This window comes from Cheilinus undulatus, linkage group 7 (assembly GCF_018320785.1).
Source record: "Cheilinus undulatus linkage group 7, ASM1832078v1, whole genome shotgun sequence".
Classification (NCBI taxonomy): Eukaryota; Metazoa; Chordata; class Actinopteri; order Labriformes; family Labridae; genus Cheilinus; species Cheilinus undulatus.
Genome location: NC_054871.1, coordinates 33,914,511 through 33,986,599, shown reverse-complemented (window position 1 = coordinate 33,986,599; position 72,089 = coordinate 33,914,511). Strand labels below are relative to the sequence as shown.

At 39.7% G+C, this 72,089-nt stretch overlaps 2 protein-coding genes across 7 annotated transcripts; one reads left to right on the top strand and one right to left on the bottom strand.

The window, feature by feature from the left end:
* Positions 1–22,695: 22,695 nt before the first annotated feature.
* On the bottom strand, positions 22,696–32,401 carry atp5f1d (ATP synthase F1 subunit delta). The gene is made up of 5 exons (XM_041791765.1): positions 32,175–32,401; positions 31,210–31,363; positions 28,441–28,529; positions 22,984–23,113; positions 22,696–22,829 (listed from the first exon to the last, which is right to left on the bottom strand). Exons 1-4 carry the CDS (start codon positions 32,289–32,291, stop codon positions 22,991–22,993), a joined length of 483 nt encoding a protein of 160 aa, XP_041647699.1. The 5' UTR covers positions 32,292–32,401; the 3' UTR covers positions 22,696–22,829; positions 22,984–22,990.
* Positions 32,402–33,703: 1,302 nt separating this feature from the next.
* cbarpb (CACN subunit beta associated regulatory protein b) lies at positions 33,704–59,954 on the top strand. Of its 6 annotated transcripts, XM_041792021.1 has the most exons (12): positions 33,704–33,832; positions 34,821–35,023; positions 35,132–35,254; positions 35,862–35,933; positions 40,041–40,189; positions 43,290–43,351; positions 45,292–45,454; positions 45,906–46,080; positions 46,441–46,587; positions 50,108–50,345; positions 50,905–51,094; positions 54,015–59,954. In XM_041792021.1, exons 4-12 carry the CDS (start codon positions 35,886–35,888, stop codon positions 55,504–55,506), a joined length of 2,664 nt encoding a protein of 887 aa, XP_041647955.1. In that variant the 5' UTR covers positions 33,704–33,832; positions 34,821–35,023; positions 35,132–35,254; positions 35,862–35,885; the 3' UTR covers positions 55,507–59,954. The 6 variants fall into 6 exon arrangements, with proteins under 6 accessions (XP_041647955.1, XP_041647952.1, XP_041647956.1 ...); XM_041792018.1 differs by lacking the exon at positions 35,132–35,254; XM_041792022.1 differs by lacking the exon at positions 35,132–35,254 and having other exon boundaries at positions 34,821–35,077.
* Positions 59,955–72,089: the final 12,135 nt, after the last annotated feature.

Below are 72,089 nucleotides of genomic sequence, written 5' to 3'. Positions count from 1 at the left end.
GCACCAGTGCAAAAAGCAAGGTCCATAAAGACATGGATGAGAGATGGGATGAATTAGAGTGGAGACTGAGAGTCAGGCCTTCTCGTCCAACATCAGTGTGTGAATTCACAAATGCGCTTCTGGAAGAATGGTCAAATATTCCCATAAATACTACATAATACTTTTGGCAATATAGTGTATGTCGATATTTTGAAAACCATTAGTCACAGATTGTTTATTTTTTCACCATTGTCTCCCCAAGAGATTGCAGAAAAAGTCTATGCAAAAAAACAGCTTAGTCACTAATGTTTTCTGTGTTATAAATAAAAAGCTCTAAGTTTCAATTCCCATTTGTTTTTTTCTTTTGTCTTTAGAGTCCTATAACTGTCTAAAAATGGCAATACTGTAGGAGATATTTTCTTAAAGCCCAGGTTGTCCTGAAAAGAGGATGTATAGAGCTTGACTGTGCACCAGAGGGTTGATGTTGTACAAGCTTTTTAAGACAAAAAGTCCAGACAGGACATGAAGGTGAAAAAATAGCTGTGAGCTCTAATATCTCACTGGCATCACCTTTTGGTGTTTCAAGAGACATTTTAGATCCCAACAAGCTGCAGTTTTTAAAATTCTGTCTCTACCTTACAAACAATCGGTCCAGTAACAGACAAAGAGGTTGAGAAGGAAGGGGCCTTCAGCCTCTGCAAATATATGCATAACTTTTAGCCTGAATATGATCCAACTAAGGGGCAAGTAAAAAATATATATATCCCCATACAGTGTGCACCAGTAGAGAAGTAAGCTTCTCTGACAGTAAATGTTGTTGATGTTCTTTGTTTGTTTTTTGTACCAGGCTGTAAAATGTTTAATTCTGCCCTAAAATTGACATTTTCATGTTGTGTATTATGTCCTCTTGCTTGGTTTGTTTAATGGGACATTCTGGGTGCTGAGACATGCTAAGTGGACACTCTCAAGGCTGCAGTTTTTTGCACGTCTCTGCTCATGTCACCTTTCAACACCAGGTTGCCTCTTCATTACATCATATTTTTTATTAATATAAAAATCCACTTGTCAAAACAATGCACCAGGGCCAGATATATGCCCGCTGCTAGCGACAGGTAAGCATCGTGGCCGCCATACGTCTCCTGCCTCCTTTTGACACATTGGCTGTGCACATCCTCAACAATTAAGGCAACACGGGCACAAAGTGCATTACATTACATTACACATTATATGTGTGGTTGAGGCAGTTTGGAGGCAGCAGTATGACAGTCAACAGAGACAACAATGGCTGACAGATTTAAGGACTAACTGATAAAACAAGTTTACAAATCCCCTTCTAAACAATGAATCATTGTAATTGCACAGGGACAAACAATCAATAAACTATCTAATTAATTCTGCCGGGGGCTGATATTTAGAACTGTCATGAAAGAACACCAGTGTTGAAGCTCAACTTTCGCCAATGTAAACTGGTGACTTTCAGCCACGAGCGTCCATGGTTGTTTGCATCAGTTTAGTTTTTAATCAAATACATATCTGGTTGAGAATATTTGACATTATAATGAAAACAAAAAGACTTTCACAGGGACTTTTTCTGTTCTCATCAGGTGTTTTAACAACGACATCTACATGGCTGAAACACTTAAACACTTAACATGGTCTCTCATTAAACCAAAACACCAGGACTCCATTACATCCATGTTTGGACAAAAATGTTGTAGAAATGGATTGTAGACGGTGTGTTCTGAACTCCAGTCATTAGTCTAAACTGACCTCATGTTACTATTTATTACCAATGTTACTATAAAGAGCTCAGATCTCAGAGTTAACAATATAATAACTGAGTGTTGCCATGTTTGTAGTTTACATCCCACACAATCAGGTAGTTCCTCTCTTGTGTGCCCTCTAGTGGTATCCCCCAGTAACGTGTTGCATACATGCAAGTATGATTACATTTACGCTCATGAGGCAGCCAGAGGCCTATGGATTTAAGGGGTTTTAGCTAAGGTAATACTTGGGACAAACTCCCTGTAAAACTTTTATATGTTATATTACACTTCTGTGACCATTCTGACTGAACAATAGACATAACTGTATTTAGACTTAAGCATTTGTCCCATAATTTAAAATAATTCCTGTCACTTATTTGCAGATTTATTAGCCACACATATCTACATTTCAAATAAAACATTTTTGGGCCTTATAAAAATGTTGATTATTAGCTGAATACTTTAAGGCCACATGAACTACCTACTCTGACCATAAATAGGTACTATATGTAGAGTTGCTTCTGTATTCTATCTGACCTTTTCAGAGCTGTTCATACAGTACTTCAGCTTTCTATTTGGAGTCATGGAACAACCCCACCTCCCGTGTCTCCACGTGTGGAGGCAGCCAGTCGCTGCATTCAGAGGATGTCTGGCCCAGACTGAACCTGCAAGAAACACAAGCTCATGCAGCAAGAGCAATTTAGTACTTTGACTGCATGTTGCAACACAGCCATCACAAGCAGTGTTACACAGGTTATTGGTGAAACGGGGGAAAGCTGAGTTTTATATTTATGTGAAAGACACTGTGTGTAATGCTGTTCTGTGGAAATTTGATTCGTGGTCAATGACATGGCTGTGTAATCTCAGATGTTGTGAGACTGGAAAATCCAAAGTGAAAGAGGGATCATGTGGGAGTCAGTGGAGAAAGAGGAAGTAGAGGGAACAATTCTGGAGGGGTTCCAGGGAGAATGACTGAAATTTCATGAACTGATAGAGAACATAGCAAAAATATGCAGCATTTCATCATACAGTAAACTTTCTATCCAAAATGTCATGTTTATTCTGGATTTCAGATTTTTTATGAGGTACACATGACCTCAGTCAACAGATTAGGTCAAACACTGCTATTGATTTTTTTTTCCTGTCAGAGTAAGGCAGGCTAAGAAACAAGCTGTTAAATATTTTAAGCTCTTTTATAGACTTAACCCCACCTATGGGTGAAGCTAAGATCCACCAGAATGAGGCCACCACCCTGGAATCCAGGCCCTGTCTGTCAAAGCTGCTCTGTGCGTGGTAAGGGAGTTATTTCTGCCTGCTTTGGGTGTCCTAGGTGGAAACTAGCTTGTTGGCATATTTTCCTATGGTGCCTCAGTGGAGAGGCTTGTGACTATGAAGCCACAATGAGTTGTCAGTCACCCTGGGCACTGTGTCACCATGCACAGAGGGATTAGCTGGAGCACAGTCATTGTGCAAAGTGTACAACTTGTAATTAGGTTTGTTCTTATTGCTCTCTGTAACAAAGCACGCGTTTTCACCCTCAACCTGAACTTTTTATACCATTAATAAAAGCACTACATAAAACATGGTTGCAAAAGCATCATAATTTTGATACAAATTTAATCTATTTTGATTGTAAATATGCCACACTGACAAGAACACACATTAGTCGGTCACACAACATTTTGAAAGGAGGAAGTGACTCCATGTTTATTCTGGCAGGTTACCTTTAATAGACCTTTTCTAAGGAAGTTCTTTACTGAAAATGTCTGGTAATAAATTCTGTTGTTGCAAAAGCTTTATCTCTTTTATATGCCATCAGAAAATAAAAGCACAGAGTTAAAACATACAAAAAGGGGGAATATAATAGCCGCATGGTACTAAAGCCAAAAGATTAAGAGCTCCTCCTTCTGACTGGCTGCATTTTAGGTCATTAACCCAACCTTCTACATGTTAACTGATAAGACATATTGGTCAAATTCTTGACATTTCAGCAGCAAATTATTAAATTCTACTTTTTTGTGTTCAAAATGTGCAAAGCAACTGCCATCTACAGGTTAAAACCATCTGCTGCAATAGAATATTTTTGGAAAAAAATATTGCTCATCTGGTGCCAAATGATGTTGATAGACAAGGCACACAAACACACAGGAGCAAAGATTGACTGCACCTCTGAACAGAAAAGTTTTTCTATCCCTTGAGTTATAAGTGGACTTTCAGTGGCTCTAGTTTGATCTACGCTGACATTCAGATTTTTAAAAATGAAGTGAATTAATGTGCTTGCACACAACACCAGCTCCCATTGGTCGTGGATGACGGTTCTGTCACTGAGGAACACAATTTGCATACAACCAGACTTAAGACTTAAGATAATATAAAACACATTTGATATCGTAACACCAAGACTGAAGAAAGACTGCCTCAAAACTGTTAAAGTTAAGTCTTATGTTCACCTTACACCTGACGACTGAGACAGTGGGATCGAGCTGTGATTTTAGCAAGACTCCCATGATTTTACTCCGACTTTAGAATTCTGTCTGCAACTTTGAAATCGGAGAAGTCGTTAGGTATAAGGCTGCCTTAAGCAGAATGCTCACACAGCTTTATTTAACGTTTTGTCATCAGGTTTTGCAGGTCAGCACTTTAACTTTTAGTATCCTAACCCCTACCCTCACCCTAACCTAACCGAAAGTTTAATCAGAATTTATTTTTAAAGTTTTTACGTGTATATCAGTTCTGACAGATGTGGTGTCTCAAATTAACGGTCTGTGAGAGCGGCCACCTAAAATCGGTCTGCAGCCAGAACCCTCTCAAAATTACAATGAGAGAACTTGCTGTGGCTCTATGATTGTGGGTAATGTAGTGCTGTTGCAACAGATCACTTAAAATGCTCTTCTAACAATGCAGCTGGCAGGATCAGCCAATCAGAGACATTGCGGTGACACTCTAGAACTGTAATGTTGTGCTGTTACCCCAAATTAGAAATAAACCATGTTTTTGTAAAAAAATGGTTGATAAAATGCAAACTTGTGTCTTTTACATGGTCATACATCATTGTTTTTTCACTCAGGTATTTCATGGTAAACCTCTCTTGAGTGATTATAACATGATGGCCAATAATCAAATCAGAAAAGACAATTGGACTGAATAATGTGGTGGCTGATAAGGGACACCAGGAGGATTGGAATGGGTGTATCTAATCCCTCCTACCTACTAGCCCTTTCCATGACGTTCATGACAGCATTTTTTGAACTCCAGGGGTGATGCCCCGCAGCTGACTTGTTAAACCTTGAGACTGTCATTATATTTTAGCTATTATCATACTGATCTATGTCAATGTGTTCATCTCATAGTAGCTTTGTTTAAATGATCTTTTTGATGCATTTAAGAGCAGATGTAATGTCATGACAGAAAGATCTAGTGATAAATACGGTTCCTTGCATACTTTTCATCAAACAGATAGAAAAAAACAACAAACAATTGAGTCACTGGAATGTCACAAGGTATTTCGTCTTGTCTTGTATGATCATCATAGGAACACAGTGTTGCAGCCACCATGACATAGTCTGATGGGGAACTGGAAATTACTGTGGAAGATGCCCCCGCTACTTTCAGATCATTTGAGTGGCAGCCTGTGGAGAAACAGAGCACAGCTGATCACCCCCTCACACACATGCCAGTTTGAGCTGCATGTGATCTGTGGATTGAGAGGAAATGTGTCATTATGGTGTAAAACAAATGTGCAGAGTCTTAGTAAAAAGAAAACTGCCTTCATTAGCACATGTATGTGCACAGGCTTTAACACAAAGAAAACTCGTAAAGATATTTCTCTTTTATTTTGTTTCCAAATGTTTAATCTCACTATGTCTATTTATCACACCGCATGTAACATCTGTGAGAATCTTAATGTCTGTAACTTCAGTCTGCTATACACTGCATCTGCAAATTTGTGTTTGCAGAGCTGATGCCCCTGATGGGAGGTAGCCAATACTGCTAATAAAATGATGAAGCAACATGTTAAAACAGTTTTTTTTTATAATGGGGATTTATGAATTTATAAACTCAAAAGTTCTGAGTTTGGTTTCCAATGATTTTCAAACTTAATCACCAAACTGTCTGATTTATTTTCTTGAACAGTAAAAGATGCGTTCTATTTTTCCCACTTTTGGATGACTCTAATATATCTTGGTAGTTATTAAAGCTTTTTCTTTTTAAATTCTGAAACATTGAGCTTTTTGCTATGAATTTACAACTTTATTACTCAGATTTTTTTTTTCAGTATTTTTGAAGTTGGATTCAGTTTATACATACTTGGCAATAGTCATGCCAGATTTAGCGAGTTTAACGTAAAAATGGGCTACAAAACAATGTCGGCTCAATTGTATACTATATTGAAACATTTATAAGCATTTCATTTTTCATCCCAGAAAGCCTCTGTGTGTGGCACTATTTTGCAAACAAGCTTCAGCTACCAGTGAAGTGCTCTTCTGCCTCAAAGTATTTGAACAGCTGTTTGGGCCCGCAGGCTCCATCACAGAAAACAATATGAAGCCAAGCTAAAATGAGTAATTTATGCTTGGGTGATCATGTTGTGCTATTTGCTGTGGTTACATAGAGATGCTTTTCTGAGCCAGATAGTACACTGGAACTTCTACAGATGGAAACTCAGTGTGAAGAAAGAGGGGAGAGAAACTTGACTGGAGACTGGCAGATAGGTGAGATCCTGACTTACCTGCTGGTACAGGAGTGTAAACTGTCAGCCCATGTACCTGAGAGCTACTGTTGTCATGAGTGGGACATAGGCACAACACTTCTTCAGGACATTTCTGATCGAGGATAGCAGCTCACAGATGCCTGTAGCCTGCATCAAGGTTGTTATAGTTAACTATAACTAACTAAATAACTAAAATTCAAAAATCAATTTAGTGAACTGAAACTAAATAAAAACTAAGCTTTACCAAAAAACAAAAAATAACTAAAACTGTATAGTGCGCTTAAAAAACGAACTGAAATAGAATAAAAATGGAGACAAAATAGCTTTAGTTTTAGTCTTTGACACAACCATACTGACTGGCACTGACACCCAAGTCTGGGGAGTGTAAAATTGTCTGATCTGATTGGTTAAGACTTCACATAGTGGTAGTTTTATGCCTGGAGTTGTATTCAAACATCATCATTAATTAGATAAATGATAAGTGAAGAGTAGCCTGTTTTAATATGTTTTAAAAAATGTATGACGCTCACTCAGTCCCGCCATCCATCCGTTAAAAAAAAAAATACTAAAACTAAAACTAATAAAACTAAACCAAAACAAAGCATTTCTGCAAAATAAAAACTAAACTAAACTAACAAACCAGCAGTCAAAACTAATTAAAACTAAACTGAAATCGAACACAGAAAGTGAAAAAGAAAAAAAAAATAGAAACTAATGAAAAATCCAAAACTATTGTAACCTTGGCCTGCATCACTCTCAATCCAGAGTTCCCTGCCTTACTGAATACAAGTGCTTAATGGACCTTCTCCAACTTTCTAAAGATAAATAGGAAAAACTGAACCAGAAAAGCTGAATGGAAATTTGTCATCCAAGTAAGTTTATAGTAGCTATATGGTTAAGTTTATTAAACAAACTACTGTCAGCACAATATGTTGACCCTCTGAAAACATCAGCATTGCTTTTTGGCCAATATTTACTTTAAGCTTGCTATCTGTTATGCTGTATAGCCTAGTTTCTCTAAGCATGCCATATTTAAAGGGGCAACACTCTCTGAAATCACTGGAGGCTAATGGCACTATCATTGCCAAGTACTTTACACAAATTAACTTCATAAATACCAACATATCCCTTTATAAACCTAAAAACACTGCATTTGTGTTTTTGTAAATATATGACTTTATAAGATTTTTCTCCAATTAATGAATCCTTTTCATTTTTCTTACATTTGGAGTACCCTACACTGTCATGGTTATCAAAGCTTTACTCAAAATAGTGTAAAATCTTGGGTTTGTCTCTTTTTAAACACAATATCTTGTCTCATCTCTTTTCATAACTGTAAGATTCTGCAAAACCAACTCAGTAGTCTATTCCTGTGGAGTGTACTGATGTGACTAATCATGAAACAAATCTGCAAAAATCTTCGCATCAAATTATGGTACCAGCAAGATTCATCATAGCTTCACTTTTGTACAAAGAAAGAATACTGAGGCACAGTGTCCATATTTATAGTCAATGGTGTAAAAATCATCTTGAGAAATAAAAACAATGTGAACCCATCATGTGCTTCCTTTTCTACATTGTGTTTAACTTTTTAGCTGTTTGTACCAAATAGTTATAGGTCTACTATTACTACCAGGGTACAGTGTGATTAATCGGCACTAAGTGAATGATGTCACTTATTGTAGAAGTGACATCATAATGGATGAAGTGATTTTGTCAGTATTTCCTTAGGGGAAATGTTGCAGCATCACTGAGAACTTAAGAAATTCTGTCTCTTGTAAAGTTTCAAAACAGCACGTGCAGCAAACAGATATAACGTCAAATGTGGTTACACAGTTCAGGAGGAGGAGGAAGAAGAAACCTTGAGCGCATCTAATGCTATTTACACTCCGCTTCAGTTCCTCTTTTGTGTATGCATGTACACGCAGGCATATAAAGGGGCCCTCACCTGTGCTCAGCCATACAATTAAAAGAGCAACAAATCCCTGACTGCACTTTGATGATGAGTGCTCTCATGTGTGAATGAATCCTCACGTGCCCAGGCATATCCAAAAGATGTTGTGGAAACAGGGGGCTGAGCAGCTTAACCCAGCTACAGACAGTGGAAGGGAAAATGTGTGTGAAAAGAGTCCAACCAGGCAGAAAAACACTGATGGACAGATCACATGGGACTGAGTGATCTGAACGCAGGAGGAAAGAGAGCAAGGATGACTAACCCTGCAAAAGGACAGTGGAGCAATCAGACGTCATCTGCACCAAGGGATCAGCATTCGGCCCCTTGTTTGGGAAGAGTAGTACGTCTGTGCCAGGATTAGAGGCGTTCAGCTGGTGCTGCTGTAAGCTTTGGTTTACAGCTGTCAGCTCAGGTGCTCTCCCTGCATGGACTGTGGGCTGGATCATGACTCGAACATGCACAGTAACACTAGTGGTATGTGTGCCACCTGTTGGGACATGTAAAGTTGTGTTTACAATCTGCAAGAAAGATTTTTTCCTTCAAAAGAAAAAGAATATTATTATAGATTTATTTTAAAAAGACAATCATTGTGAGGTGCCATTAGCTGGTTGTGTCCATGGGCAGAGGGTGTTATCTTCAAGGTGCCTCCTTTCCCACAAAATCATTCCCCACACACTCATCTCCATTTCCTTTCTGAATAAAGGCATAAGAAAACAAAAAAAACCTCCCCAAAACAACTTTAAATCACAGATTATCATCCTCCAAGGATTCTTGTGTGTTTGCAACCAGCACGCACTGTAAAAGAAAGACTGTGGAAAAGAAAAGACAATCGATAGCGACAGCGAAAGACTATCAAATCAGAAAATGTATGCCATCTAAAATCAACTTTAACTTTTGGCCTGAAACCCCCAGAATCTAGTGTAGACAATTACCTTGAAATGTTGAGTTTTCCACATTTTTGTAACTCTTAGAGTGTATGCAATCATAACATTTTTTCAGTTTTTATATTATTTTTTTCTCTTGCTATGTCCAAAATCACACCTATTCACAGTATAGTGAATACAACATTTTGTAGTGCTGTCCATGATCTATCTATCTATCTAGAATTGTATTTTGAAAGTTACCCATTTCCAAAATTCTATTTTACATTGCCAGTTCAGGGCAGCCCTTTTGCATCCCTGCTTTAGCTCACTATCACTATAAATGTAAATTTGAAATGAGACGAACGCCCTGTTTATATCTGTATTAAGCATCCAATTTGGGCCCTTTGAGACCCAATTGTCTGCACTCAGTATGTGCCTCCACACTATGCATTCACAACATTTCTTCATTGATGACCCACAATTACAACTCAGTTGTCCGCCTCTGATGCAAATAACTGCCCACACATCATTTCTGTTGCTCTCAGACTTACTGGGGTTTGTTTACATCTGTCCAGCCATGATGATCATTTGTCATCTTGATTTGAGTTGTCACCTTAATCCAACCAGCACCACACAATGTTTATTTTCAAAACAGTATAGCACTGATTCCTAGGGAGAAAAGAGGCACTGCTTGCCTCCTACAGTTTTTCTCAGTCGCTTTGGTACATTCCTCAAATCATCCTTGACATTTGCAAAACAGTAAGTGCATTTCTCAAAACAATTCGTACAAATAGCAAAACACCATGGATTACCTGCAAAAGCCAGTCTCTTGCTCAAAATCCTTAGTTCATCTCTCAAAAGTAAATATCTGTGTCAATGAACATGTCAGTGCCATCAGAATGACACGTCCTTGTGTCATTGTGTACGGATAAGACAGTCAAATTGCTTATTCATGTTGTCAATATAACAGTGTACTGTGTAGGGATGTTCTGATGTAAACTATGGCTAAAGTTTTGATGACAATTATTGTACATTGTATGTTACACCTTAGTTTATGTGGGAGATTGTTGTAAGAGACTGGACAAGATTCACATTTACGCTTTTACTGTTTGTACTGTAATTTGTGACAGACGATGTCATTGCAATACAGAAAGGAAAAGACAGCACTGCATAGCACAAAGAAAAAATAAAAAAACAAAAGTAAAAATGTGAACATAGGACAGTCTTTTAGGGAAAACTGTACATGCAGTGCTGTAGGAATTACAGTGCAGTCTTCCTACACCTCCTGATGTTCTTGTATGTTGGGCCACAAATTCTCATCCACATCACATGAATATCTTCTCTTGCGACGCAGCATGGAGAGAATCTTTAAGAGTGTCTTATCCAGCTTCTGCAGGTATCTGCTGTGATGTCATCACATGCTGCATCCATGGCAGCCAGAAGGGTCATCTGTGTACATGGATGCCCATCATATACTTCACATCTCCATGCTGAGAAAATTCCTCAATCATCAAATTCTGCTCAATCAGATTCCTTGATCATTGGTTGATCTAATGCTTCACACATTTCCCTTTGTTAGAGAAAGTCACGATTCACCTGAGGCAATTTACAAATTCAGGACAGATTTAGGAAAAAAAGTCTAATGGAAATGTATAGAAATATGCTTGGCATATTATGACAACATGTTCAACCATTTTGCATGTAAAGACTTATGCGATGAACTAATGCCTAAATGTTGTGAGTGGTGAGACTATTCATCAAAGACCCATTATAATACATTTTGATCAACATGACATAAGCAATTGATAATGTAGGGAACAGCAGAGAATTGTACGTAATCATTTGCATGGATGTACCAAAGCATTTGCAACTTGTTCAAAGAAATGAGAAGCTGCTTTTTTGATGTGCACAAGTGACAAAATGATGTGAAGATGGAACAAGTAGTTTTGAGAATTTCAAGTCTGATCTGAGAAATGTACCAAAGCGACTGAGAAAAACTGTAAGCATCCAATTTGGGCCCTTTGAGACCAAATTGTCTGCACTCAGTATGTGCCTCCACACTATGCATTCACAACATTTCTTCATTGATGACCCACAATTACAACTCAGTTGTCCGCCTCTGATGCAAATAACTGCCCACACATCATTCGTGGCTCTCAGACTTACTGGGGTTTGTTTACATCTGTCCAGCCATGATGATCATTTGTCATCTTGATTTGAGTTGTCACCTTAATCCAACCAGCACCACACAATGTTTATTTTCAAAACAGTATAACACTGATTCCTAGGGAGAAAGAGGCACTGCTTGCCTCTTAACTTGTGGCTTGTTAAACCTTTATGTGCAGAGGAGCTGCTTCTAATACAAATGATTGGGGGGGAATTAGCTAAGAGCTTAGAGGCTAGCAGCACCTTTATAACAGCTTTTCTCCATCATTTTGTTACAAGCATTCTTTTAAAGGAAAATAAGACCAGTTGGTATAGTTTAATGGAAATGATTTCTCAATTCAAGACAGGTGATGAGTGAGTTTGTTTCATCCACAAACAAGCTGGATCTTTTTGTAAAGATTGGAGCTGTATCCCATTTTTTGTTTGTTTTTGTTGTCATAAAATGGACATTAAAATGCCAACATGGTACCAAAAGAAGTCTGGGAGTCAAAGACTGGCTCCTATAACTGAGCTTAGCGATCCAGATCTCTAAAAAGAGCTGAAATGCCATCACTCTGAGCAAGGCTGGACAGACATTGTGGACTGGTGGACTTATGCCAGTTGATGAAGCGGTCCAGGACTTTAAGTGGCTACACCAGTGGTTCTCAACTGGTGGATCAGGACCCAAAAGTGGGTCACGAAGCTGTTCCAGTGAGTTGGGCATATGTGCCAGGAAAAAAAAATATGAGGAAAAAAAAAGCCCTGAGTGGACATGCAAATCACATTTTCTTGTGATGACAAGTGCACTTCAGATTTTTTCCTTAAAGATAATTAGGAAATTCTTTGAAAAACTGCAAAATATCCATGCTGTATCTTGAAAAAATGGAGTGAAATGAAAATGTTTGTGTAGTTTCCCTTTCGTAATGATGTGCTTTTTAAAACATGTTTCTGTTGTCCCGTCTCTTTTGTTCCATTTATAGTCCAAACTGTAATGTATTTTTTGTTTAATATATTTCAATCAGGACCACTTTGTCAATAAACACACATGAGTTGCAGCTTATAAATTGTCTTTATTAGCAGTAACTAATTTGCTGTCTTTGCTATTATCCATATTTGGCCGTGTGGCTGTTCTGAGATCCCCCTGCCCTCCACAAGCCTATGTGGAAAGTATCAAGCAGGAACAGCATATGTTCCTGCTCTTCCTGTGCCTACAAGGAAAGCCTGGGGCAGGGAGAGAGGCAACAAAAACCCAGAGTAAAGCAGGCATCATTGACAACAGAATGACAATGACTAAGTCTGATGAGGCATAGAAGAGGAGCTGGGGTGGAGGAGTTTTGTAAAAAGCAGCTTGCAGATGGAGCAGCAAAGCATAGCCAGGCAAGAGCAGTTTATTTATGGCAGCATGAGTGCAATCCGCCAATAGCATGCTTAGGAGGAATCAGCTGGCCGTCAACTGATGAGAGCTTGTGTGAGATAAGCTGATCTCAAATATATGGCTGCGCTCAACTCTGTGGCCTGAATTAATGCCATATGGTCAATTTAAGAGGTTCAACATTTTTGAAGAATTTGGATCATGATTTCTTGAAAGGGGGTTGTGTAGGGTCCTTGTGGCTGGTCAGTTGAGAACCACTGGATGTTAAATCAAGGTAGAAACAACCCCAAAGATGACATTTTCCCATAAAAACTGGGGACATTTGAGTCATCTACTATTCCACTTTGAGTCTCTAAAATCCGTATGGCAGATTCTGCAGAAACATCTCCTCATCCACCATCATTCCCAACATTGTCAGCTATTGTATGAGTCATTCTCAAAGATGATGCTTACATCTCATGGCTGTCGCCTCCTATTTGCTTCCTTTTACTGCACTAATCTCTAATGTAAAATCACACTGGGCTATCAATATTATGCCATTGCAGCTTCATAAAAGCACAAAGAAGTCATGAAGTTGAAGCTTTGCTATTGCACAGATGCACTGTAAGAAGGGCTGCAGACATTAATGTGGAGGCTTCATAGCTGACTCAGTGTATAGATCTAATTTAATCAAAATCTTGTTTTTCAAAATCAGTGCTTGGATTGTCAGTATTTCTTCCTCTGAAACGTCTCTGCAGAGGTAGCCCCGTGGTGTTCCAACACCCAAACAAGCTCCAGTGGACAATCGTTAATGTAGAGCCACAGATTCAATGTCAATGTCAGTGACTTGTGTTTATTTTCTGTCTTGTTAGTCATTTATGTGGAGATCCACGGCTGAGAAATGCATGTGAAATGTAAAGCCAGCCTCTTCATCTGCTTCCTGACTAAACATAGATCAGTACTGTCAGCAGGAGCAGGAAAGGCCAAAGTGCTATCATCACTTATTTCACCAGTGCCCTCACCCATGGCTCAGCTTTGACCTTGCCTTACCTTGTATCTGTTGACCTTTCACTTACCCTTTCCATCTGCCCAGTTTTTGGCTCTTTCTTGCACCCACATAGAGGCAAGCACGCCCCACAATGGAGTGTACACTCAGAGCGGGTCCCACCCTGCCGATGCACTCCTCTGAACCCTTCAGCATGTGACACCTCTAGTTGGAATGCGGCGATCTCCATTGTCAGTAGCTGTGGGGTAAGACGGCTATTTTACACATCTATCACAGCAAAGTCAGCCTCGAACACACTCGCAAACATGAATTCTTTATTCAATCTTTCTTCAAGGGAAGATTTAATTCAGCTTGTATTGCATTTTTGTCGACAGTATTCGCTTCCTTTGCTTTTCATTTATGCATATTGTTGTAAAATGTGCATGAAACCACTCAAATCGGCTAATTAGAGCCTTGAATTTACAATAAAAAGGAAATGTGGATGTTTTTCTTTGGTAATGTGAAATTGAGTGAAGATCATCAAAGCATGGCAAAACTGGAAACAGACCGGGGATATGGAATTATTCCAAGCATGATTTAAGCAAATCTGCTGCCTTTCCCCCGCTGCTTATGTAAATCTAGGAAGTGGAGGAGCAGCTTTGAACACAGAAAAATACCTTTTTTTTGCCTTTATTTCTTTTAGTGTTATGGCCCAGGTTCACAAGCCGATATAACACAAACAAGAACAGCTTGATAGCTGCATAAAAATATTTATTTGACTTGTTTTTATTGTGACTTTGGTGTAAAGACAGTGTAGGAGGTAGATATGCAGTAACCACACCATTTATATGTATATACATGGGTATTAAGCTCACAGGTGTGTGTAATGGTACTTTTTATACCTGCCTATCTTTAAATTGGCTGCTTTCCTGTGTGAATATGCATACAAATGCAAACACAAGGGTGGAAAAGCACTCTTCCCAGCTCTGATAAAAAAAAAAAAAAACACTCTGCAATGATTACCTGCCTTGCCACTCAGGGGCCATTTGCTGTTAGCACAAAGCTGATTATCTCACCCCTACAGCAGGCTGTGTTTGCGGCTTTGCGATTTTCTCCCAAATGCCCACACTGCTATTTGTAGAAATGTTACCTAGCTGGGCGCAGGCTGAAATATGTTTGTGTTTGTGGGGATTTTTGCGTCTGGCTGAGTGTTTGCAGCGCTGCCTGTTTTTTTTTTTTTTTTTTTTCTTCTGTGACTGCCGGCGGGTGGGTGGGTGTTTGTGTGGAATGGAAGGCTGTAAGAATGGAGGGATGGATGACACAAACAGGGCAGAGTGGTGGGAGGCTGGTGTCAAGGCCCCACTCCTACAAGCAGGCTGGATGCAGTATCTGACAGCTGACTGAGAGTCTGCAGCCCCCTCCTCTTTACACAGTAACACCAAAAAAAAAAAAAAGAAAGAAAGAAAAAAGGTCAGCACTTCAATCAGCGCCGCTCTCTGGATGCCTCTCTTTTCTCTCTTTCTGCTGCACAGCCTCAATTCGCTCCCCGCCTTGATGCACACTTAGCTGTGCTTGACCGTACCTTACAGGTGGAAATGTAGCTTTCACGCTCAAGAAAGGCAGCAGTATCTGCACCAAGCGACACCCACAGTTTATTAAAGTTCCAAGGCAGATGATTATACACGCTGGATGATATGTGTAATTTTGGAGCACTTTGGTGTGTGGAAAATTGCCATCCACAGTCATAACTGACTCATTGCTGTGAGCGTTTAAATTTTCCGGACCTTTAATTTCCTCTTCCCCAGGTCTTTAATTTGCCTCTGCACATCATGCACTCTCAATATCCTGTAGCCTACCATCTGCTGAAGGAGATATTTTCCTTTAAGATGATCAAAAATGGCAATTTAAATATTATTCAACATGATGAGACTGGCAGGTGGAAAGGAAAAACAGGACTGACGAGACAAAAACACAAATGTTTCATCCAACTGAGGGAGCTATTTGTTTTTCTGACTGGTTTATCAAATCAAAGCATGACATTAGTTCCTGCACATGACTAATCTATGTGTAATCTTTTTGTTTGAATCTTAGGTATGTGCATGTTCATGTTTGAGGAGTCACAGCACCTGTTTAAAAATCAGATTACTCTCTCATAATGTGTCATCTGTCACTCCCCCATTCTCTGAATAACTCCCTTATTATTCACCTATTACAGTGTTTTATTTTGTTCCATAATCATGCCTGATTAATTAACAGGTCTCCCAAAGCTGTCAGCTGCATGAATTATCATTAACAGGAGGAGTGAAATGTCAATGGGGGTGCAGGTGAAGAGAGTCCTGTAATTTCATGAGGCTAATAAGAGCAGTGAAATAAAAGAGATGAAGAGGGGTTTCTGGTTCGAGTGTCTACTGAGAGACTCTCATGTGTGTTTTAAGTCTTGTGGGTTAAAGCCACTCCATATTCCCATCCATACAGACGGTGACTCAGCCTGTATCAAGACGCTCTGCAGGCAGGATGTTCATACAGGAAAATATCAAGCTGTCCCACAGCCAGTGTGTGTCATGGTGGAGTCTTTGCCAAGGCAATATATAAACAAAATCAGATGCCTTGATTCTTTCCATCATCGTCATGATTCATTTATTGCCCACTGCTCGACTGTGAGCTCTCATGACTGCGACAGATGCTTGGGCACCAGCCTAACTACACCCTACCACACAAAACTTTCTCCAGAACTGAAGCAATAGGCCTTCTTTAAGTCACCTGAGTTTTCTCATTTAGTACTTTACAGGCATTCTGTTTAAATTGAATCTTCTTTGTTTGTTAGGAAATAGACAAAAAAAGTTTATCACAGTCAAAACTGGCATCATAGGAACAAGTCAGTCTAACTTAGGGTTGTCCAAACTGTGGCCTGGGGGCCAACTGGGACCTTAGCCCATTTTTAAATTTGCCCCCAGCAAATTTGCAGCAAAAATTGTTCACATTAGAACATTAACCTCATGCTTGACTGTAGTGTGCATTTGATCTGTTTTCTTATTAAATGGCGAGTATAGTTTTGTGTTACCTTGGGGGCTTGTCCAGGACAGTAACTCAAACTTTACTGTCAAAAAAACATATGTAGTCACAGAAAAAATATAGTTTGTGAAGACAGTATGAATTTACTTATATTAGTGTGTATTTTAGTTTAAGCACTAGGCAGTGCTACTGTGCTGATTCTGTAAACAAATTTTCTGACAGGACAATTTATTGATGTATTTTTAGGGACTAAAACTGAGACAACACTGTAAATTCTTTAATACATGGAGCGTCATTCTCATTCTGACCAGGGCAGATCCAGTGATAGCCAGGGCCAACCTGGGCTCAACTGAAATCTGATAGGCCATCTTAAAAGCCTTGAAATGACTAGCCAATAGCCATTAATTAGGCATTTAATCCATTTAAACATGTCTAATCACAAAGCATATCTTTACCTAAATTAGACTGGCTTTTCTGACTTTAGTATCATACTGTATGAATGTGGCCCACCATCCTTGTAATGTTTGGTATATGGCCCTCAATGGAAAAAGTTTGGACACACCTGGTCTGAGGACCACTGTTGTGAGTCCTGCCTTTGTCAGAACGGAAAAAAACATGCAAAAACTTTCTGAATAAAACTTAATTAAACTTCCAGTGAGGGTTAGGTTAAGGGTCAACATAGTTACGATTGGGGTTAGGATACCAAAAAGTTAAAAACCTGACCAGCAAAAGCAAATTATTAAACATTTAACAAAGCCAAGTAAACAGTCTGATCACAGGATACGTACTGACCTTTCTGTCCATACTCTGCATTCATTTCATCCGTTTTTCATCCAGTCCCTTGAAGCTTACATATATGGACCAAACGTAGCAGTACCACCGCCCATTGTGGAGCAGTGTTGAGGAATGCAGCCAATAGTTTAACCCAGAGTAGCAAAACTTAACAAAGAGGAAACATTTGGAAAATAAGGTGGAACTTCATCAAGTTTTCTGAGGAAATAACGAATAATAAGTGAGTTAGTAAATACAAACGTATCAATGATGTTAGCTCCCCTGGGCACAAAAACATACAACTACAAGAGCAAAACTGAGCAGTGGATGGACTATTTTTTTTTGAGTCTATGATATGGAAGAAGCAGCATCAAAGAGCCTCAGTGAGAGATGACGTACTGTAGTCGATTTGTTTTTCAGTGTTTTCAATGACGGTTATAAAGTTAAATACGCACTGATCTATTTTCATGTGCACGTACAGCATGAATGAGCCTTAAAGCAGCTAATGTAGCTAAGGCTAAAGTTAATGAAGTCACGCTAACCACATGAGCTTTAAGGACAACATAGCCGAAGCTTAAGCTAACAAAGCTACATTAACTTGTGATTTGTTTGCTTAAGTTAACATAAGTATATAGCTAACACTAGCTTTGTTAGCTACTTTTGCTGAGGCTCAAATTGTTAAAGCTAACACAGCTAGATTGCCTTAGGCTACACAGTAATATAAACTACATAGTGTAGCTTAGTTAGCTTTAGCTAAAGCTAACAAAGCTTTAGCTAATTGATTTTAGCTAAAGCTAAAGTGGCCACAGTTCATGCAAGTACTTCATAAACAGGTTTATATATAATAATCGAATTCTGGATTAGACCACTGACCTTTTTCTTTGTTTTATTCAGGAAATGCTGCTCATTCTGTATTGTTTGCAGTGTGGTTATATCATGAATGTAACTGCCAGATTTGGTCTTTGAATACATTTGGTGAGAATGATTGCATGAAAAAATGTTCTTAATAACACTGACAACAAAGTAACTAAGTTGCTAAATGCGAAGAGGAAACCAGGCACTCCAAACATGAAAAATGTAAACAAAAATTAGGGTTTTCTTTTAAAGCCTTTATTTTAATCGCAAATTATTTAAAGTTGACGTTAGTAGGTCTTCATTAGGTCAATGCAGTTTGTCGAGGTGATAATATCAGTAGTGTATTTCCTTGTCACTGTCTTGCAATGGCCTGACAAATGTGAAAAATATTACCATCCTTCAGGGTCATACAGCATTTCTTGCAGTGCCTCCTAGATTTTCTTACTTCCCATAGTTCCAGTTGATCAGCTGCTGTTACTCAGAGACTGGTTGTCACAAATACCCCCAGCAATCACAGTTGGAGTTTTTGAGGTTGCCAGTCAGATGCTATGGGACCTTGAAACAGAAGATAATGGAGTGAAGGAGCCAAAGTTGTGCTGCTTTCTGCTGTCATAATCTTTTTGTCATTATTATGGCTGTCAAGATTAACTGCATTAATTTTGATAAACTAAGATCCAAAATTAGTGCTCAAATGTTTTTAAAATTCAATTAATTGCATGCTTTATTGTCCCTTTCAGCCACGTCAGCGTCTCCTTGCAGCCACGGTGATATAAATAAGTCCACCACTGCTCCTCAATGTCCCATTTCACTTTAAAAACTCATACGTAGCTCAGTGGACAAGTCATCTGCACCTTGTGTTATCAAGCCCGTACCTTTTCACTGTTTCTTCGTTCCTTTTCAATACATAACAAGTTCCTTTTTTTCCTGTCTTTGACCTTCCCATAAAAGCAGGTCTGTATCCAAACAGGAAGTCAATTCCCCTTAATTTAGAACAGTGGAAAAATCCAAAATGGCCTTTTTAATGCAAAACCGTGGAATTTTAAAGTCCTTGGCCCTCGGGCCATGGACTGAACACCCCTGGCTTAAACCAAAAATCTAATATCATAAGTGTTGATGATTCACTGTGCTGAATCACAAATTCCCCACCTTAAATGGCTAAATCTTAGCACTAGCTTATAAGCTTAAATGGACATGGCCACTTATAAAGCCTAAATTTAACAAAAGAACACACTGTTTCACTGTCATTACGAAAGATCCTAATTATGACTGCTCACATTAGCAGCTCCTTTTTATCCTGCTGTGGACAGCTCAGTAAATATAGCTTATGAGCCCTCTCAAAAGCCTGGATCTGCTTTGTGTCAGAGATGACACCATAGATTGTCATAGCATACTTGTGTTACTCCCTCAGGGGTCCACGGTGCAATCTTTCAATTACAGCACATGAGATAAACAGAGACTTATTATCACATGGCTTATGAACCCTGAAACACCACCAAGTGGCTGCTGAGTGAGGGCTCTCTCTGGATACTCATCCATGCCCTCTATCAATGTAAAGCACTTCAGCGCTTATATATGGATGCGCAACACTTTGCCTTCTGGTCTGAGGGATCAGTTATGAAACATTTTGTGTTTGAGTGTGTGGATGGCTGAGGTATTTTAACAGATTGGACAAAGTGCAAAAATCTGACTAAAATGAATACAAAGTCCGACAAAATCTGGACATGACCTACTAAACTAGTTTCTAAATGACGGTTTCTTCTTTTCCACATAAGATTGAATGATGTAATAAGCTACATCATGTGCAAATGAAATTTTGTGCTTTGACATTTGAAAAAAGTGGCATTAAGTGCAGGTTTAGTTTCAACATCCTGAATCATAAATCTGCATTACAGAAGTGTTGGTTTTGACACGACCGTTTTCATCTCGTCTGTCTGGAGTGCTGCTCCCAGCCCCCCAGGCTGATGATCAAGTGTGTGATGTTGTTTGAGTGTGCAGCTGCACAGAAAGGTTTGATGACAGACACAGATGCTTTGGAAAAGAGAACACACAAAAGGAAGTTTCAGAGGTTTTGAGAACTTCTTTCTTTTATTCACAGAGACAGACCTGAGTCACCATCTGCAGTGTCTGCACAGCACGTGCTTAATCACTGGGGGGAAAAATATTTCAACACATTTGCACTTATATAACGTGCTGTTATTAGTTTTTCCTGATTACAGAGGAAAATTTGCCTCCTGAACTGGAAAGAACTATTCATTTTCCTGTTTGGAAGTCAGATGTCTAACCTTGCAGATCTTTCTGCTTTAAAAATACAAAAGCAGCAGTTTCAGCACCGGCAGAGGCACAGTCAGAGCATTTCTTTGTAAACACTGATACTTCCCGAGTACTTACACTCGCTGAAGGCCCTCGAGAGTTTTGACATTCAAAATAAACCGGTTGCGGTTTCTGCTCTCAAAGCCTCAGGTCACGTGAATGAGGTCAGCGCCTCCCGTAGCAAGGCTGGGCTGTGACTCTTACTTATGAAAGCAGAGAAAGGCCCAGTTTTCCACAGGATGGGCAAAGGAGGACTTTTCCTGGATTTGTCACAGGAGCCTGAGGTCATCACTCATAACAAATGCGCTCTGCCAACATATTTAAAGTCGCCGAGGGCCGTGACTGAGGGTTCCACAGTACTCCAACCCACAAGTAGGCCTGCAACAGTAAAAGTGCCTAAGCTTTAACAAGAAACAGGAGTGCAGAAATATAATTAGAGGAGGAATTAACCCTCACAGAGACTGGCAGAGGGAAAAAAAAACATCCAGGAAAGTAATGAGTTTCTTCCTCGAAACCGTGGTTTGATGAGAAGTTAAATAACAATCTGGTTCTTGAATCTGCTCCATGTAGAGTAACATTTACTTTACCTGCAGTCTGCTGCCATCAAGTGGTAGAAGCAGTCACTGCATGATAAACAAACCTTTCCTTTTGATTTTGATGGATTTTCCATACATAATGTTAAGCTTTTTCATTATTTTGAGTCAGACTCAATTATGATTTTTAACATACTATCATTGATAAGCAACAAAAACAGGCTTCCTGCACTTTTTAAAATTCATATTCAAGACTTTTCAAGACCTGAACTGAGAAAAATTAACCTTTTTTTTTTTTTTTGCATGGTAAATGGTCAAAAATGATAGGCATGTAAGATTTCTCAGTGCACTTGTCCAGGGCTGAATTTTCTCATTTGATTTCCTGTTAGATGTCAAATGGTATAAGACAAAAAGTTTTTTGGTCATAAACACCTAAATTTGATGATTTCTCACACATTTGGTGCCTATTCTATCTACATGCTGAAAGCCGATTTGTATAATATATTTTATCAGGCATGCTGAATTGATTCTAAATAGTTCAACTATTATAAAAGTTGTTTTTTGTTTTTTTTTTTTTTTTAGGGAAGACCTGTAAAATACGAATTGGCTGCAAGGAATTATAAGTGGGCAACCTGGTAGCCAAGATGTTAGAGAACTGGACTAGCATTTCTAGGGGTCCTTACACACTTTAAAAATCAAATTTGAGACTTTCAGACCTTTTTAAGACCTGAGTTGAAAAAAATATCAATTTTGGTGCAACACGCAATCAAAAATTATTCGTGAGATTTCTCAGTACACCATTCAGAGATGAATTCTCTAATTCAAAGCACTTTCAATGAAATATCATTTGATACGACACATTTTTGAGTCATAAAAACCCAAATCTGATTATTTTTGGCACATTTAATGCCTCTTTGCATCAAAATAATATACAGTGATAATCATAACATACGCAACAAGCACAAAATAATCTAACAAATGAAGCTAAAAACAAAGATTGGATACAGGCACGTCTTAGTCAAAGCTCCCTCTAAAATTTAAGGCCTCTTACAAGTAAAAATCAGACCTTTTAAAACTTTTTACGGCCTTAAATTTAAAAAGTCAATTTCAAAACCTTTTTAAGACTTTTCAAGGACCTCCAGGAAGCCTGGTCTCACAAAGGTACAGAGATAAAATCAGAGAGGGGTCCCCCCAGGAAATTCAGAGCATCCAACACTGAATTATAACTGAAGAATTTATGCAACATTTTGTGGAGGAAGATTATTAAAATTGTTTAAGGCCAGGTAGAAAACAAAGATTGGATAGAACATGCCTCAGTCAAAGCGCCATCCAAGATTCAAGCCCTCTCACTGGTTAAAACAGACTTATAAGGCCTTAAATTTCAAATAAGCAATTCAAGATTTAAGCATTTTTAAGGATCTGTCGAACCCTGAAAAAACAACACAAACTTCACCAGTAGGTAATTCCAAATAAATTTATTTTGTAATTTTATCCACTGTACAAAGCAAGCATGAGATCTTCTGCACACTGACGTGACCCAGCTGGGAAAAACAGATGGACGATTGAATCCCATCAAAGAAACAGAAAAGGTTACCTAAAAGGTGGAGACACAAAAATCAGACTCATCTGGAGCATAAGTAATATGGCTTCTATTTTTGTCACTGTCGCTATATTCCTGCATTGTTTTACATTAAGTCAAAAGCATTTTGGTAAAAATCCAACCACAGTGTAGTAGTTTTAACTCATACCACAGGTCTATTCCAGGGCCTTTACAATGGCCTCGTTGGCCTCTATGCTGATCTGGACCTCTGCCCTTGCTGCCTCGTCAGACACACCAGCCAACTCAGACTGAGCCTTCTCCAGGTTTGCCTTTGCAGCCTGAAAAGAAAAAGACAGAAAAATAGATTGGTTAAAAATGGGAAACACCGTCATCATCTAATAACTACCACAATCATTATCCTGTTATTCAGAACTATCACAGAACCAAGGCAGGACAGGAAAAAGCAGGCTAAGCTCCTCTCATCCCTGAGGCTTTCTGAGGCTAACTGTGATGTAAAGGCCAGAATAGTGAGTCTGAGCAACAAAGAGTGAAAAGTGGGGAGTAAGACGGGCAGAGAAAATCCCCTCTGCCTCTTTGCTCTGAAAGCTCTATTTGTCACAGTAGTGATTAGAAACGAGAAATGCCAAACATAGCTGGAAGTTAAAGGTCTCCCAGTGGGGATTTGACACATCTGCTATAACTCAACAGTGACTGACCTTTCCCTCCTTATTAACAGCATGGGCCCATGTGCATTTTCACTGCCAAGTAGAAGACAACGAGCAAAAAATAACTCATTTACTGCTATGAAGTCAACTAGACAGTGACACTGGCACTGCCCAAGGTCAAAGACAGACACCTCTGCGGCTAGCGCTTAATGACGCAGCCTAGCATTAACAAGACTGACATTTAAACAAGGGCTCAGCATTGAAGTCCAACTGCAACACTGATCGGATGGATAATCATCAGCTGGGAGGTGCTCATCAGCACGGAGGAGAAAATGAGAGAGGGGGACAATCACGGGCCAGGTCAAAGAAAAGCAACCCTAGTTTTCCCTGCAGAGACAATGATCAGTAATTACACGAGTCTCAACTGACACCCACCACACAATCTCATTAAACACATAAGATCCATAAAGAATCGACTTGCCTGCACTAGAATGTCATTGTGACGACACATACAGTAATTTGCCAATACTGATCAGTCCCAACAGGAAATGAGAACACAATAAATTCAAATCTTTATTTCTTTGAATGTGCTTAAACATTTTGACTCCACAAAAAAATAAAATTAACCCTGCTGGTAAAAACTTTCTATACTCATCATCCTCCTAATAACAATAATAACATCAAAAGAAGAATCATCTTTAATTACCATCTCTTTACATTCAAAACCTAGAGTAGAACTGAGCCTTTATTGACCAAAAACAGTCACAAACATCTCAAATACCAAGGGAACAGCTGTGATACAAAATAGTAATTTCAAAATCACAAAAATGAAGCATTAGCATTGCAAAAGCATTTTAATAAGCCTATAATGAAACCTTAAGTTATCCATATAAACAAAAAAATGTATGCAAGCAAGCTATGCTGTCTAACTCAGGATGTGAACCTAGGTCATTCTGCAGTCAGATAAAGCAGCTATTAGATCATTTAGTGCCAATTTAATTCCATTTTCTTTAGAGGGGGGAATGCTGAATACAAGGCTTTTCTAAATTCAGATTAAATCACAATATGTCCTGTTGCAATTTTTAAATTGCAGCAGAAAAGTAATGTTCTACACATGCATTTATATCATTTTTCCTAGGATATCTTAAATTAAAAAAAAATCCTGCTCATGTTGTTTTTGTCTTAAGATTGAGGAAGACAAAATCATCATTCTCTTAAATATAACAATTCATATCTAATTTGTATTGAGTCAAAATAATTCCAATTAGATATTTTTCAAAATGTTTAGCCGTATACCATATATTTACAGGATTAGTATTTCCTAGGGACCTTTAGTAATTTTTAATAATCACGCAGTAATATAATATATAATAATCTGTGTTTTTAAACCCATACAATTTGGCATCCCTGTAGTTTAGGGTGGTAATTATGTTTTCTTTGCAGTCCGTGCAGCTTTTCCTGATCAAAAAAAATAAAAGACGCCACGCAGGATTGTTGAAGTTTTGATGCTTATAGGTTATAAATAGTGCTTCTCTTTCAGGGAATTTCAGCTTGTGTAAAAATTATTTTATTTTACTTCACTTATTTATCTAAACTCTGCTGTCCAAATGTGTGTGTGTGCACCACTGCTCTCTTCATACGCACAGCGCTTCTGCTCTGCTTCCTACAGTTTCTCTTTGCGAATGCCCAATACTGCTTACATCAGTATTATTTAGCCGTATATTTCATGCATAACATAATACAATTGATATGGGGCACTTAACATTCAGTGGTTAGGCTGCAACGGCTGTTCTGCACAAGGAAAGTTGTTGGGTTAGGGTTCTAATGGAGCGGGTGTGGTTCAGTGGAATAGTGACATCAGTGCAAACCCACTATTGCGTAGCAGCGTGAAACAACGCTTTTGCACATTGCATAATTTTCTTTTGACGGACAAGAGAAAATTGTGCAACAAGTGTGCTGTAATGCCTGTTTCAAAAAAATTGTGGGTGAGTTTGTCATTACATAGCAAGCAACGCACTGGTCAGTTCTGCATATTATTTAGTTGAACCATTTCCTGTAAAAACAGAATGCTGCTGATAGTAATACTGGGTGAAAGTGAAAATACAGGAAGCTTTCCAGAAAACACCGTAGGTCTGAAAATTTACATTCTTTAACAGAAAAAGGCAATCTTAACATGACTGAAAAGAAAACTAACATAATGACTTTTGTTAATACTGGGCCTGACATCGATGAGGATCCACAAAAGCCATATTTGACTGAAAATAATCCTTAATATCGCTCTCATTGTCTTGGGATCTTTTCTTAAGATGAAAGAAACAAATATAGAGATGAAGAAAAGAGTAATCCTGGTTTCTCAAAAAAAAAAAAAAAAAAAAAACATACAAATGGATATCTAACTCGTTCAAAAAAATTTCTTGATCTAATTATTAATTTAAGATATATTTTTGTTTTTTCATGACTCCCTCGTGTTGTGACATTCTCATTCTAGTAAAGTTCAAAGGCTGTGCTCCTTCTCTTTAAATGGCACAAATATTGATCCTAGCATTTATGAGTGCCTCATTAAAATATGTTGCATTAGAACACGCTGACCCATTACACTTTAAACGGATCAATACCAAGTTAGCTCTGATTATTTCAGTAAATAAATACTGGGCTGCTGAGAGTCAGTCCAAGATCTACTAGAACAATCCAGTTCATTTATCATGCATTACATATATATAACCTGCTTTTTTAGCTGTAAACATCGATTATGATGACTGACATTTAACCCTATGCTAGTGTCTGGTGTTTTTTACACATGGTTCACCAAGTCAATACTGTACATACAATCTTTATTCCTAAGTAAAACATACCTTTTCAGATAACCAACAATGAAACCTGAAAATCCTGCTATCTCAGCTAAACATCTAGGACTTCACATGTCTAACAATCATTATATAATGATTCATGCCAAAATGTCAGGAAACTAAAGTTTTATAACATTTGCGATTGATACACCCATAACAGTTTTGACTCTTTTTAGCTTGTGTCTAACTGTCCATATCAGCCTCCAAAGTGTGCCAGGGTCAGGTGGGGTATCAGCATTTACAATTAGGGGTGTGCTGGTATTTGCATTTGTCCCAAACTGTCAGGGTTTGGGGTCACAGTTCAGTGCAAGCAGTCGCACAATAAATAAATCCAAAAGAAGAGAAAATCCAGTCATGCAAGTCATTATTAATAACCACTAATAAACAACAAAAGAAGATAAAGAAGCAAGCACAACAAAACACACAAAGATGAGTTAGCGAGACCTGCAGAGCTACAGTACCCGTTGGTTCATATCACTCTCCTCAACTCCTTTGCATTGTTTTTAAAAAGCCTCTGGATGTAAAAGCAGGTTCAAAGGCATTATTGATGCTTACACATTTTAAAGGCTATATGTGGATATGCATGATGTAGAAAACAACAACTACAAGTGTATTCAAGGGCTCTGTTACAACTCCCCATCCTGTGTTTCACCTAGTCTGGGAATCTTCACTGATGTATACCAGTTGGGATTTTGCACGAGTATCCACTGCACTGACCGTTTACTATAGACTATGCATTGTTGTTGTTGCAATGTTGATGAGTCATCATCCTAACGGCGTAAAAACGAAGCAGCAGCAGCCAGTAGCTTCAGCCACGGGCATTAGGACCGAGTCAACGGCTAATACCAGGCAGAGCATGGGTCGTAAGCAGGCATTGCAAACTGCAGAAAGTTTGCCAGAGCCAAAAGGCGCAACGTTAAAATAACAAAATCAGTCTAACAGTCTCCTAATCCATCACTACTGTCATAGACGTACCTGCCTGCTCTGTTTGATGTGTTATCATTCAGTCTGATCAATGTTAGGAACACTCCATTTGTTAAGCTTAACAGCCTGTTATAATTTGGTTTTATAGGGGAAACCTATGTCAGTTGTTTGTGTATGTTGTATTTAGTACACAAATGTTTAACTAAAAAAAGTTAACTACATTAACAGTTATAAAGTCAGAATAGTTCTTTGGTTTTTGAAAAACACGAGTGATATTAGTTCAAATTAGTTATAAATATCTTTGCTCGCTACATATTAACCCCTTCTTACCCACACATGTGCATAAACACATCAAATAAACTTCTTTTGTTAAATCAATAATTGAAAAAAAATATATCGGTTATTATCGGTTATCAGCCATCAGGAGTAGGAAATTATCAGTTATCGTTATCGGTTCAAAAAAATACTTACCGTGAGTCACTACATATCATTATCACAAGCTGTACCAACTATCTCATGTAGTTCTAAATAACAACAGATGGAACAAACTATCAGATGCACTTCTGTCAGTAACAAATGATAAATGAGAGATACCTAGAGTTATAAATCCAGGACTTTATGTAGACTTTTACCTGATTTACTGGTCCCACACTAAACCACGACCCCAAAACACAGCTAAGAACTGAACACTGACCTCTGTGAACCATTATTACAGACAGGGGGTGTCCTCTGGTGAGATATCTAAACAAATGCATGAATTAAGTTCAGTGTCAGTCTGGGAAAAGCATCCAAAAATCTCTCCCAGAGAGCACTGGAAAAGGTCTGATTGTGGACATGTTGTTAAACAGTATTGTTTTTTTATGGAGAGAAGTGGCCTCTGTTAATAATCCAACTCCTGGTTTGATTTATGGGTATTTTTAACAAGACTGAAATTCCTAAATATCAGGAATGTGAAATAAGGAAGAAGTACTTTTTTTGTTCATTTCGATATCCTAACAAATACAGAATTTGTTTACCAAATCTAGTGAATCTAGCACTGCCAAAATGTCTTTCTGCTCGATGAACTGCACTGACTGACATTCAGACATATAATTGACAATAACTGCCTTGGCATGAACTGAACTGATGCATACTAATAACCTCATAATTTATTATGACAGAAATCACACAGCTGAACATTAGTTCAGCTGCAGTGCTGATGTATTAGGCAGACATTGACTTTAAACTCACTGAAATGTCCAGCTGGTCCAAAGGAACAGCCTCTTCAGCCAGCAGCTGCACTGAAGAATCAGCGTTGACTGTGACAGACCCGCTGCTCACTGCAAACACAAACACAACAGTGTAACTATGACAGCACACAGTTATTGACAATGCATTACAAAACCAATGCAACTTGTGTTATAGATAATTAGCACTGTTCTTTATTCACCACAAGTGTCAAAGTAAAAATGTTAATACCTTAAACATGGTCTACTACAACTTTAATAGAATTACATAACTGCAGATTCTATGAACCTGAAACACTGAGACACCAAATGATGAAAGAGGACAGCAGAACCATTTATAATTAAATCACCAATTAACAATATAGACAGATTTCAGGGGACTAGCCTGAAATTTGGGGGAGAAGGTGTTTTCAAAAGATATCAACCAGCTACTTCAGATAATAATTTAATAATTCTTGTAAGCAGAAAAATGAATTCATGGCCTCCAGGACGGTGTACCACAATGCCAGATTTGGTTTAAACCTGGTCCGTTGAGCCTAGAGTCTGAGATTTCTGTGCCGAGGGACTTGTTCTCTTTTATCCCAGCTTGATCACCATGGTAACAGAATCTAAACTCATAACCTTGTCAGTACCTGGTTACACCACAGGGATCACAGGGATTATAGATCTTCAGTTCAAGGATTGTGTATTGAAACTTTAGGAACTTAATGTTAGGTTTGCAATGCCAAAAAAATGAAGACCGGTAGGCACAGTGACACATGGGTCTACTGTATGCAACACAGAGCCCCCTTGTTTTTACTGGTATGTAGTTGTGTGTTTAATTTCAGCAGATCATCTTCACTTTGTTCACTTTTTAATTTTTTCTTATATGACAGCCTGATGCTAGTCCAAAAAACAGTCATTCTCAATCATCTACACTCAGTATCCCAATTAAGACAAAGTGAAAACAGAATTTTAGAAATGTTTGCAAATTCCTAAAAATTGTAAAAAGTGAAATATCACATTGACATAAGTATTCAGACGCGCTGCAAAAACACTTGAAATGCTGCTCAGGTTCCTCCCATTTCTCTTGATTTGTGCTGACAGTTTCTACACCTTAATTGGAGTCCACCAGTGTTGAATCAAATTGATTGGATCTGATTTGGAAACGCACAAACCTTTCTATAGAAGGCCTCACAGCTAACAATGCATATCAGAGCAAAAACCAAGCCATGAGGTCAAAGGTACTGCCTGCAGAGCTCAGAGACAGACTGTTAAAAGATACAGATCTGGGGAAGGCTACAAAAACATTTCTGCTGCACTGATGATTCCCAAGAGCACAGTGTCCTCCATAATTATTAGATGGAAGAAGTTTGGCACAACCAGGACTCTTCCAAGAGTTAGTCACCCAGCAAGGCTGAGCAATCAGGAGGGAAGGGCTTCAGTGCAAGAGGTAACCAAGAACCTGTTGGTCGTTCTGACTGAGCTCCAGAGATCCTGTGTGGAGACAGGACAAAGTTCCAGAAGGACAATGATCTCTGCAGCCCTCAACTAATGTGGCAGAGTGGCAAGACAGAAGCCTCTCTACAGTACCCAATACAGGAGAGCCCGCATGGAGTTTGCAAAAAAACGGATGTGGAAGCCTTCCCAAAAATCCTGTCTCTGAGCTCTGCAAGCAGTTCCTCTGAACTCATGGCTTGGCTTTTGCTCTGATATGCATCATCAGCTTTGAGGCCTAAATTAACCACAGGTGGCCTCAAATCAAGGTGTAGCAACGTCTCAGCAACAATTCAGATAAATGGGTGGAACCTGAGTTATATTTCATGTTTAATGTTGATGTTAAATGTTTTTGCACAGGGTTTGAACACTTACATCCATGTGATATTTCTGTTTTGCTTTTTTTTAAAATAAATTTGCAAATATTTCTAAAATACTGTTTTCACTTTGTCATGACGGGGTACTGAGTGTAGATTAATAAGAATAAAAGTGTTTATGTCTTTTTCAATGGTAGCATCAAGCTTCAACATAAGAAAAATGAAAACAAAAGTGAAGGGGGTCTGAATACTTTCTGAATGTGCTGTATCTTTTGTAATAAACTTTATGCTCACATCTGATACATCTACCTACTAAATCGAATCATTTTTTTTTACAGGGTAGAAGAACTGACATGTTAGACTAGCTCTAATTTGGTTTCACAGTCGAATGTAAGAGAGAACGTTTACATACCAAAGGTTTTTCTACTAAAAGAGGTCAATGAAAAACACAGTGGTATTGGCAATGGATAAAATGTGCAGCAGTTTTCACAGCTGGTGCATCCATAATGATTATTCTGCTGAGATCAAGTGTATCACTGTTTAAGTTAAAGCACTGTGCTGTTGGAACGTTTCAATCAGAAATAAATGGGAAGCACTAACAGTTTGATAGATGGCAAAGTCAAATAAGAAATTGATATACAAATTAAACCAATTTTCTGCAGTGTCCCTCGTCTCAAGTGCAGCAGCAGTGTCTTTTGCCCCCACCCCCCCAAGGTAATCATGTATTCATCACTAGTTTAATGACAGAATTAGACAGTCAGCTTTGCATGGAACAAGTATCAAATGACAAGCTAAACCCCCTTTAATGCAAGTGCACATACAGCTTGAGGTAAAAAGTCTGAGTTAGCTTTGTGACACCTGATGTCTCTAATTGGAGTTTGGAGTTTGGTCAAGTACCATCACTCGAAGAAGCCCTGCTTGCTTCATGGTATAAGCCACAGGTAAATCACCAATGTTTTAATTATTAATTAAGGTCTTACCAAAATATTTGACAGAGGAGCCATCATCACTGAAGACTGTGACAACACCAGGCCTGAGCACCTGCAGGGTTGGTACGTGAGCTGGAAGAATACCGAACGCACCAGTAAGTGTGGGCACGTCTACCTGTTTCACACTGGCCTCTTTGAAAAACACCTGCAGAGTGGGGAGAGAAAGAAGATGCAATGACTCCTGGTTGATCCTGCAAAAGTCCAACATCACCAAATGTGAGGGGTCACAGACACTGCTGCCAAACTGCAACAGGACACTAAAACACCATACACCACTGCCAGCCATCCAGGTACTCCTGCATTTGCTTTAGTGCGATGTGCTGCTAGCATTTATTACCAAATTACTTACAAAGTTACTTAATCACACATATATTAGCCCCGTAGCAGGTTCTTGGTTCTAGACTAGCTCTATGGGTCGGGTAGACAAGTTGTAACGTGTAAATCTGCATTCTCAGCCTTTTAAGAACAACGTGTATGTGAGGCGAGATACTCCCACTGACGTGAGCCTCAAGGTTAGAGAGCTTTGCAATCACGACCCTCTCTGGGTAGCTGCTTAAAACTACTTCCAATGTCGGCTAGACAAAAAAATTTTAAATATGCTTGCAGACATGCACCTTTTAAGTTACTGAACTCCATATATGTTATGTTTTATGGAAATATTTTCTTCATGTTAACTTTTTCGCATGCAAAGACAGTGAATGACAGCTAGGCTGACTATCGTTTGCTGGCCATGCTAAGCTAAACACTCAGACAATATAAGCTCTCACGTGAACAACATGCGTGCATTAATGACTGAGAACCCCTGTAACAGCACAGAGCAGTAAACTGTCTCTTGAGCTAGACTTGTATATAAAACTATGACGATGCATTTCACTGAGAAACTAAGTTAGCCGTGAGGCTAGCAAGGCCCGATAAGCCTCGTCGGTGGTCAGCAGCGGTAACAGCTAGCTAGCTACCTGTGTCGGGGAAGCAAAAGTGAAGGACATCTGCGGAGCTCCGGTGGCGGCCTCGGCGTAGGAGCGAGTTTGCCTCAGCACAGGGAGGGCACGGCGCAGAAATCTCGCTGCCATCATGTCTGAAAACTGTTTTCTATTCAAGTACAAGTGAATGACAGAGGTCCTCAAGCCCTTGCGTGGAGGCAGTCGGTGTGCGCTTGATAGGACAAGGACGTTCAAAACCTACCCACAAGGCTTTACGTGCGCGCAAAGGATGCAGGGAAGTGGAGTGTTTAAACAAAAGAACCTAACTTGAGGATATTATGAAACTGAGTTGAGTGTTGAGTATCATTTTTTGCTTCATACACAAAATAGAGCTTTAAAATCATCTCCTATGTTCGTTACCTTTTGAGTGAATCCAAGTTGTATTAAACTCTTAACATTTCATGAAAGATAAAATTGCACAAATACTGTTTGACAGTCTAAAATAGCACTGCCTGAGAAGATTGATATAAAAGTTCATTATTCTTATTATGTCTGTTGTTCTGTCTTTGATATGAAATTGTATATACCTCTGTCATTTTTCCACATGAACATCTAACCCCCAATTGTAGTTATTATATACATATTTTGACTTTTTATTGACTGATTAGATTTTTCTTTATTTTTCATTTGAAGAAGGGAAAACATACGTCATTATTAACTTTAAAACTCTATATTTGTCTACAACAATTGGTCTTATTTACGCTGAGAAAGAATGTGACATTCGCCATGTTTGTGTGCAAGTTTTGTACACTGTGCAATTTAAATAAAAAAATGAGTTTTAAAAATTAATATAATTTTGAGGCTATTTTTTTTTTAAGTGAACAATGAATTTATCTCTGTGTTCCGCCGTTGTAGCACAATACGCTTTGCTTTGGGTGGCATTTTCAGTTGCTTAATCGGGATTTCAAATAGTTAAACCTTACATTGCCAGAAAAGGCAGCCCTTAAGGACTTTAAAGTAATTTTGCGTAAGGATTTTTCTTTCATATTCACATGTATGTTTGTTTATTTTTTATTTTTTAATTTTATTTTTCCCCCCTACATTTCTAGATAAAGTGAATGAACATTGACTACCAGGAGATGGCGCCAAAACAATACGTCAAATAATTATCTCCCGACAGCAATGGACCCACAAGACAGGTCAGAGGCTTCGTAAGCAGGGGCTGGTGCTTCTGCACTGCAGCTGGACAGTAAAGGTGTCCGGTAAAACATTTGTATTTATTTATTTATTTATTTTTTTTTACATTTTGGGGATATGAAATAAGGTTTAACATCATAACCCAGTATAGTAGCTGAATTTAGTAACTCAGTATTATGTGCAAATAAGGAGACAACTAGACTATATGTCGGCTATATTATCAAAGCAAATTATTTGAAATGTAGAAACGTTCCCCCAAATTCGTCTCAGTAAATGTGAAAAGTATCAGAATAATTTTGAGAAACCCTTCAATCACTCAGCCTTACCTCACTCCTTGCGTCACGTGATGCGTCTCTGACTGGGTGGTGGGCGTGTCTTAAACAGTGGGGTTTCATTCATAAATACTTTAAGCTTTAAAATCCACATTAAAGTGATCACAGAAGACTTTCACGGTATTGGCTTTGCCCCTCCACCCCTGCATGGACCGGGCTGCTTAAGTAGGTAAGTGCTATCTTCGCTGCATGCCTGCCTGCCAGCTCGTGCGTTTGTGTGCAGCCACTTCACAGCGCGAGCCTCAGTCTTCTTTTCTGTCGGTGTCACCGGACTGATGAAAATTATAGGCGCCTGTGAAATATCTAGATAGCATATTTATAAACAACGTTATGCTGGACGCAGCCTATAGCCTCCCTGTCGTAAACTTAACTGTTAGCTTAAATTTAAACTTAATTTTGGGGGGTATTTGCCTTTTTTAATGCGAAGTAATTTAACCGCCAAACCCCCGCAAAGGAAAAGCGTCTTTTGCTGGACACGAAGCTCAATTTTTGTGAGAGGCTACTGCAGTACCAAGCGATACGGAATTCTCTCTTCTCGCAACATTTACTCTTATCATTTACAAATTTTATAATCCTATTTTTCCTTTGCATTTGTGTTATATTGTGGTCATTATTCGCAATATTCAAAAGGCTACTCCACGCGAAGGAGAAACTGTAGCTATAATAGCCTTTCAGCAGTGCAGCTGGCATAGACTGAAATGTTGAGCATGACGGAATATGCCATTGCTGGGACACCCATGTCTCACCATCTGCTCTGTCAGCCAATCAATACACCACTTTTCGCCAAAAAAAGTGAGCAATCATGAGTGTAAAGTGACACAGTTCATCTGTTTTACTGCCTGATTTAAATAAATGTTTATTTCTCCTGGTAAATCAACATGGGACAGGCCAAGTAGACTCATCTGTAACTCGAGCTATTTAGTTTTTTACAAGTCTTTATTCATTAGGGGTAGACACAGCTTTCTAATGTAAGAGTTGTGTGAAACAAGCATATTTTAATGTTTTTTATCACTCCATGTAAAGCAGTGTTGACATAATGTTTTACTGTAAAGTCAGGAAAAGGGAACCTGTTATTGAGCTGTGATGTTCAATGCAGGCATTTCTACTGAAGCTGCATAATTAACCAGTCATTTTCTTGTATGTTTGTTATCAGCCATGCAGCACTGCCGTCTTGCCATTGCTCCAAGGCCAGTGGGCCAGCCCTGAGGGGGAGAACGCCGCTGCTCAGTGTCAGTTGGCTGGCAAGGCTGAGGTGGCTGAGGATGCAGCAAGGGAGCTGCTGAGGAGGAGATTCCTGAGCCACAGCCTGATACACACAACCAGAGCTGCTGCTGCTGCGCACTGCCCTCCATCAGGGTAAGACACTGCTGGCTGGTAGAAGGCAGAAAGAAGCAGTGTGTTCTCAGCCTGGTGTGTTTTTCTCTGTAACAGTATTTTTTTTTTTTTTTCATGCCTTGATGGTAGACGCAGGGAGTTAGGGCAGGCTGGCAGCTCGGCATTAGCTTACAGGTTGTGGTGCTGAAGTTGAGTGCTGCAGGCAAGCGAGGAGTGCTGAGTGCTGCTGGCATGTTGCTCCTTCCCTGCTGGGTGAGTAGATCCATCCAGGGTCTGTGTATGTGTGTGTGTGAGTGTGGGCGTTTGGTGCAGCAGTAGCAGTATTAATGGCTATGATCTGTAAGAGCAATTGCATAGCAGCAGCGCTCGTCAAAGCTGCTGGAACCAGTGTTTAAGTAAGAGCAGGTTTTTATCTGTGTGTGTGTGGGAGAGGTAGGTAGAGAGTCTGCAGGGCTGATATGAAATTATGAGTGATGATTTGCAGTGGAGGTTCTAGCATTTGCGTCTTCTGTGGGCTTTGACGCATGCATATCAGCACAAAACATCTGCACATATGTTTGATTTCTGTTTCATCTTGCAGCATTTCATGTCTGTTAGTGATGCAACAAGATTGTCCTGGTTATTACAGCAGTATATAAAGGTTAATTTCCTTTGTTATTAGTCAAACTGCAGTGGTGTTAACCTATTATTTTGTATGAGATCAGACATGTTTCTGGTCATGTAAACAAGTAGGTTGTTTCTTGGTTTATAAACAGATAAAATGCAGTAAATTTGTTGCCTGACTTTTGTTTTGATGAGTAGCTCCAGTAACAGTCATTTCCTCTTTGTGTTTGTGTATGTGCATGTGTTATCTCTCAAGGGGACTCTCTAGTTGACCTGGACCATGAGCAATGAGTCTACCGCCTGGAACATCCTACCAGAAAACTCCACAGTAAGTCTATCTTTCGCCACTGGCTTATCCTCAAACTTCCTGTCTGTGTTTGTGTGTCATTGTTTGTGTGTGTTGTCTTCAGCTCAGCTCAGCTCAGCACCAAGACCATACTTTCCCTCATATTCTCTTCTGGCCGATTGACTGGCTAATAGGGAACATCCTGACCTGGACCTGAAATAATTAAATCTCTGATCTAATCTCAGCTTTAATTTCCCCTCACAGAGAAATTATGTTGTGACATCAGAATGGAGCACTCATTAACACTCTCTGTGCTCTCTCCCTCATAGAGCCTGGGATAACGCTCCACCTATAAGATCATCATTTTGATATTTATACAGTGTTTGTTGTCTTTACATAACCTGTGTTGTCACGTCAGTTTTTTCTCCTTCAAAGAACAATGCCTGCTGTTGTTCTCTGCTCTCCCACTCATGTTGCAACCTTTCTTTTTATTAAAAGCATTTCAGTCTCTTCTCTGTGACCTGTCAGGGCAAAGACTAGCCTTTTTTTCTGGAAGTGCAAAACAAAAGAAATAAAGAGTAAACATAGAAAACAGGCACTCCAGTGGTCAAAATTTAAAAGATTTAAAAAAATTTAAAAAAATAATTTGGGATAAACCGCTAACAAGATAAGCTACATTTTACTTAAAATGAATTCTACCACTTAATGTCAATTAAAGAAAAACATGTAATGTCAAAAAAGTGATGGCACAAATATTCACCCCCTTTAAAGCGACTGACCTCATTCAACAGAGGTCCAGCTAATTAATGCTAGTAGTATCGCAATTATTAAAATGGGGTTCACCTGAGTTCAGTGAATGTGTCTCAAGTAATTGAAGTATAAAGACACCTGTGTCTGGAAAATCCAGTCACTGGTTAATCACTATTCCTGGCTACCATTACACCATGAAGACAAAAAAAACACTCCAAGCAACTCAGAGGATTTGTTGTTGAAAAGTAGATCAGGCCATCCTCAAAAACTGAGTGACAGAGCAAGAAGGAGACTAGTGAGAGAGGCCACCAAGACCCCTAAGACTACTCTGACGGAGTTACAAGCTTCAGGAGCTGAAATGGGAGAGACTGCATACAACAACTTTTGCCTGGGTTCTGCACCAGTCAAAGCTTTATGGGAGAGTGGCAAAAAGAAAGACACTATTAAAGAAAACTCATAACTTGTCTTGACTAGAGTTTGCCCAAAGGCATGTGGGAGACTCCATGGTCAAGTTGGAGAAAGTTGTTTGGTCTGATGAGTGCAAAATGGTGCTGTTTAGCATTCAGACAAGACACTGTGTTTGGTGGACACTAAACACTGCACATCACCACAAACACACCATCAACACTATGAAGCAGAGTGATGGCAGCATCATGCTGTAGGGATGCTTCTCAGCAGCTGGCCCTGGGAGGCTTGTAAAAATAGAGGGTAAAATGAATGCGGAAAAACATAGGAAAATCCTGGAGGACAATCTTGTTCAGTCTGCAAAAGAATTATGGCCTCAGAGAAGATTTATTTTCCAGCAAGACAGTGACCCCAAGCATATAGTGAAAATCACAGGTGAATGTTCTGGAGTGGTCAAGTCAAAGCCCAGACCTCAGTCCTATAGAATATTTGTGGCTGGACCTGAAAAGGGCTGTTCACACCTGATCCCTGTGCATCCTGACAGAGCTTGATCAGTTTTGCAAAGAATAATGGAGTAGAATTGCAGTATACAGATCTTCAAGCCTGATTGAGACCAATCCACTCAGACTCCATGCTGTGATTACAGCTTAACGTGCATCTACATACTAAATACTGACTTGAAGGGGGTGATTATTTATGCAATCATGTATTTTACCTTATTTTTTGTTTAATTGATATTACTTTGTAAAAAAATCTGTTTTCACTTTGAAATTAAAGGGGTTTTGGTAAACTTTTTTGTCAAAAAAACACCAAATTATATTAACATGATTGATTTATAAAATCATTTAAAGGGTATAACATCCAAGGGGAAATCATTGTATAATTTATTTTATAGGCACTGCGCAATGCAGGACAAGAAAAAATCTCCAAAAGCTTATCTGAAGCCTCCACCTCTGTATTTTTTTCCTTTTTTAATATTAATTTTTGGGCTTTATGCCTCTGTTGTTGGAAGGAAAGTGGAGTCAAGAACATTGGAGAGAGAGAGTGGTTAATGACATGCTGGGAAGAAGCCACTGGACAGATTTGAAATGCCCACTTTGAGGACAACAGTTTCTATATTCATAGCTTTGAGTCAGGTTACTGCCTGGCAAGCAAAAAAGCTTAGAACAGTGGCAGCTACCATTGAACCCTATGGGGCGCTGTGTCACTAGGCATTTTAATCTCCATCTCTTCAAAACAACATGTTTATGGCATCTGACAATTGCAGAAAAACATTTTTGCTATGTTAGACTTGTATACAGCAGCAGAGACACTATTTAATTTGCTAAACTAGAAAAGTCCCATCCCATCCAGAGCTTTGCTTCAGTTATTTTTACGTACCAGTAGAGCTACATTAGTGGAGAATCTTTCCCTACTGTCACCACCAGGAGGAAAGCTTACATATTTTTAAAGTGTTTGTGTCATTGATGCTGCTGTTTTTGAAGCGAAAGGCAAGAAATAGGTTACCATTGAAGTACAGGTGGTAGCTGGTCAGCTAACATTAGCTAGATTACATTACTTGATGAGGATCATGTGCTCCAGTGCTGTTATGTTAGTTGAAGGGCAGTCTTTGATCAAGTTAACACAATATTTGATGGCCCAATTAGGAAAAATCAGTTTGGTGTGACTGTCTATAATAACCTACAGAGACAGAGCATTAATCGACCATTTTCTCATTTTTGGGATTAATTTCTCTGATTGGGTTCTGTAGAAGTATAACCTGGGCTTGTGACCTCAACAGTTTGTGCATCCAGTTGAAAAAAAACCTTTATTTTATTTTAAAAAATAAACAAAATTAGCTAAAGCACATGGACAGCAACTGAGACCATAAACCTTTGAAATGTGTAGGCTACAGCAGTAGGAAGCCAGATGGAAGCCCATCTACTTCAGTAGTTTTAAAATAAGATACTTGTGTCCTAATGAAGGACTGTGAACTCAGTGAAAAGAACCATCATTGCAATTACGCCCCTATGCACTACTGATTTCTTACATAACCCACCACATGGCCTTTAGTTGCCCAAAGCATGGACACCTTCAACAGACCAAGGTTTCATTACATGTAAGCTCCAGGTAGTGACAACACAGATGCTACACATTTTTCTATGGCAGAGATTTCCAGTGGCTGATATATGCATAAGATCTTTTGCTAAACAAAACCTCTGCTTGCTCATCAAATGACAAAATCAGCAGTGCTCAGACGTACTACTTTGTCCACAGGTGGCGCCAAAAACAACACCAAATAAAAAAATTCCTCACAGGAGCTTCAATACCAATTTTAGATTCAAAGTAATGCAGAGGTAGACGTGAATTTTTGGTGCTGCATACAAATAAACATGAAAGAAGTATGTAACTGCATAGGCTGCTTATGATACTTCTTATGTAGTCAAGGCCGTATGTTTAATGCTATCCTCATGAGATGTACTGAATATATGTTTTTGATTCATGAATGGGTGCTTTGACACAAATGTTTCTTTAGTGTGGTAAAGCATTATCTAAAGCAAAGGACAAAAACCAGTGCTCCCAGCAGCTCTCAGCTGTAGTATTTCCTGTTCCAGCTTTCCCATAGCGCAGGTCAGGTGAAGACAGGTTACCAACTGGCATTTATTGATTTATTGCAGGGTTGCAATTACAGATTCTCTTTATGCAAAACAGCTACATGAGGGGGCTGAATCAATCTTTTAAGCTGGATGGTATTACTGTAAAGATAACACAGCTGTATGGTCAAGCAGCAGCTGCAGGTGATATAAGGATGTAGGTGTTTGATTATATAAATACCCCACAGCAGTAAACAGAGAATTTACTTTCTCTTTTGAAGAAGCACTTATAATTCTGATCTGTTCCATTACCAAATAGGTCTGTTAAGTTTTGTAAACGGTGCTGTATAATGTACATAGTTGATGAATATCAGTGTTTACACAGTTTCAATTCATTTACTCCCTCCACTTTGTTTTTCAGGGAATTCCAGTTAAGGCAGAGGAGCAGCAAGATGGCTATGTTCTCCTCTTGGTGATCCTCTCCATCTTCCTGGTAGGAATTTTGATCTTCGCCTCTGTCCTCCTTATTGCCTGCCGTCGCAGCTGGCAAGGAGGAAAATGCTGCACCAGGTACAATGGAAAATTGCCAAATTATACGAGCATTTGAGTAGTTTCTTTGACACCCTCATCTGGAATTACTTGTGTGTACTATTGGAGTATAAGCTCAAACGTATATGGGTTATAAATAAGAGTTAGACTTACTCTTCAAGGCTTTATCTGCTTGAAGGTTGTTAAAATTAGATTTGCAAAAATTGACTTAAGACAGAACATTTACTTAATAGTTGATATAAAGGTTTCTTGGTAAAGAAAACATTTGTAGACCTTTTTCCTTTGGGTTTTATCAGTGAAACTATTAAAATCCTTGTTGATTGTTGACAATAACGTATCACTATTTTCTGTGGGTAAGTCTTTGGGGAGCTTATCTTTTCTCAGATGTTGGTAGGGAGGCTCCAAGGATAAAGGTTCAGAACCAGTGGTCTGAAACATTGGTTCTCAACTAGTTCAGCCTCAGAACCCACCAACAGCCCATCACTGAGAAATTGTGACCCAGATTCCTGATGTTTTTTGACCAATTAACTTTAATAAGAAATAGTAGAGTTTGGACCTCAAACAGTGCAACATGTGACAAAATGAAGAGATAAGACAAATTAAGCATGCTATAGAAGAGTTTCAACGGTGCTGAAACTCTTCAGCAGGCACAAAGGGCCCACTGAAAAGGGCTCTGTGACCCACTTTTGGCTCCTTGCCCACCAGTCTAGAACCACTGGTCTAAAACAATAAAATAAAACTCTACATTTTTGGGAATTACTTAAGACTCAAAGCCCAAGTGAGGAGAATCCTGATGGTAATGAAACAGACTGAAAGAAATTCTTAAGTCTTTATATGGCCCACAGTAAAAAGTAAAAGACCTTAGAAAGGCAGAGTGATTATTTCTAAAAAGCCATGTTTTATGCATTTCACCTTTACTTAGGGGAAGTTAAAATTATGTGTTATACTCAAGCTAAAAAAAAAAGTTTTTATACATTTTTCATTGTCAAAATTGTTATAAGTTGCTTTTTAGCCTTTACATGTTTTTACATGTAAAGATCAAGGTCAGAAAAAGTAGAGAGTATGGCCCAGATATACACAAAAAGTTTGAATTACCATCACTCCAAAGCATCTAGCCATTGTCTACAACACTTATCCCATCTGAGATTGTGGGGGGCTGGAGCTGATCCAAGCTTTCATTGGACAAGAGGTGGGCTACACCCTGAACAGGGTTGGGTATTGTTTGAGTTTTTTTTTCCAATACTGGTGCTTAACCGATACTTTTTAAACAGTGCTGGTACCAAATCAGGGCCTAAATCAATACTTTTAAGAGGAAAAAAGCGTGTGTTAAAAGTTAACGGCTAAAGCTGTCTCTATACTGTAAATAATTCAAAGGATGATCTTAAAAAGATGCCAATAAATCATATACATAAAGGAAATAGGTGTAATTTCTTTATGTAAGAGGATCAAGCTAAATTTACTGGCGTTACATCAGAGACAAACAGGAAAATAAATGTGTCAGTCGGTGTCACTGTGAGACAGAGATAACTATTAAGAGATGTTCATGCTCTGTTAAAATAAAATGAGTGCACGTAAATCACTAATAATGTATTTCGTGCCTTTTATTTGGGGTGGTGGCTGATTGGTGTTGGGACGGCAGGTTACCAAAATAAAGCACCGGTATCTGTGATGTTATTCGTTTTGGTAGATGTTAGATTTGTACTGATACCATGTTGGTACCATATTTCGATACTTGTCCTTAACCCTGAACTGGTTGCCAGTTCATCTCGGGGCTGACATACAGAGACAAACAAGCACTCACTCAGACAACACGCAAACCTTACACAGAAAGGCCTGTGTGACTGGGAGCCCTAGAAGGGGACTTTCTGTGAGGCAACAGCATTAACCACTGATCCACCATGTAGCTCTCACTCCAAAACAGTTAAACTAAACATAAGGACACTTGGAAGGTAGTTTCTTCTGATTCAGGTGAATGGGTAATTTTAATCTTTGACTGCGTTATATCAGAGCACATGTACAGAAAAGCCACTACACACACTCTTCTTACATGTATCAGGTATTCAAAGACTGTCTGTAGCTGATGTTGAATGTGCATATTTACATAATAGATGAAGCTCACTGAAACTGTCAATTAGATGAATGGCTTTCTGTGGAATCGTCCAGTTTGCTTCACCCACTGAGTATGATGCCATTACCCATTTTAACAGATGTGATTCATCTGTGTTTATTCAGCAGTAACATGGCTACCCTTGAGATGCTTTGTCTCTCTCCTCAGCAGCAGGCATCATCAAGTACACTTGAAAATATGAGCGCACCAGCTAGATGCAGATAAACAGAGCACAGAGGCTGAGCAGTAAGAAGGAGAGGCCTGCCGGGGGAGAGAGCAGAGGAGAAGAAGGCAGACTGGTACAAATGATGAGCATAATGAGATTTCATAGCAGCCAACGGCTGTGATTAATCTTGCGCCTCAACCTAGCGCTGTGTGCACACCGAGTGCACACACATACACACAGTCCAGAAAAGCGGGAGCCACAGAGGAAATGAAAGACAAGAAGAAGCACAGATCTGGGTGGAAGGAGAAATCCCTCAAGTCGCTTCACGCACACAGACACACACAAAACTCATATCTCTGCACAAAGAAATCAGATCGAGAAAAATGACCGGGAGGAGCTTTCGATTTCTTTTTTTTCTGTCTCATAAAGTACATTTAAAATTTGAGTTTGTATGAAGAAGAAGTGGCAATGAAGGTGAAGAAAGGTTATGTACCAACAACATGACCTTTACTTTGTGTTTGTCTTTGCCCTTAAAGATAAGAGGAAACAAGCAAGCCGATAAAGTAACATGATTTATTGTTTCAAGAGCTCTACTGGCCCTAAAGGTTATCAAGTCACTGGCATTGATTTAGGCCTTCATTGATTAGAAAGCCAGGCCATTTAGACCAAACAGCACAGAGAATGTCTAGTTGTCCTTTCATCCTAAAACGGGGGTTTTTGAACTGATGATGTTGAGTCTTACACTTTGTGCATGTCACTGCCTGCAGCTGTACACTTCAACAGATGAAAGACTGACTTCAAGAGAAATCATGCCACAGCATTGATCTGAATCTTTCTGTGTGCCCCAGGGCCAGTGATGATCCTGAGAAAACCACCACCACCTACTTGGAGGAGTCTCAGCCCACCCATGGTAAGAGAGGAACGGGTAAAGAGGAAGAGACGACGGGAGGGAAGAATGATTGGGGAAGAGATAGAGAGGAAGGGAGGAGTAATGGAGACAGGCAGGCTGGGAGATAGAGGGATTGAACTGATGGAGGCAGAGGTATTTTTATCCCGTCAGCACAAATGTGTAATGCCCATTCCATTAAAATATTGTGATCTCAACCCAATTAGGTTAAGTAGCTCGACTCTTCCTGGAACACCTTCTGACATTTTGGGACCAGTGAATGCACTCTGTCTGAAATGAAAATGATTTTAAAGGCAGCATCAGTTTGGCACCACGTGACTTTTTGCTCACTTTGTCAGTCAGCAGGTTGACACTTCATCATCCTTTTGCGGAATTAACTTAATTTAAGTTTTAAATGCATTTTATGGCTCTAAAAAAATGTAAAAAGATAAAGTAAAAGATGGGATTAGATAAGAGGGATAAGATAATGAATGACTAGCATCAATTTCTCCTGCCAGACTTAATCTGGTGGCTCGTTTTGGCTCATGTTGGTGCCCTAAACCCCAAGACAAGGGAGTATGTTTACTGACCGGTGGGGAAGATTGGTGGTGGGGGCGCTCACAGGATATAAATTTAAAATTTTTTAAATGATGTATTTTACTAATATACATCTACTTACTTACTAAGATATAAGCTGAAATAGCAATAGTAATATGTTAAAAATCCTTACAATGAAAGTTTGCACAAGGTAGCAATACCTTGCTACTATAACAGCTTCCACTCTTCTTGGAAGGCTTTCCACAAGATTTTGGAGTTCTTTGTGGGAATTTGTGCCCATTTATCTGTAGAGGATTTATGAGGTCAGGCACTGATGTTCAAGAAGGCCTGGCTCACAATCTCTGTTCCAGTTCATCCCAAAGGTGCTTGATGGGGTTAAGGTCAGGGCTCTTTGTGGGCCTGTCAAGTTCTTCCACACTGAACTCATCAAACCATGTCTTTATAGTCCTTGCTCTTTGCACTGGGGCACAGTCATGTTGGAATAGAAAAGGGTCTGTTGCCTCAAACTTGGAAGCATAGCATTGTCCAGAATGTCTTGGTATCCTGAAGCATTACGGTTGCCTTTCACTGGAAATAAGTGGCCTAGCCCAAACCCTGAAACACAGCCCCATACCATTTTCCCTCCTCCAACAAACTTCACAGCTGGCACTGTGTCTGTGTACTTTGCACCACTCCATCTGATGCTTGGCATTGGACTTTGTGATGTGAGGCTTGCATGCAGCCGCTCTGCCATGGAAACATAAACCATGAAGCCCCCGTTATGGACGTTTTTGTGCTTGCATTGATCCCAGCGAAAGTTCAGAACTATTCAGCTGTGGAATCAGCAGAGCATCGGCGACTGTTACGCACCATGTGTCTTAGCAGTCATCAACTCCAATCTGTGATTTTACATAATCTTTTGCTTTGTGGCTGGGTTGCTGTTGTTCCTAAATGCTTCCACTTTCTAATAATATCAGTTAAAGTTGTGAGATATCCAGAAATTTCACACACCATCGTAATGAAAAGATGGCATCCATCACAGTACTATCCTTGAAGTCTCCAAGCTCTGCAGAGGGACCAATTTTGTATCACAAATGTTTGCAAATGGAGACTGCATGGCTAAGTAGCTATGGTTCTGATTGAAACACCTTAATTCAATAATTACCAGGTGTGGCCAAATATGTTTGTCTATATAGTTTATTTTACTGAATTGAATGCCTTTTTTCTTAATAGCATGAATGTTGTTGACGCATTTAATGTGGACCAAAAAAATGGAAAAATAGCCATTGTCCCATGTCCCATGTATTTTGGTCACATTTATGATGACACAGCTAATTGTTTAAAATTTTCCTTCTGTCTGTCTTTGCTATAACCTCTTGCTACTTCTCTGTCATCCTCCTCTGTCTTCCCTGATGTATCTCTGGTAGAAATCACCATCAGGGTGGATGAGTCAGAGTGCCTGTCAATGGCCAGCTCTCACGACCAGGAGACCGAGCGCTTCCTCTCCACAGGCACCACCGGCCGTCGTGTCTCCTTCAATGAGGCTGCACTCCTAGATCATGGAAAGAAGGCTCAGGAGAAGGGCCGCAGGTAAGAATGCGGACACATGAGCATAAAAACTTTACACATCTCATGTCATTTAATCATCTTTTGAGTAGCATGCACTCCAGCTTTTCTGCTTTGTCAAATCAAAAGATGGACTCATTTAACTGCATCCATCTCACTCCTGTTAGTTTATGGTTAAGAATTCATTTAGAGTACATTATGTATGCTGTGGACAGAAAGAGGTTTCTCTCTTTCTCATTATTTCACTGCCCCACTTTCTCTTAAAGCTCTGCGCCTGATATGTTAATTCTTCAAAGGGAATTTTCTGTGAAGGGAAATACGAAATTCAGACTACCTCTGATAGGTTTGGAGTCAAATATTTCCCCTGGCTGTTTGACTCTTGTGGAAGAATAAGCTTTTTAATTTATCACTTTGAAGGTACCTCTCATCTTTCCAAAGTTCTTAAGCTTTATATTTAACTCTTGACGTCACTTAGGTATACTCTGACCGAGGGCGACTTTCACCACCTGAAGAATGCTCGGCTAACAAACCTCCACATCCCCTCCCCGGCCCTCAAGATAGTCACTATCCATGAGTGTGAGTCGGGCGAGAACAGCATCACCATGACAACAACACGCCCTGTCGCCAAGTCAGCCCTTTCCATCTTCCAGGTAATAGTCTTTAACCTGCTATTGTACAGGACGCATCATTAATTTTGACCTGGGACTATTAGAACATCCATCACCTGTGTAGGGCGGGAAAATGTATCAAGCTAATGTACCTAAACAGAAGAATGAGGGATCTCTCCTGCTTATTTTAACAGGCAGGGCTTATTGATTTCACATTTAAGTGGAGCGTCAGTCAGAAGCTGTAGAGGGAATGAAATTTAATACACAAATACTCCCAAAATATGAGAATAAATGTTGGAGGTAAAAATACTTGACTATAGTTTATGAGGTTGTAAGACTAGAAAATATGAATGTAATAGTTGCAGAGTGTTTGAGAGGGATTTTTTGTGTTTCTCCCTTCAGCCAATGCTGTGCCCCCTGCCACAAACAGCGTTGACTAGTCTGAGTGCCAATCCCAGCTGTGCCCTCCCTGGAGATGCGCTCAACTCTGTGGTGGACACCAGCTTCAGCAACAAGACCGGGGCTCTTGGCACTAAGGAACCGAGCTCTGTAAGTTCTCTTCAACAGTGGTTCCCAAAGCGGGGGTTGGATTGGTGCGTGACACTAAGTTGGGGTTGCTAACCTTGCAAAGCTGAAGGATTCACCCATTTCTGTGTTTCTCACTGGCAAATCCGTCTTGCAAAGCTCCCATCTGAACTGTTTGGGCCCAGTTAGAAAGTGACAGGACCAATCAGGAGTAAGAGGCAGTTCTTTCAGGCTCAGCGGAGTCATGACGTAAGCAAGCAGCAACAAGAGGCCGGTGCAATTATGGCAAGGATGCTGCTAAAGCCCCAGTTTTATCAGAACTTGACGACATTTCTTTGTTAAAAGAAGAACAAAGAAGAGCACTGAGTTGTTTTCTTTTCAAAAACGACAAAAGTCGTGTGCTGACATGTCTACAGTTACCATGGTTCAAATTATGCAGTTCTCTATGGATTTACTCCTCTGTAGCAGCTATGTCACTTGTTTTGTTGCTCTGATTGGCTCGTAAAGATGTGACAGACAGAACGTTCATCCAATAACCTTCCGAAGACTTTTTCAAAGCCTCTGCCCTTTCCCAAACACTGTGTATGAGAGGTTTTCCAGATTGATGTGTGAAACAAATCCATCTGGCATGTCAGGTTAACTCAGTGCAAGGTTTAAGAGTTTTATCACTCTTTCCTAGACTTAGGAGGATTACTGTACAGCAGCAACAGCAGCTAATATGACGAGTCATCACGGGCCATCACGGCTGAAATCTACCCACATTTGGCTAGTTGGCGGGTGTAAATGTCAAGCCCTGATTGTATATATAAAAACTCCTTTAAATGTAAATTTCTGTATGATGCTTTATGCAGCATTGTATGCTTTAACCACCTCCACAGGTGATGGTGGGGGTCCCTTGTCTCTGGTGCTGATTTTTCAGGGGTCACAGGCTGAAAAGTTTGGGAATCCCTGATCCACGGCTCAAAGAAAAATGTGCAATATTTCACATTAACTGATAACTGAAAAAAAAACACCCAGTTGCTAGGGTTTTCCTGCGTAAAAATGACCCGTAAGAGCTCATGCTTTAGAAAAAGTGAAGCACATAGAAGAATTGGTAGACATCCATAACTATGGTGGCAACACAGCATCTGCTGTTGCCTTTTGACTGTGACAGCAGCATTGATTATTTAAGATGTAAGACAGCTGCTGATGAAGGGATTTCACATATTAGTCACTGGTTATTTAAAAAAATCCGATAGAAAAGAGAAATTTCCTTATTTATGATGGAGCGTTTCTTCACATCAACAAACTGGTGAGCTTAATAATTAAACAGCTGCACTGAATCATCACAGACGAGTTGATCTGGCAACTAATTGGCAACAAGTTTTATTGCATTGATTTTTTTGCTAATGCACTTAGTCATGTTTGCATGCTGCTCTGAAGTGGTTCTGCTTGTTAGCCAGTTAAAGAATGTTTTATAAGAGATGATCTTATTAATCACTTAGAGATGAAAAATAAAATGCCATCCACAAATCATACAGAGAGGCCAAAACAATTATACTATTCTTGATCCTTTTTTGATCAGTCCTGCTGGGACAATGGGACTCTGCATGAAGTAAAGGCTTGTGAATGGTGAACTTTTTCACGACTGTGAGAGTAGCTGTAAACCTCATTCATTGATATCATCATCAAAAATAAAGCTTGCATTCAAACACAGATGTAGTGGTGAGATGCCACTGCAGAAGCTTGCTGAAACTTGCTTGAATTAACACTGGTGTCTTTTAATGAGCTACAAAAGCAATGAAGAGTATCAGGATTGAAAAATGGTATGTAGTTATTGTTAATGTCTGGAGTGTTTCAAGGGGAAAGGTGTCAGACAGTGAATCCAACAGCATGCTGCAAACAACAGCTTCTCTTACATTTTTCACAAAAAGATTCAAAGTGAGTCATACTTTGGCTTTTAGAAACAGCAGGGGGGATTTTTTCAAGATGTTCATTGAATTTCTTGTTTTTCACAAACTATTAGGTCTGAGTCATAATAAAATGACCAAACAAGTAGAAAATGACCAAAGTAACCCAAAAAAACATCTCACATTAGAATTAGTGTACTTACTGAAAATCCTCCATGTCAAATTGGTTATGATTGTAGTTCAGAATCAGGAGACTTCTTGTGAGGTAATGGGAAAGTGATAGGTCAGAGACAAGTCAAACAGGACTGTTTGTAGAAGTGATCTGTTTTTGCATTTATAATTCTAACTTCTAACTTAATGAAGTACATTTTCTAGCAGCATACATTAGAAGCTCTCACCATTTATAGTGGTTAAGTTTCTACCCAGGAACCTCAAAATTAGAAACAGGCAAGTGTATTATAATATGTTCAAAGGCACATTGTTTCGGCACTCCTCGTATTGAAGAGGAGCAAATGCACATGTGCAACTTGTAACGACAGTCAATGGAAGACTTTGGGTGCAAATCTGGGTGTCCGAGCCGGAAAAGCATGACCAGGAAGTAACATCAAATACAAGTTATATGTATCATATTTATTTACTATATAGTTTATTTGTATGTTTAGTGAACTGTCTTTCTGTTTCTGGAAGGAGTTATGGCAGGGTGGTGAACACACATTTTACCTGATCAATGTGCTTCAGGTTTATTACACTGACACAAATTTGTCACGTTTGGCTTGTGGCCTGGTCGCTCTTCTGAGCAAAACATACTCATGACTGGGCTCTTTTTTTGCCTATTTGACACACTTAAATGTTTTAGATCATCAATCAAATTCCAATACTAGACAAAGATAACCCAAGTAAATACAAAATGCTGGGTTTTTTTTTAAGGATTTTCAGGACGAACCTTTGTGGTCTTTTTGGTCAGCAGTGGTTTTGGCCTTAGAACTCTACCACGGATGCCATTTTCCCCAGTCTCTTTCTTATTGTTGAATCATGAACACTGACTATAATTAAGTCAAGTGAGGCCTGCAGGTCTTTGAATATTGTTCTGGGTCCTTTTGTGATCTCCCAGATGAGTCGTCACTGTACTCTTGAAGTAACTGGTCAGCCACTCCAAGGAGGGTTCACCACTGTTTCAAGTTTTCTCCATTTGTGGATAACAGCTCTCACTGTGGTTCGCTGGAGTCCCAAAGCTGTAGAAATAGCTTTGTAGCTCTTTCCAGACTGAAAGATGTCAATGACTTGGTTTCTCATCTCTTCTTGAATTTCTATTACTTTCTGTTGCTTTAACTCAGCTTTCCAAAAGAATCCAGTTAATCATACTTCATTAATAATTAACAAGGGGGATGCAATTACTTTTTCACACAGGGTTAGGTAGGTTTGAGTGGCTCTTTTCCCTTTATAAATTACATCACAGTAAAAACTTCATTTTGTGATTACTTTTTTTTTATCTTTGTCTAATGTTAAAATTTGTTTGACGATCTGAAACATTTAAGTTATCCAACTAACAAATGTACAAGCAAAACTCTGAAAAGGGATAAGACGTACTGCTTTTACTTTTACTGTACTGGTTTAAATTCAAATACTTTCTCTCTCTCTCTCTCTCTCTTTCTCAGATTGAGATAATAGGAGCAGGGCCCCGGGGCAGAGGCAGCAGCATCAGTGTTGGAGAGGTAGCCTCGGTGGGAAGTGGTGCCCCTCCTTCTGGCAGTGGTGCAGGAAGCCAGGGGCCCATGCTGCAGTTCTTTACCAAACTGCGGCGGCATGCCAGTCTAGAGGGGGCCAGTCCCTACTTTAAGATCAAGAAATGGAAGCTGGACAGCAGCCAGAGAGCCTCAAGTCTGGACACCAGAGGTAATGGATCCATGATGGTTAAGGATATTTCTATTATCTTACTTTTAAAAACATTCTTTGCAAATGCAACTAAGAAGAGTAGAAATTCTTTGTGTAAGATGTAACAGGAAATAAAGCCACTGTTAGCAGTTTCTTCATCATTTGATTGTGTTTATTACTGTTGGCATTACTCTCTGGAGGTAAACAGGCAGTGGTTAAGCAGGGGGCTCCAGCAACCAACTGTGAGGAGCCTTTCGCCTGCTAGGAATCGGATACACTCACCAACACACACATTTACAGGACAGATGGCTGAATGACGTAAAGTTTGCTCTTTCCAAGTCAATTTGAGCCCCTGAGTAAATCCTTCCTGTCAATCTCCTTCATCCTATCCACACACCTCTCCCTGTGGTTCTCCTGACTCATTTCTTCTATCACACCAAGAACCAGAAAAAGATCACAAAATCCCAAGAGAAACCTCTGCACTAGATGGGAGCTTTTCTTGTGAATTAAGTGTCACTTCACTTTTTCTTGCTGTCACACAATTTGCTCCTTTTGTGTGATTTTTTTCTTAATGGACCAGGCTCTCCAAAGAGGAGACAGTTCCAGCGCCAGCGAGCCGCAAGCGAGAGTATGGACCAGGACGACAATGACGCACACCACATAGACCTCATCCAATACATCGCCCGCACCCAGGACGTCCCCTACTGTCCAAGCCAGCCCACCACACGCCTCCTGTCACCACCATCCACACCACCGCCCTCCCTCGGCAGGTATCTTTAATTTCCTTGCCATTCATCCTGTTCACTGCTTTGCTGCCTTGCACTCATTTCTTTTACAGTTGGTAGAAATGTTAAAGGTTTTTAGGATTCAAATCTAAGCCCTAAATCTTCCCAAATGAAGTTCCATGTAAGGAGTTTTTAGCTGATTATGCAATGGTCTGATATTAATGACCTACATAAGCAAACAACCATCAGGGACAAGACTGATTATTTATGTATAAGTGGGGTAGGTGTCAGATGAACTGATTGGCAGCACACTGCCTAGAAAGCTGCTGTTAATGTTTTTCACTGCAAAGATTCATGATGAGTGACATGACTGATTGTTAAAACACGTAAAAAATACCACTTTGTCCAAAACAACATGGACTAAAAGTTCCTCATTGGAGCTTTAAAATAGCAATGCTTTGATAATCACAGGGCTTTCCACATACCTATGACGTAGCCAACCTGGAGGAAAAAAGTAGCCGACCATGAGGGTCTTCAAGCATGCACCCACAAGCAAAGTGATCCATAAGTAATAAGAGGAAATTTTGGTGACCTCCCCTGGGAAAATCTGAGTGTCCACAGTAAAGTTAAAGGAAATCATAGAGTTGATAACTAGTTGAAAATGAGCCTGTTTATTGTGTTTTCTGCTTTAAACACTTAAAATTAAGAATTTCAAAATCTAAAACCTACGTTACAGGCCTTACATAATAGAGCCCAACAGTTCCCATGCACATTTACAATGACTCTCATTCTGGAAATAAATTTCTCATTCATATCATAGACTGTGTACATACTTTTTTTGCAAGAATGGAGAGACTATGCATCCCACAATCTATAAGGAGTCCCTGTAAAGTGAAATCCAAAATTTGTGTCTTAAAACACCAGATATGTTGGAAAAAAGTTGCTGTGAACATTTAAAAACACTGAGATCTTTGTGTCACTGAAGTTTTGATTTAGACAAGTTAGACAATCTCTTTTCTGGTTTGGTTTAATTTTGGCAGGACAAATATAGCACCCGACGACGTCACCGGCCTATGGGGAATTATCTCACTCCCCTAATGCTACAGTAATATAAAATCCAGAGCAGTTCATCTCAATACAGTCTGTTGTTAGCCGATGTCTCTGACTTCACTGAAAGTTAACAGCCAGCAACATGCTGTGTTTTTGCTCACTGTGAGGTTAATTTCCCAAATCTATCAGCCACAGTGGCCTATTGGCCATAACAGAGAGATTTGTGCCAGAAAACAGTAAATTGAACCCCCAACTTCTGTCTTTCTGCTTTTGCACAGTCAGGCAGCTGCACTCTGATCAAAACTATTTTTTTTTTATTTGAGAGGATTGAGTGGGCGTGGCTTAGCTCATTCAACAGACAAGCCCACACCATCCTAGCGCAGACATTACTTCCTAATTTTTCATGATTTTGAAGCTTAATTGTACAAGCTTAGAGATCATTTTCAAGACTGAAATTTGGCCTGGTGGTGGTCATAAAACAGTGCCGTGGCATACAAAAAATCTTAAATACAGATTTCTTATGTCTTTGCAGGGACTTTCAAGTTTTAAGTATTGTGCAGTTCTAGAGGATTTGAACAGTAAAATATGATCTTCCCTTATTGGCAATAACAACATGAGAATATCAATCTCCTACCAGGTTATTTGGGTAAAGCTACACCTTTATGGTTAAGTGAAATGCTACAGCTGTTTTGGGATGTGTACTCATTCTCCTGCTATGTGCTACTACCCATTATGTAAAGTCAAAGCTGAAATACTGGCTAGTTTCATGTTGTTGACAGAGAGCTAGAGCCGCTTTGTCTAGACTCTCAAGTTTTTGTTTTTTATTAAGTGATGGATGCTTTTTAAAATGTAATACAGTACTTACTCCAAAATATACTTAAGTAAAAATAAAATGACTGATTTCAAAATGTACTCAAAAGAAGTACAATTATGCAAAAAAAGTACTAAATTACAGTAACTTGAGTAAATCCACAGCACACCACCACCACTCCCTCAGCTCTCCATGCAAGTTCAGCCATTTGTAGGACTGATCCATTCAGACATGCAGCCCATAAGTAGATTTTTTTATTTCTTTGAAGTTATGTAGACCAAACAATGCCATTGTGTCTTGACATAGTGTCCCTGAGTGGGTGAGACTGTCTCTCTTCCACTGATAGGCATTTTTATAGCAATAATATTTTGTTTGAAAACTACTCTTTTTGACAGGACGTGTTTCTAGAACATTTGATTTTATTAAAGCAAACCTTTTAAAGGCTTCCTGAAGCCAGGCGTAGGGGATTCCCAAAATGTAGTGAGGATGAGGAGAATCAGGCCGCTGAGTTTAGATCTGGCACTGAAAACCATTCCATTGCTGCACAGTTTAATAATGTCGGGATGTCTGAGGAAGTGCAGGGGTCATTTGTTATTTTAAGTGTGCCTTTGAGTTACCCAATATAGGCTATAAAAAACAAGTGTTTTCCTTAATGACGGTTTATTTTTCTTCACTGGAAATCTAATATTAAAGTGAATCAGTGTTTCCTGTTGTTTGTTTTCAAAAATTAAAGGAATTTCCTGGAGGCTGCCCTCAGTGAAATGTTGTGATGATCCTCATGATCAAAAATGCTTTATCACTTTAGACGGTTTATTTTTCACACAATATGTGTTCTTTAAATTTTCCACAGGAGTATTGTTGTGCTTTTATTCAGCACACATGGCATCAGTATCCAGCTAAGTTCTGTTCACATGCAGCAGCTATCATTGCAAGCCATGAATCTCATTGTGTGCACTGTGAACCAAGCCACGCCTCAGATGAATGTGTTATTTAGGGAAATGCTTTGACATTGACACTCGTTTTGTGTGCCTGTGTGTTTCTCCCCTTTTTTTCTTCTTATTTCTTCTGTTATCTTGTCTCTCTGCACCTGTGTGCACCCTACAGGGTAGAGGTAGAGGTTATAGTGGAGCCCAGCTGCAGCCAAGGAGGACCAGGGGTGATTGGCCTTTCCCCTGATCCCCAAGATGAAGCCCTGTCCCTGGAAAGAAGGGAAGGTACCGACCCTTTGGAACCACCAGATGCCCAGGACCCCCAGTCACTCTACAAAGACATCTGGACCCTTCGTGCCTCACTGGAACAATACGCAGCCTCGGACCAGAGCAGCAACAACGATAGGAACTCTGTCTGCAGCGATGCTGACAGTGTTTGTTCGCTGAGCGGACGCACAGAGATGGAAAGAGGAGGGCTGCCTAGATATCCATCTCAGGATTTAGGAGATGAAGCAGAGGATGACAAGGAGATGTTAATGTACTTGGATGAGAAGTTAGATGTGAAAGAGGGAAGAAGGAGGAAAGAAGGGAGCACAGAGTCAGAGCGAGGGGGCAGCGATGGAGAAACAGGGACTCGTAAATTGCTGCAGATGGACAGTGGCTATGCATCCATAGAGGCGCCATCTCGAGGCCCAGAAGAGCTGCGGCTGTTTGGGAGCATGAGCGGGAGCCCAAAGGACAGAACAGCCCACGAGAAACGGCACCACTTCACCAACGCAGGGCGAACTGGCACTATTGGTGAGAGCTTTGAGTCTCATCTTTTTGAGGAAGAGCCAGAAGATGAAGTGCTGTTGGGTGCCAGTGGAGGAGTTTCCATAGAAACAGGTGCAGGCTCGCTGGGCTGGTTCCCATACGGTCAAATGCTCACACCTCGAGAGGCTGCTCAGCCTTCAACAGAGCCGCAGATGCTGCACCGGCGAGACTACAGCATAGACGAGAAAACAGACGCCCTCTTCCATGAGTTTCTCCGACACGACCCCCAGTTCGATCAGCAGGAGTCGCCGCTGAGGAAGCACCGGTCACGAATACACCTCCGCAAGCAGTGGCAGCGCCACAAACAGTGGAGTGACCCTGGTGTCAGACACTTCCAGTCCTCTTTTGAAAGACAGCGGACCCCTTTACGGAGGGGGGAAAGTGTGAACTACCCATTGGAAACAAGCTACCACAGTACGCTCCCTCGTATCGTCAGTGCTCCAGATGAGGAGAACAGCGACGGCACCAACAGCACACCAAGCACTCCGAAGGTAGAGCCTACCACTGCTTACAGAGGCAAAGACAAAGACCAGAGTGCCACCACTGTAGACACTGAGGACAGCATCTCCTCATCCCCACCACCTCTCGCACCCTCCACCTCTGAGAAAGATGGAGGGCTAGGTGAGCACCAAGACCTTCAGGAGGATGTTAAACCCCCGGACGAGCGCTCGCCACCTCAGCTGCCTGACTCCTCAGGCTATGGCCCGCAGACGATCACAGCTGAGCTCACGGACAAACTGACTGCTCACCTAGATGAGAGGCTGTACACGGGCCTCCGCAGGACCAAGGACACCACCCCTGAGTGTGTGACGGTGACAGCCACACATGCTTCTCCTGACCACAGCCCAGTGTAGCAGGGCTCCGTCAAACCTCCTCATCAATCTTACTCCTGCTGATACACACTTTTTCTTTCTGTTTGCTGGTCTGTTTAAATGTCTCTCTGTATACAGCTTGAATGGTGTGATCCATAAACACACATTGGAAAATATGCTTTATCTCAATCCATACTTGAACACAAGATCATTTTAGATACTCTAATAGAAACATTACAGCAGTTCAATGTTGCCATCATGCAGAGTATTGGTGAAGAAAGACATGTCATAATAACTGAACAGAGCTAATATATGAATAATCCTGTGGTTTCAGTTATAACAGCTTCTCTGTCTGCTTGTGTCTTTCCTGCTGTTGTTTGTGTCTGGAGGTGAGAGCCAGTCTGGCCTCTGCACTCATTGATCCACTGTGAAACCAGGTGCTATTAGACGAGTGGAAAGCAACAGATCTGGATTTAACAGTAAACCCTTCCAGTCCCATAATCATGGGTTAGTTTTACTTTTCATGAGATAAGAATGGTTAAGACTAGAAAAATGGATCCACCAAACCTAAATAAGACAGACTTTATGCTAAAAGACCAGTAGTTTCCAATTCATGGATGTTATCTGAATAGTCTGTTCATTCAGCTTCATTTGTTCACCCAAAGGCATTTCATTTTGCCATTTTTCCTAAATGTGGCTATTAAGCAACGGTTGTCACAATACCAGAAATACTAGTACAAGTTTAAGTAAAAATTAAAAAAATACAATAAACTGTTTTGATACTATGGCTCCAAATACAACATAGAAGTCCTATTTCCCAGAAATTTCAGGCAAACTTCTAATCTCTTTCTAAACACCACAACATGCTAAAACGTTGCTCATGTTTTTGTGCAAGTTAGACAGTGGGCAGAGTATGCTTGCAGTTTTAATGGATTTATTCCTCCATTATGCAACTGCCTTATGAAATAGATGCAGTTTTATAGAGATTTGGTATTTCCTCATATTATGGCTCATTAAATTTGTAGAGGTTGTATTGTGTGCAGAACAAGTGAAATTGAAAAAGTATTGAACATTTTGACAACCCAAGGCCCCATTTATGATACCATCCAGAAAGCGCTGATTAGTATTTGATCGTCTTCCCATCGATCTACAACGCCTTGTTTCCACATAGGTATGTGACTGATATCCGTATTTCCGTAAATATACGGATGATGCCTCCTAGTGTTTAACACAAGGTAGGGCACTAAAAAACTGATAAACTACCCCTGTGGAGAAGATATGTTTCATTTTTTTCGACATTAGCAGCTTGTAATACGTGTTTACTGGAAGTACAAAACATGAACAATATTGTATATCGAGAAGTAATTGAAAAAGTTTACCTACCAAAGCAGCATATATTTAATTGAAGGACATATGAACAGCCGAACAACTAAGCTAAGCTAATTTGTTTAGCCATATTTTTTTTATCTGATCATCCTTTCTAACTATTCACGTAAATGTTTAAATTCATCCGACACAACCAAAACAATCTTGCAGCACTTTATATCGACTGATAAATCATGATGTATTTCATATCAAAATGATTGATCTGACTGCTTATTATATCAAGCTGATAAAAATGACTCGTCATAGCCTTTTGCCTAGTTAACAGCTTGGTCAGCTAGCATGCTGTACCTCTGAAATCTACTGCAAAAATTCACGTTTTTCAAAACAACTGCACTTGCTGGAAAAAAATACAACGAAGGGGAGGACTTTTGCTGGACATCACAGAAATTGCCATAAGGATGAATGGACTTCCTGTTGGCTTACCTCTGTTACAATACGTGGAAACAAGGCGTTTATCTACGCTGCTTATCCTGCTCAGGGTTGCGGGTTTGCTGGAGACGATCCCAGCTGTCATTGGGTGGTAGGCAGGGTACACCCTGGACTGATTGCAAATCAATCACAGGGCTGACATACATAAACAAGGCACGTTCACACTCACATCTACGGGCAATTTAGGGCTGCCAATTCCCCAAACAAGCATGTTTTGGACTGTGGAAGAACAGAGAGAACCCACTTATGCACAGTGAGAACCTCCTTGCTGTGAGGTGACACTGCTAACTACTGCTCCACTGTGCAGCCCTGATTGCTTTTCTGTTCGTGGAAAATAAGTCTTTGGGTCTTAAACTGGTTGATTTATTAGGGCAAACAAACAGAACAAGTTTTCAGACCACAACAAATGCTCTTCATCCCTTAGCTTTCCCCTTCCTCTGTCCCTCCTATGTTGTTTCACCAGCAAGTCTGAGACAGAAAGAGCTGCTGATGAGCGTTCAAGCAGCCTCCCTAAATTTATTTTCTGATTTTTTAAGGTATTATTTGGCCAAAGATAAACTTTTTTGTTTGTTTGTTTTTTGTTTAGAAAGTCTGTTTTTTTTCCTTCAGTTTGACTCTTGTGACAACTCTCAATTATAATGCCTTATACAGCAACCCGGCATGGGCCATACCATCCCTCTACAGCAGATTACTATAGAAACACACATTTTGTCCTCTATGGTTTCTCAATGGTTCTGATGTTTGCTTTTACAGAACATGATGTAACACTTTTGTTCATTTTTGTTTCTTGAAGTTTGATATTTTTTGGACATCTGCTTTGCTTGTAGACAGTATAAAAGAGGGCAGGCTCTACAGCAGCTGATTAAACTAGCCAATCAAAAAGCTGCTAGCTCCATGAAGGCTTCATTAGTCTTAAACCTGCTAACTCACTAAGCTTGACTCTTAATGCTCTGGTGTGAGATGAGCAGTTACATTTAACCTATTTGTCAAAACAGCTTCACACGGGGTCATTTTGTGATTATTGATTATTCTCGTGCATTAGGCAGACAGGACAGGATTTATATGTCGCCATCTGACATTCTTGTTTTCCCTTCCTTCTCCTCTACTTACTCTGCTTCTCCTGAGAAAGTTGACAGTGCAGTAGATGTCTCCCATGTGGGAGCCTGAGGACTCAACTTCCTGCCAGCTCGTAAAACCAGACCCAACAAAGATGGTATTTGTAGTAAAGACCTAATTATTTTCCTTTTTTTGGCTTTATCTGTGTGTTCAAAACAAACCGGTGCTTTTTATCATTTGAAAACTACTTGATGGTTATGTTCTGATGTAAATGAATAACCAAAATTCGATTTGTGCTGACATGTTTCTGCTTTTACATCCTGTGCAGTCGCAGCAGGTTGACTTTAACCCAGTTTCACTCATAAAATCTCATTCTCAGAGGGGCTGTTGGGCTTTCCGTCTCTCAAACATGCAGCTAGAGGAGCTACTGCAGGAAAGGCTGATGAATATTAATCAAACAAGAAAAGGATTCCCACCTTTCACCCCCTGTCTCTCTTCCCTTCAGTCTTTGCAGCTGTTACCATGCAGTATTTTGAAACGACCGAATAAAAATCAGGTGGAGAATAAAGCAGTTGCCCTCCTCCCTTTGTGTGGGCGTAATGATGATGCTCTTCCAGCATTGATTAGATCTTTCTCCACTTTGCGACAGGATTCTCCTTTTGTGGCAAAGTGGAGTCTGAGGCAGAAGCTGCTTTCCTCATCAGGAGAGAAACAACTAAAATGAAAAGGGGTGAGCTCCAGTAAGAGGGAGAGAGGCTACTGATGTTAATGCTCTATCCTGTCTTTCATGTGGGCTCCCTTACCCACACTCAAACATTGTTAATCATTTCTCCATGAATAACACAATTTAGTGCAATCAAATGATGCTTCTTTTGAAGGCGCTGAGAAGCAGAAAGGAAATGAAATCCCCTTCTTAGCTATGACAGAAATGATGCGTCCCTGTTGACAATAATTACTCAGCTAATTCTGAAAGCTTTTGGGAAAAAGGAAGCTGACTAAATTTCCCAGAGATCAAAAAGCTACCAGTCGAGTTAGTCACAGAAGAATGGCCATAAGGGATGACTGAAAATCTGTACAAAGATTTCACTTTGCTGTCTATACAAGCACAATCTAACAGGAGCTAGACTAAATCAATGTCCTTTATTAGGTATAGACAGATGCTGTTTAACTGGGGACACTGTGTGTTTGTATACTAACCAGTAGCCTGTCAAATGCATTGATGCATAGCTGTGTGTAGGTCTGCATGACAGTTTACATTTTAGTACAAATATTCATGTTTTTCTCAGACTTACAATACAGAAATGATCATAGGTAATGCTCAAGTCAAAACGTTGGTATGACTAGAGATTTTGTACTTTATGGAATCCACTTTTAAAATTCATGCTAGGATGCTGTAACTGATGAGATTTTGTGAGATTTATCTCTTTGGAAGTAGAAGTATTTCTGTATTCCTTGCTTGTAAGTTTATCGCTTAATTTATCAAAAAAGAGAGAGAAGCTTTCTTAACAACACTGCTTTTGTTGATCAAAATCTATTGAGCCTTGAGGGACCAAATTATAAAGAAGTATTATTTTAGGGTTGTTTTCCAATCTGTGAATAAATGAATAAAGTCAAAACGGTTCTGACTCTCTTCATTTCAAGGGAAGGGTTGTAAATCAAGGCGTGGTAACTAGGAACAGATCACAGATATGGTTCCGCCTTTGAATCTCATTTCATTTTTCTCTGCCACTTGGGCTCATATAGATTTCTTTCCTTGCCTTATCACCTCTTCTAAATTAACGGGAGAGAAGAACCAAATCTAGCTTTTTCACATCTTGCAATTTGTCCTACTGGCCTGAGCTGCAAAGCTCAACTTCAAAAGACATCAAGGTTTAGAAGGCACTGCTTTTATTGCTATATTTTGATTTGAAATAAACTGTTCTACTGAATTTATCCCATGTTTGAACAGGCAAAAACAAGTTTACACCCAAGCTCTTTGGCTTTACATTGGTGTAACTCTGAGCTGTGTGCTAAGGTAAGCAGCTTAACATGCACATGCAACAATAATCCACATATCTTCTCCTCAGTAGCAGCTAAGAAAATAAGTATGAATTTTTACCTGCTGGTGGCAGTGAAGTAAGGTCACTGGCTGATTATTACTGGAAATTACTGGAAAGATAGGGCCTAAATGGTATAAAGCAGTGGTTTACAGCAGGTGGGTTGGGACCACTTTTAATTTAAAACATTTGTTTATGATTGTAAAATGTAATAGATTTGGTCATGATTTGTCGTAAAGGAGATAATGGTAGGTCCTAATGTTAGACCAGATGAAAACCACTGATTTAGATGATAGTGCTATCACCCACTGGTTACTGAAGGGGAATTTTGATGCCCAAAAATGGCCATCACCATATCGAAATGCTGTCTTAATTTCTGTCAGCGTTGTGAAAGAAAATGAAGTAGAGTTGAGGTAGGCCGTAAGCCTCCCAGCAAACAGTTACAATGCGCCAAATTTATTCAACCACACCACCACTTCTGCCAGTCTAAGCACAAATCTCTGCCTTCATAAAATCCCCCATATAGTGAGTGCCTATAAAGTTATGATGTTGTCAGGCCAAAATAATCTCTTATACTGTCAAAATGGGCACATGAGTTCTAGGGTTTTATGAGCCAGTCTCATGTGGACATTCGGGAAACTGCACAATTTTCCTCTTCTGCAATGGCTTTGTTTTTCAGTACTGTAGGTTCCTGCTTGGTCCAGATAGTAAGTGAAATCAACTCAATTTGTTTCATTTTTCCACCAGAGTATTTCCTTTAGACTATAGTTGATTGGCATGAATACCTGGCTATGTAACAGGAGCTCACTAGAAATAACCAATGGCTCAGAATGCATTGGTTTCATAAGACTAAAGACATCTTGGGAAAGCCTGGGTGGGAGGCCCAAATGCTTTAATACAGTATTAGTCTTTTTGTAGGGTATTAGACAATAAAAGATTTTTGATTTTCAGGTATGTGGAAAGAGGATGTTACCATAGACAAGGATCTAGCCATATTGAAAAGCATAGGTGTATTTCATAGCCCACTAATTATAAGGCAGCAAAAATGCTAGCATTAAAAACTCTGCTTAGTAGGGATCCATGACATTATTTGCATGATATCAGCAGATAATGGCATAAAAAGTTAATTATAGGTTTGACAGATATAAAAATTTCTGCCAATATTTACAACTGTTATATCGACTGTAAATATCAGCCTTACATGTCACCCCCATATGCTTGGATTTGTTTCTGGAGTTTTAGGCAGGACAAACAGAGCAATGTCGACTGAGGTATTTTTCTTTTTTTATCCTCATTCCTTAAACCTTAAAGTGTTGTTCTTAGGACTCAAGTTTGTATCTTTGATCATCTTTACATTTTGAAAGGGATATTTTGGGAGTTGGGTGGTTTAAGGTACTTAGCAACTGTGGTGCCATTAGCCTACAGGGATTTTAGTGTGCATTGCCCCTTTAAAATGATTGCTTGGAAAAGCTAGGATATACAGTGCTACAGACAGGTACAGTTGCTCTGCAAAATTGAGCGAGTTTAAGGTAAAAATGGGCCTGAACACAATGTTGGCTCAAACGTATGCTCTACCAAAAATTTCTGAAGCATTTTATTTTTCACCCAAAAAGCGTCTGCGTTTGGTACTATTTTGCAATGCCTTTTTCTTCCGCCTCAGTGTATCTGATCAGCTGTATGAGTATGCAGCTTTGACAGAGACAACAAAAAACTTACCTCAAACAAAACTAAACAGAGCAATTTCAACTCCAGAGGCAATGACGGGCTGTTTACTTTGGATACGTAGGGACACTTAGAAGACAACTTCTACAGTTGAAGGCTCAGCGGGATGAAAGAGAGAGGAGAGAAACTTTTGTGGAGACTGGTTGGATGAACAGATCCCAAGTTAGCAGGTGATATAGGTGTGTAAACTGTGAGCCCAAGCCCACAAACACAGAGAGCTACTGTTGTGGACTTCACAACATGAAGGTTTCTAATCAAAGGATACTGGCTCACAGACGCCTGCAGCCTGCATCACTCTCCAGAGTTCCCTGCCTTAATAAACACCAGTGTTTTATGGACCCTCCACAACTTTCTGAGGATAAAATGGAGAAAACGGCCTTGCCCTGAAGAGCTGAATGGAAATTTGTCATCCAGGTAAGTTTATGGCTTTCCCTTTATTCTTTTAACAATGACAAGCTACATCCGCTACGATCTGTTTACTTATGAAAAAATTGGTGTCAGCTGTTGAATTAGCTGAAATAACTTGTTTTAACTTAGTTTGTTTTTGTTGTTGTCCCTGTCTAAGCTGCAGATCCAACTAGCTGATCGAAGATGCTAAGGCGGAAGAAGTAGCCAGTTGTCGAAGCTTGCACTGCTAAATAGTGTAAAACACAGAGGCTTTCTGGGTAAAACGCTTTAAAAAAGTTTGATTTGAGCTAATACTGTTTTATGGCCCATTTTTACCCTAAATCAAGCAGAGCAACTACGCTGAAACAAATGTGCTAGACTAAAAGAACAGGCTATTCAATGGGCTGCATCACTAAAATGGCTACAAAAGGGAATCAAAATCTGTGCTACCCAAAAGACAGTCTAAATGTGACAGCTCACAAGATTTACTCTTGAATAAGTGTTGTATACATAGTTGCATGTAACATCTTATCCTTTAAAAGACATTTATCAGTAAAATGATTTGGTAAACATCCTCTGTGCTATAATCTGACAGACTGCAGGCTGAACACTGCATTCTGAAAAAGTGAATTCATTCAGTGAAGGCTGAATGAAAGGGGGAATCAAAGGCTTTTTTTTCCAGAAAGACAGGGCTACTGCATCTCTGTGTTCATTTCACACTTTTGCATCATCGGTGCCCCACCTCCATCACTCTTTGTTGTCTGTCAGCCAATAGCAAGCTGGAAACCTCAGCAGGCAGCCAGTCGGAGGTTTGTAGCGGGGGTTCCTTCAATATGTGCAGCTTCGTCATCGTCTGTGCAGGGAGGAAAATCCAGGGAAATATTCTTTGAGGTCCATCCACCAACAACCTTCAAAACAACAATGTAGAGTTTGCAGTCTTGTATAGAATTTCAGCAACATTAAAGTATGACTGGTATTTGTAATTTATTGTGTTATTCAATCTGCATGATGGAAAAATTCATACTTAAATGACAGAGTCTCACGGTGTGGTTTCTATGTAGTGAGTTGTCTTTTATCAACACCATTTCCTGAGAGCATTAGACCCTCAGGATATCTGTCACAACCTGTCAAAAGAAGCAAGTTCAGACAAGTCTGTAATAAGGGTAGGACAGAGAGAAGTGGAAATTTCAATCTTTCTGACTGCAGAGGTTAGGACGAGAGGTTATTAAGAGTGAAGTTGAATATTTTATGTATAACATCATATGAAAATGGCAGAAGGTATCTGCAATAACAATACAGAAACTTACAAAATATTCTTTGGTAAGCTAAAAAAAAAAAAAAAAGCTCACTTCAGACACAGCTGTTTCATACCATTAGTAACATAGTGTTGTGGCCCTTGCATATGTATTCTGTCTGATACAATAATGCAGTATACACGTAGCTGATTCGGGAAAAACCACTCAGGTGAGAGTGGTCTGGCTGCAGACCGTACATCTCTGATAGCCACTCTCACAGACCGTTCATCTGAGAGGAGTCTCTTTCAGAACGGGAAATACAAGCTATAACTTACAGAATAAAATTGGATTAAACTTCCATCTAGGGTTAAGGTTAGGATACCAAAAGTTAAAAGTAAAACACCTGATCTGCGAAGTGTAATCACAAAACATTTAATGCAGCCAGGTAAACAGTCTGCTTACAGGAAAAAAAGCTCATCCTCCATTAAAACATTCTGATATGACAAGCATAGACAATGTTACCAGGGGGCTAACAGAGCTAATGTAGCTAATCTAAACTCACAAAACAGCTATGTAAGCAATGTAGGTCATTCTCTACATAGCTATGTTTGCTTTAGCTACATTTGCTATAGCTCTTGTTACTAAAGCTAGCGACTCAGCCAAGCATTTTAAGTCGCATGACTCACTTGAAAGTCATGCCAAATTTCAGTCAGATCGTGCGTTGTCTGTCATGCTGACCGTGGCCAGGCTAGGTGCTCCCGACTGGTCAGATGGATTTATTATGATTGATATTTTGGTCCTACCACTCCAGACACTCCTACAATGAGAGGAGAATCAAGAGCACAGTCCTCAAGTTTTGGGTATTTTTTCCTTTGTAAACTGTCAGACAGCATATTAAATCATCATGACAACAGCAAGAATGACTTTCTATAATGACCCCCACACCTCCACTTTAATAAAGGAAATAAAGGAGCAGGAAATATCCCTATTGCGGACCAGCAGCTGACACTGATAGCCATGCTGTTTTTAATGTGTGTGGGAGAGAAAGCAAGAGAGAGATCGAGAGAGGGAGAGAAAAGGACTGGATCCAACTTCAACCTCAGTGTGTGCAACTCTTCCAAAGGAAGCATTCGGGCTGTGCACAACCATTGGACCGTAGAGTGTCAGCACACAAATTGTGCATGATAGCTAAAAATAAGCTCACAAAGCAGCTGCTTAAGCTATGTAGATACCTTATCTACTTTTGCTTAAGCTCACATTGCTAAAGCTAACTTAGCTATACATAAAATAGCTACATAGCTAAACCTAGCTGAAGCTAAGCCCATGAAGCAGCTATGTAAGCTAAGTAGATATGTTATCTACATAGCTACGTTAGCTTTAGCTATGTTTGCTAAAGCTAACTTAGTTACACTGGCTTATGTAGGAACATTTATTACGTAGCTAGTGGAGTTATGTTAGCCTATAATGTTTGTTGTGGGGTTATTTCATGAATTTAACTGCCCAACTTCATTTATGAATAAGTTGCATTCTTCTTTTAAAGAAATAGTGAACACTAAAACATTTTTTCCAGCTGTACACTGAAGTACCTGACGGAATAATGATAAAACACATCAATGCTGGTGTTATTTCTGACATTTCCACCAAACTGATAAAAATCGGCATTTTACGGCTTTGAATTAGCTCAAACTGGAAATATCTGCTTTGAAAAATCCTTCCTGAAAAGGCAGGGCTTATGTGTCTGCTATATATAAAAGGTAGAACATTACCACCTCTAACTAACTACCATTCAGAGACCACTCCCATCCTCTCCTGCTCCTGCACTACTTTGGCTCCGAGAGCTCTGCTTTCAGTAATGCCGGCGCAGGAGCCAGCGGCCCAAATAGATAGTGCTCAGGATCACCACAGTCCACCACCACTTCACAGCCTGCTTCAGGGGACTCTGGAAGGGAAGAATCCTCCACCTCTGAAGAACGCTCTGAAGCAGCAGTGCTGCGGGACTCTGTGTCACTCTCTGGCAAGGGGAATCACTGTCACTTCTGCTTTATCTGGAAAACCCCGTCCTTTAAAAAAAAAAAAAAAAAGAAAGAAAGAAAGAAAATCCTTTTCCCCTCTGTCCTCTCTGTACTAAACTGCTCACTTTCTGTGCATTTTCTTTGAAATTGTGAAGTGGGCTGAGTTAGCTCTGGGCCGGGGGTTCACTTACACTTTAAATATCTAAAACTGGAAATATGATGGAATGGTAAATAATGGCACTTTCTCTTTGTGATATACGGTTTCTAAGATGAATGGTCTGTGGCCATCAAAGATGATCAGTCTGCATCCAGACCCCTCCCAAAAATCATCCTGATCAACAGTTTGAGCAGACACATTGTATAGCTTGGATAGTATTCAATTGGAAAAACTTAAATTTGGATGAAATAAATGGCAGTCAAAGTTGCTCTGAGTCACAGAAACTTTAAAAAACAGAGGCTAGCCAGTCTAGAAAGAATGTCACGACTTTGGCTCGTCAGATCTCCTCATAGCCATCGCTTCTGGGGTGACTAAAGGAGTCGTGACCTGGATTGACTGTGGCCTTTATTTACTGATGTTGAACTCTTTTTGTGTGTTCTGCTTTGTTCTACATTGCTGGTTTAATTGAAGCAGTAAATAAAGAATGGAAAACCTTGAAATTCAAAGATTGATCTGTCAGATGTTTTTGATGCTTGCCTGTTACATCCCTTCAAATAAACACGGTGACTTATTCAGGCTTTTTCATTCACAACTAAGCTGTTACTCATACTGTCCAAAACCACAAATGGGGGTAGTGACGGTGTTCTGTTCGTAGTTCACAAACCCACCCACACGCTGCACATTTCAGACTTTACTTACACACATGAATGAACACACATTTGCCTCCGCAATCCCCTCTACCACTCAGCATCCAGTATCAGAAAACTGTGTTCAAAGATGTCTCTGAAAGGGAAAACCCTGCTCCCTCCTCCCATCTCTCGTCACTCCCCCTCAACCCCCCCTTCTGTCCACCCACACAATCCCCTCATCCCCCCTCTAATCAGGTTTTCCTTTCAACTGTGCGGATCCAGGCCGCGTTTTCAATGTGTGAGATGCCGATGACTCATCAGGTACCTCTTTGCTCACGATTGGGGTGTTTTTCACATTTTTTTCTTGCACTTATTACACCAGACTAAACAAATGTGATGCCAAAAGCTAATAAGTGTGAAGTAATGTTGTCAGAGCAGGCCATAGTTGTGTAAACAGCCATAAAGCTGACTACTTCACTGCTTTTTCAGCATGAATTAAAAGGAAATAATGCATACATGATATTGTTCTCTACTTAAGAAGCACAAAATGAATGCAAACTAATGTGGCAGGAGATAGTGTTTGTGCATGCAGCTGTATACAAGCCAGAGCTAAAGAAAGAAATGGCCAAGACAAGTCGACAAAGCTAAAAAAGATAAACAGGCTGAGACTTCAGTATAAGAAAGTAAAGAGAGCAGGAAAAAAACCCCTGAAAGCTTCATATGCAGCACCTCCTTCCCACGCAGTCTGCCCACGCTCCATCCCTCCACCTTCTCATCCTCCTCCTCAGTCCTCTCCTCGTTCAGGATTCTGCTCCATCCATCCCTCCCTCCCTCCCTCCCTGAACCATCCTTGGCTGCGTCATCTCCAGCTCTTCATTGTTGTGCGCGCCCCCACCCTCCTCCTGCCTCTCGGCAGACGAGGCAGAACTCTCCAATGCTTAGCTTTGTTATTTCATGCAGGCCGAAGCTTTCAGGCGATTTGTTACAGCAGACCTACTCTTCATGATGGGCTGAAGGACAGAAACACACCCACGCGTATGCAGACATTAATTCACATTCTGGAGAGTTATCATTTATTTATGAACAATCTGTAAAAGCCCTTTAACTATAGGCATGGTGAAAGATGCTGCCTGGGCTTTACATTGTTGAGTTAAATGCAGTTTTCTAAACAAGGTCACTTATATAGGATAGATTTAGTATGTCAGAGGGGTTTCCTCACCATTCCTGACAGCGGCTTTGTCCAAAACTCTGTCTGATCTCACAGATAGGCAGCCCTCACTCTTCTTGTTAATATGTCACACACACACCTGAGACCCTAGCCTGCATTTAGATAGCCCCGCTGATGATGTCACTTTCGACAGTCCTCCTTTTAACTATCCAGGGAGACATAAAGGTCAGCGCTAAGGCATACTGAAGAAATGTGACTCACCACATCTTGAGACATAGGCTACAACCTTGAATATCAGCTCCACCGCAGGGAATTGACTGGAGAGTTATGACTCAATTTATCCTCATTAAAATATCAATACTTGGAGAGGTCACACAGGGCCAGAGGAAGTGAGTGGGTTCAGAAAAGTTGCAGAAGAAACTAACAAATGAAAAAGAACATTTCGTAGCAATATCTGTAATGAAATTAATCAATGATATCAGTTGGAAAGCAGTTTGACATTAGGAAAGGGCCTATTTGTAGTGATCAGTCTACGGAGGATGTTCAACAGCGGTAGGAAGCAGTTTTAAGTAAAAGAGCAAAAAAATCCTACTGTCTGTCACTAGCCATTGACATGCTTGTTTATTTCAGACCCACAAAAGAGGGAGGCTTTGTCAAATGAGTGGAGTCACCACAAGGACCCTCACCAAAAACAGAGAAACTGGCGAAGACCACACCATTAACTCTTACAGGGTATGCATGCAGAGGTCTTTAGAAATTCAGAGGCTATGTTATGTACGTAGTCATCCACACAAATACAGCACATCAAGAAAGTATTCAAACCCTCATCACTTTTTCTGTTTTAGATTGCAGCCTGATGCTACAATCATTTCAATTTTCTCTCATTTATCTATACTTATTACCCCATCATGTCAAAGTGAAACATAATTTGAGTTATTTTTGCAAATTTACTAAAAAAATAAATAAATACCCCTTGAAATATCACATTTATTCAGGCCCTTGCAAAGACCCTTGAAATTTAGCTCAGGTTCCTCCCATTTCTCAACATCTCTGATTAGATGTTTCTACAGTTTGATTGGAGTATAAAGTAGTAAATTACATTGAGCCACTCTGCTGTAAAGCCCAGATCAGTGGAGGACTGCAGCGATGGTTGTCCTTCTGGAGCTTTGTCCCACACAGGGATCTCTGGAGCTCTTTCAGAGTGACCATAGTGTTCTTGGTCACCTCTCTCACTTGAAAAAAAATTCTCTCTCATTATTCTGGCATTTAGCCAATAGAAAAAAACAGGAGAAGTTTAGTCTGATTTAATGTCAGACAGTTTTTTTTATACAGTGTATCTAAAATTCTCTTTCCCCATTGTCATTCAAGATACTGAGTGTAGATTTATGAGAATGAGTTAAGACTGTCAGGCTGCAACAAAATCCAATTTCCAAAGAGTAAAGGGGATCTGAATACTTTTTAATGGACTGTATTTCTTTTTTAAATGTTTGAATAAAATGTCAATATATATTCATCAGACTAAGAAAAGAGGGATTAACAACCACCCTATGTTTCATTATTGTATTGGGTTGAAAGTCAGTCATGTTTTCAGTTGTGCTGTCAAAAGTTTAAAAGTTTTAATCATGATTAACCCCAGGATTTTTGTAGGCAATTGTGATTAATCACACCCCTTTTATTGCATTTAAAAATGCCACTATTTTGCAATAAAACCTTTTGTGTTATTTTTTATTTGTCTTCTGTCCTATTATAAAGATTATTGACTTCCTGTTGGCATACCAACCTGCTCTCATAGATAGAGCATGGCATGAACTAAACCACAGAAAAGAAACTTGCTATGAATCAAAACGAAATTAAGGAAGAGTAAAGCTGTAAATGTTTGGTCACTTTTGTCCACTGAGCTTGCTGTGAGAAACATGGTCATTTGGTGATTTTTTTTGCTGAAATCAAAGTAATCTTTATAAAATTTTAAAATTAAGTCTGTGTAGTGGGGTCCCTGATGTCCTGCTGTGTGATTTTGGGGGTCGGAGGCCGAAAAGTTTGGGAACTCCTGACCTAGCGTACCTATGGTTTTGCCTTCCAGTGAAGCGTCTTTGCTGCTGTGACAGCAGAAACAACAGTTTTTGTTAACATTCATTTTGCTCTCACTGTAGTTAGGGACTCTGAGAAAGCTCTATGACAGAAACAAGAGGATCAGCAGTAATCAGTTTTTTTTTTCGGAGAAGAACATCTGTGCCAGTTTTCAGCCATACTGTTTATTATAGAAGAAAATATGGGCCATTTTTGAAGGAGGATTTCTGAAGGTGATCAGATGGAGAAGAGAAAGAGAGACATGAGCGCTGTTCTGTCTTTCCTGTTGATGTATGAGTATTTAAGACAATAACAGAGAATCGTGCCTGTCTCTACAAACTGCCTCATGCCTCATATCAATGAATATGTGAAATTATACCTCATGATTGGATTTAACAACAAAGAGATTCTCTCTCTTTGCCACATAAACACACAGCGTCTATGATCTGCTGTTAGTAATAACAAGTTTAGACTTATTTCAACTTTATCCTAGAAATTAACATGTTCAAAATTATTTTCTCCTACGAAAATGGCCCTAATCCTCTTCCGTAGTTTATAGTGTAGAAATCTAATCAAGTGAGATTTCATCATCTTCATGTCTGTTAAATTAAAGTGATGAAGAGTAGTTAAAGGCTTCAGATTAATTGACCTCACCAGAAGCTGTGTACATATAATTGTATATAGAGGCAATAAATTAAAGACCAAGCTGCTGTTCCCAGCACAGTAAAGCAGCTTTCAGGCCAGCTTCACTCCAGAAGTGCTCGCATTTATATGAAAAACACATTTTTCAATGAAGTCACATCAAACAGCATTACACACTCACTGTTCACACATTTACTGCCTTTAAAAGTTCTCTGTGCTTCAGCACCAGGCAGCAGAAATTATCCTTGCTTGTGCTCAAAATGTTTTTATTTGATTAAGGATTTGTTAAAAAAAAAAAATCTTTTTATAAAACAAAAGTTTAAAAGTATATAAGGAGAGATAAGCATTGTTAATAAGGCTGTCAGCATTAATTAGAATTAATCAATTAAGGTCAGTAATTAATGCATTAATTTTACTTGAACACATTAATTACATGCTTTATTGTCCCTTTCAGCACACTTTGGTTACACCAATTCAGTGTCTTTTGTAGCTTTTCTTGGCTTTTCTGAAATATCAGTTGGCAGGGCTCCAGGAAAAAAGGTTGGGAACTACTGCTCAAGACCAGTGGTTCTCAACTGGTTGAGTCACAGGACCCAGTCCTTAAGGAGAATTGATACCCAAATTTGGGGGAATTTTTGCGATGCTCACTCATGAAATGCAATTTTGTTGAAATACTGTACCTGTACTTGTACTGTACTGTATGTCAATGACAATAAAGGCCTATCTATTTCTATCTATCTATGTAACAAAACAATGAAATAGGACAAAACATGCATATTTAATTGAGTCTCAGACAATTTGCAGCAATTTTTTTTCTCCAGTCACACATCTGCGACCCACTGAAAAGGGCTTTGTGACCCACTTTTGGGTCAAGTTGAGAACTACTGCTCTAGACCACTGATGTCAGTGTTTCGTGCAGTGCATTCGCACAGGATTGCGAAGTCTTTAATGTACTCAAATTTACAGTCATTTTTAAAGGAAAACATAAGGGTGCTGCATGGCTGCAAAAATGTAATTCACAATAAATTTACATTTCTAAAGTTCATACAAAAAATAAATAAAAACAAAAAGTAAGGCAATTTGCGTTTGGTACATTATTTCTTTGTTGTAACAATGCTTCTCGGTAATAAATCCTATACCGTTGGAAAGCCTGTTTATTACCCTTTCAAATGATGCCACATTTGTAAGGATCATGCATTTGTGGGATGAGCAGCAGAGCTGAGTATGTGGGTTGCGCCCATGAAAAATGTGCCAAATCTTCTCTGCCAATGCCAAACAGCTTTTTTTTTTTTGCTGTTGCTATTGACTCTTGTTTTGAGCTTCTGGTACCCCCAGGTGCACCTGTGAGCATGGGCCCTGCTACGGTGGTCAGTAGATGTCTGCTTCAAGAATTGGCATGCCACGTTTGACTGATCTGGATAGGGCCCGTTGGCCAAGTTGCGGCATTGTTTGGAGTGAACCCTAGTACCATCTCCAAACTGAGGGCCAAGTTCCATATAACGGGGAATGTCAGAGACAGGCCGTGAAGTGAGCGTTCCAAGAAGACAACACCCCAAGAATACTGTTTTTTCACCCTGTCAGCAAGAACTCTATCCTCCAAGATGACAATGTTCACCCCCACAGAGCGGGGTTTATCAGAGACCACCTCCAGAATTTGGGAGTGGAGAGGATGGAGTGGCCTGCCAGCAGTCCTGACCTC

Bases quoted from the DNA above. Each gene is read 5' to 3' on its own strand.
- atp5f1d (XM_041791765.1), bottom strand. From the start codon at position 32,291: ATGATGGCAGCGAGATTTCTGCGCCGTGCCCTCCCTGTGCTGAGGCAA. The intron at 31,364-32,174 runs GTAGCTAGCTAG...CCCACTCTGCAG, and splicing joins CTTTTGCTTCCCCGACACAG to GTGTTTTTCAAAGAGGCCAG. The intron at 23,114-28,440 runs GTGAGTTTAAAG...TTTTCTTTTCAG, and splicing joins TGGACCAGCTGGACATTTCA to GCTGCAAAGGCAAACCTGGA.
- cbarpb (XM_041792018.1), top strand. From the start codon at position 35,886: ATGAGCAATGAGTCTACCGCCTGGAACATCCTACCAGAAAACTCCACA. The intron at 43,352-45,291 runs GTAAGAGAGGAA...TATCTCTGGTAG, and splicing joins GGAGTCTCAGCCCACCCATG to AAATCACCATCAGGGTGGAT. The intron at 51,095-54,014 runs GTATCTTTAATT...TGCACCCTACAG, and splicing joins CCACCGCCCTCCCTCGGCAG to GGTAGAGGTAGAGGTTATAG.